The sequence below is a fragment of the Nicotiana tomentosiformis genome, chromosome 1 (genome assembly GCF_000390325.3).
Source record: "Nicotiana tomentosiformis chromosome 1, ASM39032v3, whole genome shotgun sequence".
Classification (NCBI taxonomy): Eukaryota; Viridiplantae; Streptophyta; class Magnoliopsida; order Solanales; family Solanaceae; genus Nicotiana; species Nicotiana tomentosiformis.
In genome coordinates this window covers 16072961-16145049 of record NC_090812.1, presented here as the reverse complement: position 1 = coordinate 16145049, position 72089 = coordinate 16072961, and the positions used below count along the sequence as shown (strand labels likewise).

The following is a 72089-nucleotide window of genomic DNA, read 5'->3' as shown; positions in this document are numbered from 1 at the left end:
TGTACGACAAGATAAGAAAGAAGTGATATTGTTCCTAAACTTCATAGCCTCTGAAAGATAAGTACAGACGTCTCCGTACCGATCCTTCAGATTCCACTAAGTTTGCTCGTGACTCGTGAGACCTATGTAACATAGTGCTCTGATACCAACTGTCACGACCTGAAATTTTCACCTTCGGGACCGTGATGATGCCTAACATTTTACTTGCTAGGCAAGCCAACGTTAGAATATAATTAGCCATTTTAACACAATTTTAAATTAATTGATAACAAAGAAGACAAATATGGAAATAAAGTCTGAAATAAGATGAATAATCCATAATAGATGCGATATCTAAATACCATCCTAGAATTTGGAGTCACAAGTGCACGAGCTTCTAGAATAATACAAATAATGGTCTGAATGAAATAAAGTTATTTGAAAGAAAGCGCACAGCTAAAATAAAGTAGAAGGGGACTTCAGAGCTACGAACGTCGTGCAACTATACCTCAAGTCTCCACTGGTATCTTAATCCGAGCAAGTCTATGGTACGCCACTGGGACCAACTCCGAAATCTGCACAAGAAGTGCAGAGTGTAGTATCAGTACAATCGACCCCATGTACTGGTAAGTGCCGAGCCTAACCTCGACGAAGTAGTGACGAATCTAAGGCAGGTCACACACATTAACCTGTACGCAATAACAATAATAACAACAATAATAGAAATAAAACAAGTATCTCTTTTCAACAGTTGAAGCCAACTCGACAGTCATAATCAATTATTATTTCAATTAGTTTCCGTTGCGGCATGCAACCCGATCCCACAATATATTCATATTCAATTATGTTGCAGCGTGCAACCTGGTCACAATATATCTTCTCAATCAATTCTGTTGCGGCGTGCAATCCGCTCCTCCAATATATTCATTTCAATCAACTCTGTTGCGGCGTGCAACCCGTTCCTCCAATATATTCACTTCAATCAAGTCTGTTGCTGTGTGCAACCCGTTCCTCTAATATATTCACTTCAATCAATTCTGTTGCGGCGTGTAACCCGTTCCTCCAATATATTCACTTTCATTTATCAATTCTTATAAAAGAACTTACTCCAATAAATACAATAATTAATATAAAATTATAAGACAACACGCATACAATAATTATAATTTATTAGAAATAAGTGATGACAAGTAGCAATTAATTGTGGAAATTAAGGATGTAATAGGCATTTTAATAATTAGTATGCTAAACGTCAAATGGCAATCAAGTCACATTAATCAAATAAGCATGTAGCAATTATAGCATGGATTCAAGTCATGATATTGAGCAAAGAACACAAGAGAAACAATTAATATATTAATTAATTCAAGATTTAAAATGATTTATAATTTTTTAAGTAATTATGCAAATAATTAATTTGACGACGTATAGACACTCGTCACCTCGCCTATACATCATTCACATGCATTTCACATAACAAATAATTTAAGGGTTCTATTCCCTCAAGTCAAGGTTAACCATTACACTTACCTCGCTTTGCAACTAAATTCAAGAATCCAAGAAACCTCTGCCTCGCGAATTAGTGTTCGAAATCCTCAAATATAGTCATAAACAATTCAATATACTCAATATAAATCGTAGGAATTAATTCCATATGAACTAACTAATTTTCCAAATTAAAATCCGAAATTTATCTAAACAATCATCAGTGGGACCCATGTCTCAAATCTCGGAAAAAATTTACGAAATCCGAACATCCGTTCCTGTGGCTAAGGTCGCGTTCGTGAAGAAAAACGGAATGTCACGACCCAAAACTAACCCCTGGCATGATGACACATATCGTGGAACTAGGGAAGCCGACTCATTTCCAAAACAAACCGATATTTTTATTTTAAAGATAATTTCAAGGTTATTTAACATAAAACCTCCATTTAAAGAGTTCAAATCAAAGAAAAATAGAAGTGCGGAAAAGAAAAGCCAGACATCGGGGTGTCAATAGTCATGAGCATCTACTACAATCTGTCTAACAATATCAAGGCTAACTCAGCTCGAAAAATATCTAAATACAACTAGAGGAAGATAAGAGGGAGAAGAGCAGGGGCTGCGATCGCCAAATAGCTACCTTGCTATCTCCAAGAAATTCTGCAACCAGAACACTCAATAACCGCTACCGTGTCCAGCTACACCTAAATCTGCACACAAGGTGCAGGGAGTAACGTGAGTATGCCAACTCAGTAAGTAACAATAATAAATAAAGACTGAGCAGTAGTGACGAGAATAAAGCATATAACGTTCATATCAGGAAATCTCAGTAAAATACAACAGGATTTTAAAATCAGTATTTGAATCAAACATCTCGTTTAAACCCAATTCCAGTAAAAATCATTTAAAGATATTTTTCCAACAGTTTTTCAAACGAAGGCTCAATGCAAAGGTGAGCAAAAATGATGAAATCATAAACAGCCCCTCGGGCAAATTTTTGCTCATATACAGCCCCTCGGGATAACCTCACAGTCACTCTTGCCACTCGGGCATACCTCACAATCACTCATGCCTCCCAGTCACTCAGCACTCGGCACTCATACTCAGTAGGTACCTGCGCTCATTGGGGGTGTGTACAGACTCCGGAGGGGCTCCTTCAGCCCAAGTGCTATAATCTGCACAGACAACTCACGTGCTATAATAGTAAAGTATGATGCAGGCGGGCAGCCCCGATCCACACGCATCCTCACAAATCAGGCCCTCGGCCTCACTCAGTTATAAATATGCTGCAGGCGGGCAGCCTCGATCAACACTCATCCTCACAAATCAGGCCCTCGGCCTCACTTAGTCATAAACCTCTCAAGCCACTCAGGCATTTCAGTAAAACAGGGCATTCGAACCCAAAATATTTATATGCATCAAAATAGAGTCATAAAACTGAGTTATGCGGTAAACAAGTATAAACATGACTGAGTATAGATTTTCAATCGAAAACAGTGAGAGGATGGTAAGAAACAGCCCCTAAGGGTCTAAACAGCTTTGGCGCAAGGCCCAAACATAGCATTCAGCCCAATTTACAGAAATTCTTTCTAAAATATATAAGTATCAAATGGTTTCAACAAAGTATGCAACTTTATAGTTGCTACGGGACGGACCAAGTCATAAATCCCCAACAGTGCATGCCCACACGCCCGTCATCTAGCATGTGCGTCACTTCAAAATAGTAGAATGATACGAAATCCGGGGTTTCATACCCTCAGTACTAGATTTACAATCGTTACTTACCTCAAACCGGTCAAATCTCTAACCCGCAATGATCTTGCCTCTGGACTCGGTCTCTAAATGCTCCGAATCTATTCACAATCAGTACAATACCATCAATACGCGCTAATGGGATGAATTCCACATGAAAAACTACAAAATTAGACCAAAACCCAAAATTGGCTCAAACCTGGCCCCCGGGCCCACATCTCAAAATCTAACAAAATATACAAAACTAGAAAGCTCATTCACTCACGAGTCTAACCATACCAAATTCATCAAAATCCGACATCGTTTGGTCCTTCAAATTCTTAAATTACTCTCCAAAAATTCTAAGTCCTAACCCCTCATTTTCACTAATTACCATGATTAAAACAACGGGAAATCACCATATATACAAGTATTAGGGGTCAAGTAACTTACCTCAACGAAATCCCCTTGATTCCCTCTTCAAACCCCTCCAAAAGCTCCAAAAAACCGAGTTGAATGTGAAGACTGACCATAATTCGCGAAGGGTTCTATTTATGGTTTCTGCCTAGGTTTTTCGCACCTGCGGCCATTTTTTCGCATCCGCGCGACCGCACCTGCGGTCCAAGAAGCTGCACCTGCACAACTCACTTAATCACCCAGCTTCCGCACCTACGGACTCGCATCTGCGGTCCCAGGTGTGCATCTGCGAAACCAGTCCAAACTCCTCATCTCCGCATCTGCGCTCAAGGCTTCACACCTGCGGGCTCGCAGATGCGGCCAATTTTTCGCACCTGCATTCCCAGCCTTGGCCCAACGTCGCCCGCACCTGCGCATTCCCCACGCGTACCAGCGGCCTTGCACCTGCGACCCTTTCTTCCGCAGGTGCGGAAATAGCAGAAGCAGCAGCTTCAGCTGCAATTTCCAACATCAACAAATCCGTTAACCACTCAGAATCACCCCGAGGCCCTAGAGACCTCAACCAAAAATACCAACAAGTCATATATCAACATACCAACTTAGGCGAACCTTCGAATCACTCAAAACAACATCAAATCATCAAATTACCCTCAGATTCAAGCCTAAGAACTTCTAAATTTCCAAATTCGGCAACCGATGCCAAAACCAACCAAACCACGTCCGAATGACCTCAAAATTTGCACACACGTCACAAATGACACTACGAACCTACTCCAACTTCCGAAATTCCATTCCGACCCCGATATCAAAAAGTCAACCCCCAGGTCAAACTTCTCAAAAATTAAACTTTCAGCATTTCAAGCCTAATTCCTCTACGGACTTACAAATAATATTCCGGACACGTTCCTAAGCCCAAAATCACCATATAGAGCTATTGAGATCATCAGAATTCAAATCCGAGGTCGTTTACACATAGGTCCATATCTGGTCCACTTTTCTAACTTAAAATTTTCCATTATGAGACTAAGTATCTCATTTCACTCCGAGTTCCTTCCGGACCCGAACCAACTAACCCGATATAACATAATATAGTTGACTAACACAAAAAGAAGTAGAAATAGGGAAAACGGGGCTATAACTCTCGAAACGACCGGCCGGGTTGTTACATCCTCCCCCTCTTAAACATCCATTCATCCTCGAACGGGTCTAGAAACATACCCGGAGTCTCGAATAGGCGTGGATATCTACTCTGCATCTCTCGCTCGGTCTCCCAGGTGGCCTCCTCCACAGGCTGACCTCTCCATTGCACCTTCACTGAAGCTATATCCTTTGACCTCAACCTTCGAACCTGCCGATCCAAAATAGCCACCGACTCCATATCATAAGTCATATCACCCTCCAACTGAACCGTGCTGAAATCCAAAACATGGGATGAATCTCCAATATACTTCCGGAGTATGGAAACATGAAACACTGGATGCACACTCGACAAGCTGGGTGGCAAGGCAAGCTTATAAGCCACATCCCCTATTCTCTGAAGCACCTCAAAAGGCCCAATGAACCGGGGGCTCAACTTCCCCCTCTTCCCAAACCTCATAACACCCTTCATGGGTGATACCTTCAACAAAACCTTCTCCCCAACCATAAAAGACACATCACGAATCTTCATATCCGCGTAGCTCTTCTGCCTAGACTGCGCCGTGCGAAGCCGCTCCTGAATCAATTTCACCTTATCTAATGCATCCCGGACCAAATCTGTACCTAAGAGCCTAGCCTCACCCGGCTCAAACCTACCAACCGAAGATCTACACCTCCTCCCATATAAAGCCTCGTACGGAGCCATCTGAATACTCAACTGATAACTGTTGTTATATGCAAACTCCGCGAGTGGAAGAAACTGGTCCCATGAACCCCCAAAGTCAATGACACAAGCACGCAACATATCCTCCAATATCTGAATAGTGCGCTCGGACTGCCCGTGCATCTGAGGGTGAAAAGCTGTGCTTAACTCAACTTGAGTACCCAATTCTCGCTGCACGGCCCTCCAAAACTGCGATGTAAACTGAGTACCCCTATCTGAAATGACAGAAACTGGGACACCATGTAGGCGAACGATCTCTCGGATGTAAATCCCAACCAACCACTCTGAAGAGTAAGTAGTACCAACTGGAATAAAGTGCGCGGACTTGGTCAGCCGATCCACATTAATCTAAATAGCGTCAAACTTTCTCGAAGTCCGTGGGAGCCCAACTATAAAGCCCATAGTGATCCGCTCCCACTTCCACTCTGGGATATCTAAAGCAAGCCTCCCGGTCTCTGATGCTCATACTTAACCTGTTGACAGTTTAGACACCGAGCCACAAACCCAACTATATCTTTCTTCATCCGCCTCCACCAATAGTGCTGCCTCAAATCCTGGTACATTTTCGCGGCACCTTGATGGATGGAATACCGCGAGTTGTGGGCCTCCTCAAGAATCAACTCTCGAAGCCCATCTACATTAGGCCTACATATCCGATCCTGCATTCTCAGCACGCCGTCATCACCAATAGTCACATCCCTAGCATCACCTCTCCGAACCCTGTCCTGAAGAACGAGCAAGTGGGGGTCATCATTCTGACGCTCCCTGATACGGTCATAAAGAGAAGACCCGGAGACCACACAAGTCAATACCCGACTAGGCTCCAAAATATCCAATCTGACGAGCTGGCCCGCTGAGTCCTGAACATCCAATGCCAAAGGTCTCTCTGCTGTTGGAAGATATGCTAAACTCCCCAAACTCTCTGCCTGGTGACTCAAAGCATCGACCACAACATTGGCCTTCCCCGGATGGTACAAAATAGTGATATCATAGTCCTTAAGAAGCTCCAATTATCTCTGCTGATGCAAATTAAGATCCTTCTGCTTTAACAGATACTGCAGACTCCGGTGATCTGTATAGATCTCACAATGAACCCCATACAAATAATGACGCCAAATCTTCAAGGCATGAACAATGGCTGCTAACTCAAGATCATGGACATGATAGCTCTTCTCATGGGTCTTCAACTGGAGCGAGGCATAGGCAATCACCCTACCCTCATGCATCAAAACACAACCAATGCCTATCCTCGAGGCATCACAATACATGGTGTAAGAGCCTGAAGCTGATGGCAGAACTAACACTGGAGCTGTGGTCAAAGCAGTCTTGAGCTTCTGAAAGCTCTCCTCACATTCATCCGATCACCTGAATGGAGCACCCTTTTGGGTCAATTTGGTCAAGGGCGATGCAATAGATGAAAATCCCTCCACAAAGTGACGGTAGTAACCCGCCAAACCAAGAAAACTCCTAATATATGTGGCTGAGGACGGTCTGGGCCAACTCTGCACCGCCTCTATCTTCTTCGGGTCCACCTGAATACCCTCACTGGACACTACGTGCCCCAAGAATGCTACTGAACTGAGCCAAAACTCACATTTAGAGAACTTTGCATAAAGATTCTCCTCCCTCAATCTCTGTAATGCAATCTTCAAATGCTGAGCGTGCTCCTCCTGGCTACGAGCGTACACCAGGATGTCATCAATGAATACAACGACGAATGAGTCCAAATACGGCTGGAATACACTGTTCATCAAATGCATGAACGCTGATGGGGCATTGGCCAGCCCAAAAGACATCACCAAGAACTCATAATGGCCATATCAGGTCCTGAAAGCTGTCTTAAGAATATCTGAATCCCGAATCTTCAGCTGGTGATAACCAGACCTCAAATCAATCTTGGAGAATACCCTCGCTCCCTGAAGCTGGTAGAATAAATCATCAATGCGAGGCAAAGGATACTTATTCTTGACTGTGACCTTGTTCAACTGCCTGTAATCAATACACATTCTCATGGAACCATCCTTCTTCTTCACAAATAGAACTGGTGCACCCGAAGGTGACACACTAGGCCGAATAAACCCCCTATCAAGGAGTTCCTAAAGCTGTTCTTTCAATTCCTTCAACTCCGCCGGTGCCATACGATACAGTGGAATAGAAATGGGCTGAGTGCCCGGCACCAAATCAATACCAAAGTCAATATCCCTGTCAGGCAGCATGCCCGGTAGGTCTGCAGGAAACATATCCGGAAAATCACGTACCACCGGAACAGAATCAATGACAGGAGTATCTGCACTAACATCACTCACAAAAGCCAAATAAGATAGGCAACCCTTCTCAACCATGCGCCGAGCCTTCAAATATGAAATCACCCTACTTGGTACATAATCTACAGAACCTCTCCACTCAACCCTCGAAATTCCGCCAACGTCACCGTCTTAGCGTGACAATCTAGAACAACATGACATGGAGATAACCAATCCATACCCAATATCACATCAAAATCAACCATACTGAGCAATAATAGATCCACTCGGGTCTCCAGACCCCCAATAGTCACCATACATGAACGATATATGCGGTCCACCATAATAGTATCGCCCACAGGAGTAGATACATGTACAGATGAAACTAAGGACTCACACGGTATATCCAGAAAATGGGCGAAATATGAGGAAACATATGAATACGTGGAACCAGTGTCAACTAATACTGAGGCATCTCTGTGGCAAAATTGAGACAATAGCTGTAATCACAGCATCTGAAGCAATAACATCTGGTCTGGCAGGGAGAGCATAAAAACGGGCCTGACCACCCCTTTGATCTGCCTCCCCCTCTAGGGCGACCCCTAGCTGACTGACCTCCACCCCGAGCTGATTGGGCGGGTGGTGAGGTAGCTGGTGCTGTGGTCGGAGGCTGACTCCTCTGCTGAGATAGACCTCCATAAAGATGAGGACACTACCTCCACATATGCCCAAGCTCCCCACACTCAAAACAACTCCCTGGTGCTGGCGGCAGAAACTGAAAGGAACCCCTAGCACCGGGATGATTGGTAGAAGAACCTGGCATGGAAGAGCCCTGAATAGGTGGAGCACGGGACGAACTCTGAACTGGAAGGGCACTAAGTAATGAGGGGTCCTGATGAGAACTGTGAGAACCATGGCCAGATGATGCACCCCGATGAAATGGCCGAGCTGACTGAGCCTGCCTGAAATGACGACCTCTACCGTGCTGGAACTGAACCCCAAAAGGAGCACCGCTGAATCCACCCTGACCACGAGGCCTCTTGACCTCCCGCTTAACCTTCTCCTGACCGCGAACCATCTCAATCTGCCGAGCAATGTCAACAACCGCATCAAAGGTAGCGCCCGAAACCCACTCCCTAGTCATAAGAAATTGTAGCTGATAAGTGAGGCCATCAATAAACCTCATGATCCTCTCTCTGTCCGTGGGAACCAACTGGATAACATGACGGGCCAACTTGGAGAACTGCATCTCATACTGCGTCACAGATATATCACCCTGGCGGAGCCGCTCAAACTGTCTATGCAGCTCCTCTCTACGAGATCGAGGCACAAACTTCTCCAAAAAGACCACGGAGAACTGCTGCCAAGTAAGGGGTGCTACGCCAATAGGCCTACACCTCTCGTAAGTCTCCCACTATCTGAGTGCATCCCCAGAAAACTGAAAGGTAGTGAATGAGACCCCACAAGTCTCCAAAATACCAGCAGTACGGAGTATCCTCTGACACCTGTCCAAAAGGTCCTGAGCATCCTCTATCTCTGTGCCACTGAAAGGTGGTGGCTGAAGTCTCCCAAACCTCTCCAACCTACGCTGATCATCCTCAGGCATAGAAGGAACCACATAATCCTGAGCAACAACAACCAACTGGGCTGGTGGTGCCTCTAGTGTCTGAAGTCCCTGAATAACCTGCTCGGGTGTGAGCGACGGGAGTCTGAGTGCCTCCCCTGGCCTGAGAAGTAGCTGCGGCCGTCGAAATAGAGACTGCCTGAGCAAGGCCAGTACACCCTGTCAGAATCTGAGCTAGGGCCTCCTAAAGGCCTGGAATCATAATAGGCACAGGTGGTGCCTGAGCTGGTGCATCAACAATTGGAACTTGGTCCTGATCTGGGACAACCGGTGGATCTGCAGGTACTGCCCCAACTATTGTACGGGCTGCACCTCTGCCCCTACCATGTCCTCTACCGCGGCCTTGGCCTCTCGCGGCCCTGGCTAGTAGTACTGGTGGCTGGCCCTCCTGACCGGTAGTACGAGTCCTCATCATCTGTGAGAGAATGAAACATCAGATGTTTAGTTACTAGAATCAACAGATTCGCACAACAAGAATTCAAGAATGTGAAGTTTCCTAAAGGTTCTGCAGCCTCTCGAAGATAAGTACAAACGTCTCCATACCGATCCGCAAGACTCTATTAATCCGATCATGACTCGTGAGAACTATGTAACCTAGGCTCTGATACCAATCTGTCACGACCCAAAACTAACCCCTGGCATGATGACACATATCGTGGAACTAGGGAAGCCGACTCATTTCCAAAACAAACCGATATTTTTATTTTAAAGATAATTTCAAGGTTATTTAACATAAAACCTCCATTTAAAGAGTTCAAATCAAAGAAAAATAGAAGTGCGGAAAAGAAAAGCCCGACATCGGGGTGTCAATAGTCATGAGCATCTACTACAATCTGTCTAACAATATCAAGGCTAACTCAGCTCGAAAAATATCTAAATACAACTAGAGGAAGATAAGAGGGAGAAGAGCAGGGGCTGCGATCGCCAAATAGCTACCTTGCTATCTCCAAGAAATTCTGCAACCAGAACACTCAATAACCGCTACCGTGTCCAGCTACACCTAAATCTGCACACAAGGTGCAGGGAGTAACGTGAGTATGCCAACTCAGTAAGTAACAATAATAAATAAAGACTGAGCAGTAGTGACGAGAATAAAGCATATAACGTTCATATCAGGAAATCTCAGTAAAATACAACAGGCTTTTAAAATCAGTATTTGAATCAAACATCTCGTTTAAACCCAATTCCAGTAAAAATCATTTAAAGATATTTTTCCAACAGTTTTTCAAACGAAGGCTCAATGCAAAGGTGAGCAAAAATGATGAAATCATAAACAGCCCCTCGGGCAAATTTTTGCTCATATACAGCCCCTCGGGATAACCTCACAGTCACTCTTGCCACTCGGGCATACCTCACAATCACTCATGCCTCCCAGTCACTCAGCACTCGGCACTCATACTCAGTAGGTACCTGCGCTCATTGGGGGTGTGTACAGACTCAGGAGGGGCTCCTTCAGCCCAAGTGCTATAATCTGCACAGACAACTCACGTGCTATAATAGTAAAGTATGATGCAGGCGGGCAGCCCCGATCCACACGCATCCTCACAAATCAGGCCCTCGGCCTCACTCAGTTATAAATATGCTGCAGGCGGGCAGCCTCGATCAACACTCATCCTCACAAATCAGGCCCTCGGCCTCACTTAGTCATAAACCTCTCAAGCCACTCAGGCATTTCAGTAAAACAGGGCATTCGACCCAAAATATTTATATGCATCAAAATAGAGTCATAAAACTGAGTTATGCGGTAAACAAGTATAAACATGACTGAGTATAGATTTTCAATCAAAAAGAGTGAGAGGATGGTAAGAAACAGCCCCTAAGGGTCCAAACAGCTTTGGCGCAAGGCCCAAACATGGCATTCAGCCCAATTTACAGAAATTCTTTCTAAAATATATAAGTATCAAATGGTTTCAACAAAGTATGCAACTTTACAGTTTCTACGAGACGGACCAAGTCATAAATCCCCAACAGTGCACGCCCACAAGCCCGTCACCTAGCATGTGTGTCACTTCAAAATAGTAGAATGATACGAAATCCGGGGTTTCATACCCTCAGTACTAGATTTACAATCGTTACTTACCTCAAACAGGCCAAATCTCTAACCTGCAATGATCTTGCTTCTGGACTCGGCCTCCAAATGCTCTGAATCTATTCACAATCAGTACAATACCATCAATACGCGCTAATGGGATGAACTCCACATGAAAAACTACAAAATTAGACCAAAACCCGAAATTGGCTCAAACCCGGCCCCCGGGCCCACATCTCGAAATTCGACAAAATGTACAAAACTAGAAAGCTCATTCACTCACGAGTCTAACCATACCAAATTTATCAAAATCCGACATCGTTTGGTCCTTCAAATTCTTAAATTACTCTCCAAAAATTCTAAGCCCTAACCCCTCATTTTCACTAATTACCATGATTAAAATAACGGGAAATCACCATATATACAAGTATTAGGGGTCAAGTAACTTACCTCAATGAAATCCCCTTGATTCCCTCTTCAAACCCCTCCAAAAGCTCCAAAAAACCGAGTTGAAATATTGAAGAATGACCGAAATTCGCGAAGGGTTCTATTTATGGTTTCTGCCCAGGTTTTTCGCACCTGCGGCCATTTTCTCGCATCCGCGCGACCGCACTTGCGGTCCAAGAAGCCGTACCTGCGCAACTCACTTAATCACCCAGCTTTCGCACTTGCGGACCCCTTTCTCACACATGCGGACTCGCATCTGCGGTCCCAGGTGCGCATCTGCGAAACCAGTCCAAACTCCTCATCTCCACATCTTCGCTCAAGGCTTCGCACCTGCGGGCTCGCAGATGCGGCCAATTCTTCGCACCTGCGTTCCCAGCCTTGGCCTAGCATCGCCCACACCTGCGCACTCCCCACGCGCACCAGCGGCCTCGCACCTGTGACCCTTTCTTTTGCAGGTGCAGAAATAGTAGAAGCAACAGCTCCAGCTGCAATTTCCAACATCAAAAAATCCGTTAACCGCTCGGAATTACCCCGAGGCCCTCGGGACTTCAACCAAAAATACCAACAAGTCATATATCAACATACCAACTTCTAAATTTTCAAATTCGGCAACCGATGCCAAAACCAACCAAACCACGTCCGAATGACCTCAAAATTTGCATATACGTCACAAATGACACTACGAACCTACCCCAACTTCTGGGATTCCATTCCGACACCGATATCAAAAAGTCAACCCCCGGTCAAACTTCTCAAAAATTAAACTTTCGGCATTTCAAGCCTAATTCCTTTACGGACTTTCAAATAATATTCCGGATACGTTCCTAAGCCCAAAATCACCATACGGAGCTATTGGGATCATCAAAATTCAAATCCGAGGTCATTTACACATAGGTCCATATCCGGTCCATTTTTCTAACTTAAAATTTTCCATTATGAGACTAAGTATCTCATTTCACTCCGAGTTCCTTCCGGACCCGAACCAACTAATCCGATATAACATAATATAGTTGAATAACACAAAAAGAAGTAGAAATGGGGAAAATGAGGCTATAACTCTCAAAACGACCGGCCGGGTCGTTACACGGAGGGAGGAACTGGGCAAACGGGCTTAATTCTTCGCGATCGCGTGAGAAGGTTCGTGATCATGTAGGGTAGCAAAGTCAGTGCTTCGCGATCGCGTGGGACATTCTGCGATCGCGTAGAGTAAATTTTGGTAGTGTTGAAATTGTGCTTCGCGATCGCTTGTGGAAGTTCGTGATCGCGTAGACGAAATCACTGGCAGTGAGTTTAAGTTCTGAAAATGGGACTTCGTCCCATTTTCCATTTTTGTCGGATTGGAGCTCGGGAAGATACAATATTTGGGAGTTTTTCAGAGGAAACAACTGGGTAAGTGTTCTTAACTCAATATTGGTTAAATTACCTGAATCCAGGGTTATTTTTAACATTTAATCGATGAATTTAGTTGGAAAAATTGTGAAAAACCTCTTGGTTTAAATTTAAGATTTGGAGGTCGATTTGTTATTGGAATTCGACAAAACTCATATGGTTGAACTTGTATCGGAATGGGTATTCGGATTTCATAAAAATTATGTCGGGTTCCAAGAGGCGGGCCCCGCATTGAATTTTGTTGACTTTTGGAATAAATTTTTAAGTCAATATTTTATTATCCGGAATTTGCTTCCGATGAATTTTAATGAAGTTATACAATTGAATTGGATAGATTTGAGCTGTCCGGAGGTCAATTCAAGCAAGAAGGAGAGTTTGGAATATCAGCATAGCTTCCAAAGGGTAAGTATCTTGCCTAACCTCGAGTGGGGGAAATACCCCTTAGGCATTGAGTATTATGTGCAAACTGTGTAATTGAAAACCATATACGCAAGGTGACGAGTACGTACTTGTTTTAAATGTGCAAATTTCATTGATTAAAATCCTTAGACACCCTTAGGTATTAAATTAGAAATTATTGTCACTTATTAAATCCTCTATTTGTCATGCCTAGTTCCTTGTTTGTTGAAATTATTTATACGATGATTTGGTGTGATTGCCACCTTGATTTTATGTAAAATATTATTTTGTTGAGCTATTCACTCTCGGATATTTTGTTAAGATTTTGTGCACATTATGGTCGAGCCATGGGCTCCTTATTGTGAAAAAATAACGTATTGTTAATTTTGTGGTAAGTTGTAATATTTGAGCACTTGACGTGCAATTTGTGATATGTTGTAAGATTTGAGCACTTGATGTACAATTTGTGATATGTTGTAATATTTGAGCACTTGATGTGAAATTTATGATATGTTGTGATATGTGAGCACTTGAGGTGCAAGTTGTATTATGCTGTGATATTTGAGCACTTGAGGTGAAATTTGTGAAATATTGTGATATTGATACCCATGCGGTGAGATAAGGATGGCTTGAAACGCGTGGTTAGTAGGAGAACTACTAGAAGTCATGCGGTGATATAAGGTCAGGGTGTTGAAACGCATGCGGTGAGATAAGGGTGGCTTGAAACACGTGGCTAGTAGGAAAACTACTAAAAGTCATGCGGTGTGATAAGGGTGGCTAAAACGCGGGATGCCATTTCGGAAAAAAATAATTTTTAAAGAATAATATGTGAAGGCTCCCGCGGTGATATAAGAAAAAATTGTGAATTTATTTATGATTTGGGACTACGAGGCGGTACCTCGGGAGTGCCCTTTTGTTGATATTTCTCTATGGCTGCACTTGCCTTTGGTTATTTAAACTTTCCATAATTTGTAAATTTTTGTGTTTTTCGTGATGTATTATTTAACTTAATATTAAGTATTTTATATTTCTTGATGTATTGTGTTGATCTTGACTTTTTCATACGAGATTTTGAGGATTTGTATTTGTTTGGGTTGTACTTGTTTTTGATGATTGAGTTGTTTTGAATTAAAAACAAATTCCAGTATGTTTAATTTAATAAATTTTATATCCAATTCAGTAGTTTATCTGATGCTTTATTTAAATAAAAATGTTATTTTTCCTCACTCAAACGATTTCTAAAATAATACTTATCTTTTTGTTGATTTCTTACTTGATTTAAAGATTTTAACCTTACTTTATTGAAAATAAATTGATCGTGCGGATCTTATATACATTTATTATTGACACGTGAGTTGTCCATGTGGTTGTGATAGAATTATGGGCACGAGGTGCCGTGAAAAATATGAAAATGGGCTGAGACCTGTGTTTACGAAAAATATGGAAATGGGCCGAGACCCATATTTTTATGATTATGAAACGAGGTGTCACATGGTGACTTTTTAATTGAAAGAATTATATTCAAAATATTTATTTGGACGGATTGTTATTTAGAAAGTATTATATGGAAGATTTATATTCGAAAGGTAATTATTTGAGAAAATTATATTTGAAAGAGAGTTATTCGAAAGAATTATATGTGAAAGACATTTATTTGAAAGACTTGATTTAATTGGGTGTAATTGTATTTATTAATTATTGAGCGATATTAATGGTATTCTTGTTGTCTGCTGTGCGTATCACTGGTTGTTTTATGTTACCCTTATTGTTATTTGTTCCCTATTATTTTGTATATTATATTGCATAGGTTATTAGACTAGTGAGTGTCTGAACTGTACCTCGTATCTACTCCACTGAGATTAGTCTTGATACTAACTGGGTACCGACCGTGGTGTACTCATACTACACTTCTGCACATTTTGTGCAGATCCAGATATTGGAGATATCGGACTTGAGTAGAGTTAAAGCGGGATTGTAAGGATTCAAGGTAGAGCTGCTTGGTCGTCGCAGTCCCTTGGAGTCTTTTCATTTCATTGTACTGTTAATTTGTAATCAAACAGTATTGTATATTCGGTCCTCGTGATCATCCCATGTATTCAGTTAGAGTTCGTGACTCAATACTACCAGTCTTGGGAGGTTTTATATTCATATTTGTTTCGTTGTTAGTTTTGATTACTTATTTAAATTTTTAAAAAATGGCTTCAAAAATATAATTGAAATCGACTTACCTAGTCTTAGAGACTAGGTGACATCACGATGCCAGTGGTGGGATTTTGGGTCGTGACAAGTTGGTATCAGAGCTCTAGGTTCATAGATTCTACGAGTCATGAACGAGTCTAGTAGAGTCTTGCGGATCGGTACGGAGACGTGTGTACTTATCTTCGAGAGGCTACGCAATTGTTAGGAAATTCCCACTTCTTTCATTCCTGTCGTGCGGAATTTGCCGAATTTGGAATTTGAGCCCTTGTATCTCTATTCTCTCACAGATAGTGAGGACACGTACTACCGGGTTAGCTGAGCAGGCATCTGCACATACTGCTAGGGCTGCAAGAGGTCGGGGCCGAGGTAGAGGCCGAGGCAGAGGTCAAGGAAGGGCACGTCCCGCGACTAGAGCACCTGTCAGAACAACAGTTGAGGAGCCACCAGTAGCTCCAGTTGGGGGACAAGAACCAGAAGCACCTGTTGTTACCCCCGGACCTCAGGAGACTTTAGTACAGTTCCTGAGTATGTTTGGTACACTAACTCAAGCGGGATTGATCTCTGTTGCACCAAATATTTTGAGGATTGGAGGAGTGGCTCACACTCCTACCACAACTCCAGAGTAGAAGGTTCACGTTGGTCAAGTTCCCGGTGTAGTACTAGTACAACATGTTATTCCGGTTCGGCCTCAAGTCAGGCCAGAGGCATCAGAAGAAGAACAAAAGAGACTTGAGAGGATTAAGAGGTATAGCCCGAAGAACAAAAGAGACTTGAGAGGATTAAGAGGTATAGCCCACCTACTTTCACTGGCACAACTACAGAGGATGCCCAAGGATTTCTAGAAAATTATCACCATATTCTCTGCACCAAGGGTATTGTGGAAGTGAACAGAGTTGCCTTTACTACATTTCAACTATCAGGCGCAGTATATCGGTGGTGGCAAATCTAAGAAGAAGGTAGATCAGCCGGTGCAACACCACTGACTTGGGCTCAATTTTTGAAATATGTTCTTGAAAGAGTTTGTTCCCCAGACTCTCTGAGATGCGTGGCGCATAGAGTTTGAATGGTTGCATCAGGGCACTATGATAATGTCAGAATATGCTATCAGGTTCAGTAAGTTAGCCCGTCATGCACCTATCTTGGATCCTACAATTAGAGAGCGGGTCCGCAAATTCATTGAGGTGCTCGATTATGATATTAAAAAATGTATGGCTCGAGAGTTTCAAACTGATACTCCATTTCAACAAGTAGTGGAGATTGCGAGAAAGATTGGGGGTGTTTTAGGCGAGGAAAAGGAGTATAAGGAGGCCAAAAGGTCTCGAAGATCTGGAGGGTTCAGTGGATTTTACTTTTCAGCTAGGACCCATTATAGCGGAGGCTCGAGTAGTCGGCCAGCTCAGTCCGCACATCAAATTACTCAGAGTGCTCCAGTAAGATTTTACAATGCACCACCTGCACATGATTCCTATAATGGTTATTCCAGTTATCCGACACAGACTCAGTATGAGCAATCGCGACCTCAGAAGGGCGGTTATGAGTGTGGTGACACTAGGCATATTACGAGAGATTGCCCCAGACTTGGGAGGAGTGGATTTTATCAGAACACTCAGGCTATGGGCCCCAATGCAGTTACTACTCCACGCTCACAACCAGTAGAGGTGGAGGACAAGCGGGTGGAGGATATCTAATAGGTGGAGACCCGACCCGTTGTTATAAACGCTATGATTTGACCGAGGCCGATACACCAGATGGTGTCGTTACAGTTATGATCCTGATTTGTTATAAAAAGGATATTTTCCCTTAATTTGATTCGGATAGGTGAGTCCCCCCTATTATGCTCTGCTTATGGGTAAGCTTCGAAATTTTGTGAACCACTTACATGTGTATCCTTGTTGGGAGGTTTGATGATGTTAGCCCGTGTCTATCATTTTTATTTTTGTACACCATTGAGGGCTATAAGTCCAAACATGACTTTTTATTTCTCACTATAGTGAGTTTTGATGTGTTTCGGAATAAATGATTCCAATTTTATGAATTATATGCCCTACCGGTAGGAGGGTTCATTATGTGTTATGAAAAATATTTACGAAATTTATTGAAAAGAAGAAAGAAAGGAAATTGAAATTTCAGTTGGCACAATGTGCAAATTACTTGTGATTCGGAGTTGAGGACGAGATCCTCGCATTTTTATATGATGTGAAATATTTAAACAGGGCTACAAGCCACAGTAAAAGTTATATAAGGACGATGTCCTTGTGGTAAAATATTTATGAGTTTAAATTCTCCCTTTGTGAAGTTTAATTTGTACTATAGTACTAATAGGGAGTTATCCTGATAGGCTTATGTGATAATTCTTTTATGTGTTTCTGTGCCACAATTGTGCTGTAATTATTGAGTTTTAGACTACGAGGCGAGTGCCCAGGGGGCATTAAATGTGACTCGTTAATTCGGGTAAATAATTATGAGGTCTTCATGCCTCACATTCTGTAGTCAGTATTGTGAAAATTCGAAATGAGGCGTTGGTTAATATGAGATTAATCGATGATGCTGGAATTAATTATGAACAACTTTTAAGACAAGAGATGTGGTGATGGGCATACATATCATGTGCTTCATGTCCTGATATCATTATGATAATGCAGTGCTTGTAATACTGAGATTAGTATTATTGATATATACCTTTTGGTGTTTTATTGGGTTGTGGATGTGTTGTTAGGAGTTGTTTTGGTATTACTCTGGCAGGTGGTTAGGCCCAATTACAGGTACACTGCCGAAATTTCTGAAAAATTTGGGAGTTAGAAAAATTTGGGAGATTGATATGTGCGAAAGAAGAGACAAATTATGTTATGTGTTTGAAGGCGAATGATCCTAAGCGGAAAAAAATGAAACACCCCAGAATTTTTTTGAAGAACTTCAACACTATCAAGAAAGTTGATGTGTGCATAGGCACGGGTTGCTATAGCCAGTTGAGACTAATACCGTGCGTTGTTGTGAAAATCAGGCCTTTTGAAAATGTTGGGAGTGTAAGAAATTGGTTTTACAGTTTACAAATATGGATAAAAGAAATAATCTCAAATGAGATGGTGTTGTCGGGCTTATCTCAAATGCGGTAACGTGGTATAAACCGTGAGTATATGTGTAAAAGTAAAAATCATCGATTTGGTAACCGCAGAATAATTCTTAGCAAGTTCGAGGACGAACGTTTGTTTAAGAGGTGGAAAGTGTAACGACCTGACTTGTCATTTTAAGAATTTATGCCCCGTTCAGTGACTTAAGGTCTCGAGCAGCTTTGTAATATGTATTATGACCCGCGGGTATGGTCGAGTTTGATTTTCGAAAGATTCGGAATTTAATTAAAAGAACAATTCTTATTTAGAAGCTTAAATGGAAAGAGTTGACCGGAGAGTTGACTTTTGAGCAAACGATTCCGGAATGGAATTTTGATAATGTCAATAGCTCCGTATGGTGATTTTGGACTTAGAAGCTTGTCCGAAAATTTTTTAGAGGTCCGTAGTGGAATTAGGCTTGAAATGCCGAAAGTTGAATTTTTGGAAAGTTTGACCATGGGTTGACTTTTTGATATCGGGGCCGGAATACGATTCTGGAAATTTGAATAACTTCGTTATGTCAATTATGACTTGTGTGCAAAATTTGAAGTCATTTCGGATTGACTTGATATGTTTCGGCATCGATTGTAGAAGTTGAAGTTTCAAATTCATTTAGTTTGAATTGGGGTGCGATTCGTCATTTTGATATTGTTTGAGGTGATTTGAGAATTTGACTAAGTTCGCATGATGTTTTAGGATCTGTTGGTATATTTGGTTGAGGTCCCGAGGGGCTCGGGTGAGTTGGACGGCTAACGGATCATTTTTGGCCTTTGAAAAATAATTGATAGCTGCTAACATTTTCTTCTGATTTTCCTTATACGCGGGAAGCTGGTCGCGTTCGCGAAGAAAAAAATTCCCCTGTCTCAAATTCCTCTTTGCGTTCGCGATGAAGGCGTCGCGTTCGCGAAGCACATGACACTAGAAACAAGCAGAAGTCCCAAAAACCAGATTTTTTAAAGAATTAAGGTCCGTAGGCTATCCGAAACTCACCCGAACCCTCAGGACTCCAAACCAAATATGCACACAAGTCCAAAAACCTCATACGAACTCGCTCGCGTGAACAAAACACCAAAATAACTCCTAGAACTATGAATCGGACACCAAATCAAATAAAAGTTTCAAGAAAACTTTAAAAGTTCTATTTTCACAACCGAACGTCCGAATCACGTCAAATCAACTCCGTTTCTCACCAAATTCGACAGACAAGTCATAAATGATATAACGAACCTACAAAAATTTTCAAAACTCGAATCCGACCCCTATATCAATAAAAGTCAATTTGTGGTCAAACTTTGAAATCTTTAAGCCTTTAGGCTTCTAGTTTTCGTCAACTGGCGATAATTCAAGCTAGGTAGCTCCAAATTAAATTTCAAGCATACGCCCAAGTCCCAAATCACGATACGGACCAACCAAAACTCTCAAACCACTGATCCGAGTCCGTTTGCTCAAAATATTGACCAAAGTCAACTTAGTTGAGTTTTAAGGCTCTATTTCACATTTTAATCAATTTTTCATATAAAAACTTTCCGAAAATTTATACGGACTACGCAAGTCCAAGAATAATGAATAGTGCTTTTCCAGGTCTTAGAATAAAGAATTAATTATTAAATTTAAAGATGACCTTTTGGGTCATCACAGGGGCGCACTTTACAAAAATGTCACAACCCCAGTGCCAAGCTCAGCGTGGGGCACTGGGCTGGGGGGTCAGTGTCACGACCCAAATTAACCCTCCGTAAGGTGTCGTGATGGTACCTAATATTTACGACTAGGTAAGCCAAATATTGCGAAAAATATAAAGAAAACACAATATTTTAAAGATAAACAGCATATTATAAATAGCCAAGAGTAGTACCACTCGGCATATACAAAATAATTTTTCAAGACCCGGAATATCACTAAGTCACAAGCTGCTATAATCTATGTAGCTCTATACAAAAGTCTGAAGATAATAAGGAAAATCTCTAGACGAGGGAGTAGAAGGGGACTCCGAAGATCTGCGGACTCAAGCAGAAGTATCTTGAAGTCTCCTAGAATCAGCGGCACGCACTAACTCCAAGGCTGATAGCTCGTACCTGGATATGCACACGAATACATGTGCAGGAAGGGCATGAGTACACCACAATGGTATCCAATAAGTGCCAAGCCTAACCTCGACCGAGTAGTGACGAGGTCAGGTCAAGGCCCTACCGGAGTAAATATAATAAATTAAACAGTAAAAGATATAAGTGAAATTTACGGTAACATAGTTCAAGAAATTCTCAAAAATTTAACAGTTAAGGGAGCCCTCGACTCAAAACAAGGTAAACACAGTGGGAAATCTTTCGGGATACCGTCCCGTAGTTCCGAATGAATATACAGTACAGGGGAATCTCCCGAAATACGTCCGTAGTCCCAAAGTAAATATGCAGTGCTGGGGGATCTCCCGGAATACGTCCGTAGTCCCAAAGTAAATATGAAGTACATGGGGATCTTCCGGAATACGTCCGTAGTCCCAAAGTAAATATGCAGTGCTGGGGGATCTCTCGAAATACGTCTGTAGTCCCAAAGTAAATATGCAGGGCTGAGGGATCTCTCGGAATACGTCCGTAGTCCCAAAATAAATATGCAACGCAAGATGAAATGGCAGGTATGGCATCGAGTTATACAGTTTATACTGAACACACATAAGGGAATAGGGATTTAACTAAGCATCGCGCACAGAATGTCAAATAGGCAGTTAAAACACGTAAGCATGCTTTTCTAGTCTAAACTAAACAATTAAGCATATTAGTGCAATTTAATAAGAGAAGCAATTTATGATTTAAAAAGGATAAACAGGATTTTTGCAATAACCGCATGTGTACGTACTCGTCACCTCACGTATATGGCGCCCACAAACCAAATAATATCAAGACATCCTAAGGGGAAAGTCCCTAACACAAGGTTAGGCAAGCCACTTACCTCGAACCGCTCAAATCACCTCGATAACATGTTCTTGCCACGGGTATCCGACTCCAAATGGCCCGAATCTATTCAAATAAATTGCATAATGTAAATATAACTACAAGAAACTAATTTAGCTAATTAATTCGAAGCTAAAGCGTGAAATTAGAAAAAATGCCCAAAAAGTCACCCCAGGCCCATGTCTCGGAATCAAGTAAAAGTCCCAAAATACGAACACCTATTCATTCACGAGTTTACTCGTACCAAAATTGCTCAAATCCGATAGCAAACTCTCAATCAAAACCCCAAAATTCGACTTAAGAATGTTTCTCAATTTTTTACCCCAAATCCGAAATTTAACGATGAATTCAAGCATAGATTAGTGGAATATAACCATAAAGGAGTTAAGAATCGTTACCCAATAGATATCTCTGAAAATCCCTCAATCCCTCGTCCAAAATCCGAGTTCCCAACTTAAGGTTTTGATAAAAATGGCATAACCTCCGTTTTTTGGAACTTTGATACTGCCCAGACGCGTCCTTCTTCGCGAACGCGGCCACACCCTCGCGTTCGCGAAGTACAATTTACTTCGGACCAAAATCCTCCATCGCGAACGCGATACACATGTAGCGAACGTGAAGACCACTCAGCTTGACCCTTCGCGAATGCGGAATCTGTATTGCGAACACGAAGCACGAAATCTCGCCTGCCTCTACTTCTTCTTCGTGAACGCGAGGACTATGTCGCTAATGCGCAACTTCGAGGTTCCATACCTTCGCGAACGCGAGAGCTACATCGCGGACGCGAAGAGTAATTCAGCTTCCCTTCCCAGATACCTTACGCGAACGCGAGGACTCCCTCGCGAACGCGATGAAGAAAATGCCTGCAACAGAACACCAGAAATCTGCTATCTTCCAAAGTCCAAAAGTGATCTGTTAAGCATCCGAAACTCTCCCGAGGCCCCCACGACTTAAACCAAACATACCAACAAGTCCTAAAATACCATATGAACTTAGTCGAGCTCTCAAATTACATCAAGAAAAGCTAAAATCATGAATCACCTTCCAATTCAAACTTAAAGAACTTAAAACTTTAAAATTCTACAACCGATGCCGAAACCCATCAAACCACGTCCGATTGACCCCAAATTTTGCACGCAAGTCATATTCGATATTACAGACTTATTCCAACTTCTGGAATCAGATTCCGACACCCATATCAAAATTTCCACTACCGGTCCAAAACTCCAAAAATTCGACTTTCGCCATTTCAAGCCTAAATGAGCTACGGACCTCCAAAACACAATCCGGACATGCTCCTAAACCCAAAATCACCTAACGGAGCTAACGGAACCGACGGAATTCCATTCCAGAGTCATCTTCACACAGTTTCGACTACGGTCCAAATCCTAAGGCTTAAGCTCTCATTTAGGGACTAAGTATCCCAAAACACTCCGAAACTCAAAACCAATCATTCCGGCAAGTCACAATAGCAGAAATACATTTGGGGAAAGCATTTAATAGGGGATCAGGGCTATTACTCTCAAAACGACCGGCTGGGTCGTTATATCCTCCCCCTCTTAAAACAATCGTACGTCCTTGAACGAGTATAAAGACATACCTGAAACTGTGAAAGGATGAGGGTACTGGCTGCGCATGTCCTGCTCGGTCTCCCAAGTCGCCTCCTCGACCGGCTGACCCCTCCACTGGACCTTTACTGAAGCAATATTCTTTGACCTGAGCTTTCTGACCTGCTTGTCCAAACTGGCTACTGGCTCCTCAACATAAGATAGATCTTTGTCCAACTGCAATGAGCTGAAATCCAATACATTAGTCGGATCACTTTGATACTTCCGGAGCATAGACACGTGGAATACCGGGTGAACTCCTGCTAGGCTGGGAGGCAAGGTAAGCTCATAAGCAACCTCCCCAACTCGCCGCAATATCTCAAAAGGACCAATGAACCTCGGGCTCAGCTTGACCTTCTTCTCGAACCTCATGACACCATTCATAGGCGATACCCGAAGCAAGACCCGCTCACCAACCATAAATGCCAAATCACTAACCTTATGGTCTGCATAATTCTTCTGTCTGGACTGGGCTGTGCGAAGTCTCACCTGAATCACCTTCACCTTATCCAGGGCATCCTGGACCAAGTCTGTACCCAACAATCGGGCCTCGCCTGGCTCAAACCATTCCACAGGGGACCGGCACCGCCTACCATACAAAGCCTCATACGGTGCCATCTGAATGCTGGACTGGTAACTGTTGTTGTAGGCAAACTCTGCAAGTGGCAAGTATTGGTCCCATGACCCTCCGAACTCCATCACACAGGCACGGAGCATATCCTTAAGAATCTGAAAGGTGCGCTCGGACTGCCCATCCGTCTGAGGGTGAAAGGCAGTGCTCAACTCCACCCTAGTAACCAACTCCTGCTGTACGGCTCTCCAAAACCGGGATGTGAACTGTGTACCTCTGTCTGAAATGATGGATACTGGAATACCATGAAGGCGGACAATCTCTCTGATATAAATCTCAGCCAACCTCTCAGAAGAATAAGTGGTCAACACTCGAATAAAATGAGCTGACTTGGTCAGCCAATCCACGATCACCCAAATAGCATCGAACCTCCTCAAAGTCCGTGGAAGTCCAACTACAAAGTCCATGGTAATCCGCTCCCACTTCCACTCTGGGATATCTAACCTCTGAAGTAATCCACCCGGCCTCTGGTGCTCATATTTGACCTGCTGACAGAAAAAGGGATTTTTACATAAATAGCCGGCTAAATTCATTATTTTTTTTAGTCATATACACAGATTAAATATTGATTGTACATAATTCTACACATATAATATATAAATTATGTATATATTATATATTCACTGACCGTTTTTAATTTAAACGGTTGGGTGAACGGCTATTTGGATTAATTCTTCAAACAAAACAGTAGGACCTAAAAGTTATAGAGGGAATGGGGGCCAATTACAATGTTGAAATTTTAAAAATATCCTATTCAGATCTCTTTTGTGTGAAAAATAGATATCTTATTTGTAAAGTGTAAAAGTAAATGTGTTATGTGTAAAAAAAAAAAAGAAATTAAAAACAAGTTTGGGTTAAACTACAATGTGTTCCATTTTTTTCAAGCTCTCTTTCCTTCTCTACATCGTATTCTTCATGCTACTCGTTTTTCGTTTCCGAAATTGTCAATTTTAGTTGGAAATTTCGCTCTAGCGCTACTGTATATATTTATGACTAAGAGGTAAGTGTTCCCGATTTGGGGATTTTTCCTCTTCCTTTTTGAATTCCATTGACTATATTTGCCGCATCCACTAACTGTAGACATAATTTCAGATGTTTATTCTAGAATTACCTGTGTCTTTAGCTCTTTCCATAACTGATTCTACTTATGCATGTTTTGTTTTGAATTTTTAGTGCCAAATTTCTTGGTTTTGTCCAGATGGCTTCAAAGGACGTTCTCTGAGAGGTCCCTATGTTTTAGAGATCTAAGCGGTCTACAATGAGGTATTGTTCTAGAGATTTTGCCCTTTTCTATTTCGTACTCCATCATCGCTGGCCCCAATAGAAAAAATAAATTTATTGAAGCAATTGTAGAATTTTCGAGCCGTTGGCTCTTTTTTAAAGTGATTCTGCACATGCTTGTGTTCATTGACTATTTTGTGTCAATTTGGTAGCGATCAACGGTACTAAAAGGAACTCAGTGGGAATAGAAGAAGGATCTGTGAACAAAACTCTCAAAGGTTGGTAATGCATTTATGTTCTATTAATTATTTTGGTTGCCTTTTATCTTACTTATTTCTGCATTGGTGGTAAGATTAGCTCCAAAGATACGAGATACGAGAGCGTGGGGTTAATTTCACTGATGGGAATTATCTTTCAATTTCACTAAAGTCATATAACTATTTTTTGTCACTTAAAAGTCATTTTGCCTCAAACCCCTACCATAAATATGACATTGCATTAAATTTTATGATAAAAATCCAAAAATAAATGCCACATAAGCTAATATGGGCCATACCCATTTTAGATCCATTTATCCTTTAATGTGATTTGATCCATAATACAAATGAGTTTCGATAAAAAAAAATATTAATTCCACATTAGTTTAAAATGATTATCCAATACTACAAAGTTTTGTCTTTTCTGTCACAGCACATTCATAATTATTCTATACTAAAATAATTTATGCTAGAAAATTCTTATTTTGTTTGTATGCCCCATCCGAGTCATTCATAATTATTCTATACTAAAATAATCTATGCTAGAAAATTCTTATTTTGTTTGTATACCCTATCCGAGTCATTTTAAAATACTATTGTATACAGTAGTAATTTTAGCTTCAATAGAGTTATAAAATGACTCAGATGAGGCATACAAACAAGATAGGAATTTTCTAGCATAGATTATTTTAGTATAGAATAATTATGAATGTGCTGTGACAGAAAAGGCAAAACTTTGTAGTATAGGATAATCATTTTAAACTAATGTGGAATTAATTTTTTTTTTTTTATCGAAACTCATTTGGATTATGGATCAAATCACATTAAAGGATAAATAGATCTAAAATGGGTATGACCCATATTAGCTTATGTGCATTTATTTTTGGATTTTTATCATAAAATTTAATGCCATGTCATATTTATGGTAGGGGTTTGAGGCAAAATGACTTTTAAGTGACAATGATAAAGTTTAGTTACTTTTAAGTGACAAAAAATAATTATATGACTTTAGTGAAATTGAAAGATAGTTCAATGACCATCAGTGAAATTAACCCCGAGAGCGTGCTTTAATCATAAAGGGTTGACCATTAACCTAACACATATGGAATTTATCAATCATCTTTTACTACAAATGACACATTGTTGGTTATGTTGTCAAAGGCGCGCTTAAACCTTGAAACTCAGAAAAACTCGCGGAGGGCGCTTCATAATGTAGGCACGGCACCAAGGCTTGCGCAACCATTGCCCATGAGTTCTATCTTGAATCTATGGGTACTGAACAACAATATAATTGGCAAATTAAGTGTATTAGTTGTTAAGAAAAATATTATGAATGAATTTGTTACTTTTTTCTTAAACTATATATATTTTTAATTTTCCCTTCATTGCGCTTTTTCTTTTAAACTAAAGCCCACACTTAATTGTGATTCGCGATTAAAACCCGAATAGACCTAGAGTGCTTTTAGAGCTTTTCGCCTTTGATCCTAAGCAATATTCTCGTTTCCTAAGAAAGATTTAGTTTGTGTTGCCTGCAATTTTGTTAGCCTCGACTATTAGATCACTAGATCATGGTTGAAATGGAATATGTATGTGATGTTATTTAGACTGGTTTGGCTTTTACAGGATTGAAGGTCATGGAAAAAGGATCTTCAAACTTAAGCAGCTTTAGCTGAGTTTGAAGCAATTCGCCACGATAACAAAAAGAAACTAAATGATCATGGATTTAGAGAAATCCTGAAATTTACTGAGGTAATTTTGCTAATTGTCACAGTTATGAATTAGACTTTAGCTGCCACACATATTGATTGTTTAATATGTATTATTAGATTGAATTTGGCTATTGCCTCCTTAAAGTTAATGTTCGATATGCTGAACTAGATGATGTTGGGGGAGTAAGTTTTATATACATTTTCATTTCTACCAAGGTTCAATTAACTTATTTTAGTTTTGACTTTTGATTGGAAAAAAGTATTCATACATAGATCAAACTAACTTGAATGTGCTTGTCTTCACTTAAAATACGAAAAGGTACTTATCTACCCAATACAAACAGTATGAGTATTACAAAGCAAAAAGGAAATAAGGGCAGCCCAATGCACGAATCATCCCACTTTCATGCAGGGTCTTAGCAAGGGTCGCACTCCTAGGAAAAGAAAAAAAGAAAAAGAAGCTATTTGACAGATGAAAGTTAATGTGAAATCAGATGCAGTAGTTACTTTAATATCGTTATAGTGGGAATTTGATTATCTTTCATAATAATAAAACATCTCATTTAATCTTATTTATGTGCAAACAAGGGGAATATAAGGTGAAAGGGAGTGGAGAAAATTAGAGACAAAATCATTTAAGCTATTGATGTCGTCACTTACTGTATGTTAATAATTTAAATAGCGAGCAACAAAGTACCTTACTCGTGCTTACCTTGTAGTAATGTTCCAAGTTAAATGATAATTCACATATGTTTCTGAAGCTTGAAATTGATGTGTTAAGAAGTGCCTCTTCTAAATTTATTGGTACTGCTGAGGAACTAAGCTGCACATTTTTCATTGATGGAGCAATTTATACTATGATTTGTCAAATTATAGGGATATCATAGCACAGATGCATGCTGTCAAAACACTTGAATCAGCGTATGAAATTTAATCGAGCCAAAAGATCATTGAGGACTACATATCTCCGCTTATTTTCGTTGAGAATGAGGTCATGTAGACATTTTTGTTTAGGCTTCGGTAACTGAGGTTATGTTTGTTCTTGGGTTCGTAAAGCTGTCATCGATGGCTTTAGAAGTGCTAAAATATTCTATACAAGCGAGAACTCAAGGGCTTTTCAAGGAAGCCGGAACATATTAAACTTACATCTGTTTTAGAGTTTCCACTATGAAATAAGAAATCACAATAGCAACGACGGTGTTTATCATGCTTCATATAGCTAGGCATTTCATTAGCTACAGTTAAATATATTTTTGTGTTGAAGCAAGGATTTCTTTTTATGAGTGAGCTAGCAGCAGAGATTTCTGTCTTCGATATCTCTCTTCGTATTCCCTAAGAATCCTTCTCTATATTGATCATGGCTTACAATTGTTTGATGTAGCCTATAATTGCAGAATGAGCATATGAGTTTGAGAAGTTGTCAGGCTGCTAATTTATGGTTTGAATAAATAAGCTCTGGGTAATCTAGATACTAAATTGCATAGTTTAGCTTTAACATCTATACATTATCACTTATCTTGATTACTCTAAGGGAACATTATAGAGATTGCTTATTTCTTGAATCTGTTCATTAGGTGATGTATGTGCTGTCAGATCCTTTTGTGGAGTTCACTTTAAAGCTACTGTATAATCTAGCTCGCTTACATAAAAGTCTTGCCTTATTTATGCGGTACACATATTTGAGTTACTGAAAGGTAATAAGCAATTGTTAGCCTTATAATTTAGCTAAGAAGGGCTGGGAATTTATTCTGTTTTTGCAGCTAAATCCCAGCATTGGAGCAAAAGAAGTGACTTGAATATGACTTAGAAGAGTTCTTGACATAAATTGGGTAAGGTTTTCAGTTCTTTTCTCCCCGCCTAAGTGTCTGTGAAACTATCATGCCACTCCTCCAGACAGTAAAATCCTTGAAAATCAAAATCATCTACATCAGTGTGTTCAAGGACATTATAAAAGCACCATCAAAATCTCTCCCTTTATCTTACTAATGACATTTATCTCCAAATTGCAGAAATTAATTGCATTTGGTTTAGTTAGTATTCACATCCATTAACATTCCGTGTTCATATACTTAAAAATGATGTCAATACAGTTAAAAGTGATATACTGGCTGTAGATTATTGCTTCCAACTTGTGTTTTAGCTTGACAATGTGCGAATATGATGCAGCTTTTGACGTGTTAATATGTATCATTAAGATCAGGAAATGGGAGAAAAATACTTTTCCACTAAGGGCAGGATAATGTAACCTATTTTGCCGAATCTTATATTTGTAAAAAGTAAAAACTCTACTAAAGCATTTCTCAAGGTCAGTTTGTATTTTCTTGAAATCCTCTGAAAATTTCAAAAGTTGTTTACTACTGGCTTTCCATGTGTCTTATGAAATGGTGTGGATACATAAAACAAAAAATGTGAGAGCTTAAAGGAAAATACTGGGTTGCCGGTTGGTTGTGGTAAAAAATGGATGCCGACACTTCATGCATTCTCCCACAAAAGTTGTGTTTCATTAGATTCCCCGATTCGAAGAATTAATAAAGAGTGCTAGAGCTGATCTATTTCATCTGCACATTTTATATGACTCCCTTGAAAAATGTTGAAGGAAATCGATAGTTTAATTTTCCAGTGTTTTGATTTAGATGGTGAAGAATGAGGTGATCTTGTATCAATATTAAAAAATTTCTGGCAGAGCTTATGTTGGATTGACCTTTGCCTGTTGCAGTTTTGGAGTGCATGCCTTAGGAAAGCACCATGATATTATTGATACTTTATGTTAGTTGGTATTCCTTATGCCTTAACTTAACATAACTTATGTGTTGATAGAACCCGTGGTTGGCAGTGGCTTCATGTAAAAGAACAAGAACTTATCTAAATATTAGTGTAGACTTTTTCTAATAGAGAGTCTTATATGTAGAATATGATCTTAACTTCATAGCAAGTATCAGTTGGGGAAAGAGGAGCAGAAAAAGTATCCATCAATGCAAAATCCAGTAGACTCTCCAAGCATAGCTTTTTCCATTCTATTAACCCCAATCAATTTTAGCTTCCAGTAAAAATTCAGATATTGCTCTCTTTTTTCCCTTGGTTTTCTGCATTTTTACCCTGTATTCTGTATTAATTTTCAGTTTTTGCTCCATATTTTCTGCATAATTTTGCACTTATTTTTCCAGTTTATGCACCATCTTCTTTTTGCATATTGCAGATTTCCTACATTGTTCACACTTTTCAGTTTCTGCATTATCTTTCTGCATTCTGCACATTCTTATTCATGCCTTCTGCACTCAGTAGTTTCAGCACTTCTTTTGGGTGGATTTTTCTGGAATTTGCACATACTTTTCTGCCATTCGATTCTTATTTTCTGCATCTGAAGTAGAGTTCATTGAAAACTGAATCACAAGAATCTATCTACTCTTAAGTAAATGGATTCTAATAATTGATGTGTATTCAGCTTTTAGCAAATACAAAAGTATGTGCACGTCTCTCCTTCGGTCTCTAGCAATCAGTTTTTGTAGTATATCTTTTTCTTTATTTGAAACATAATGAGTTGGTACTCATACTGGCTTAACATCTATTTCGTCTTCTTTTTCAAATTGAATCTGAAATTTAGGAATTGGACGTGTAAGCAGGTTCTGATACTTTGCTGAATATTGCTGCAATACTACTGAAAAAAGAAGAATTACAGCACCAAAGGTGTATGGGGTGATTTACTTCTACAAGAAATGCATCCTCTTCTACTTTCTCATGAAAGTAGGCATAAGAATGTACTGTTGCAGATGTATATTTCACATTTTGGACAACTTTGTTTCTCAAATGAAACAAGTAAGAAATTATCTTTTCATTATCAAATATTTTTGGTACAAGAATATTGTGGATGTATTGCTTATGCCCGTGCTGTGCACGGGCACCAACCATCTAGTATTTTTAGAGAAGGAACATAAAACAGTTGACAATTCCTAACGCAAATAGTTACTCAAATTCACGTTCTATTAGTTAAAATTAAAGATACTTCACGATATTAAAACAGTTGACAATGAGTTGTAAACTTATATTTTCCGATATTAACACACTCTACCATTGGGATACTCTATTTTTCTAATTTCATTACCGAGAAAACCTTTTCTTTACTTTGGAGTTCTCTTCATATATTTTTATATTCTTAAATTTAACATATTGATAATAGAAAAGATCTTATATGCATAATATTTTAATCAGCTGTATTAAGTTACTTTTTATTTTTTATGTTAATAATTTTACTTAAAATTAATAATTACGTGTAATTAATCATATTTAGCTAGCTGTTTAATAATGTAAAAGTTCTTTTTAGAGTGTCAAATAGTTATCTTGATAGGAGTATTTTTTTTTTTATTCTGTATGATTTTCCTGAATGGAAAAAAGAATCTAACAAAACCGAACCGGGGCGGTTCACGAGTTACTTATAGCATGTTTGGTCAAGCTTCTTCCCAAGCCAAAATTATTATTTTCTCAATTTGAGATATTTGGCCAAACTTTTTTGGGGAAAAAAAAGTATTTTTGGCTAGAAGCAAAAGCATTTTGAAGAAGTGGAAAAAAATAATTTCTCCTTAGAAGCAGAAACAGTTTTGACTTTTCTTACTAGCAAAAATACCATTTACAAAATATTATATATACCAAAATAACCTTACTTAGTTTAAACTATTAAGTAATATAAAATGACTTTTGGGATGAACTTTCATATTTATTGAATGCTTTTTTGATATATTTAAATTATCTTGAAAGAATAAAGTTATTTTCAATTTTATTTTTATATTTTATTTAAATAAAATAAAAAATTTAATTATTATCTTTAATAATAAATATTTATAATTATTTATCTACTTATATAATATTAATTATTAAATAAATCTCTCCATATCCTTATTTGTGGTTGACACTTAAAAGCATTTTTTGAAAAGTTTGGCCAAACACAAATTATTATTCAAAAATATTTTTCAAATTTATTAGTCAAACATAATTTTTTTTGTTTTTTTTTTTTTGTACTTTTTAGAAAAGAACTGTTGAAAAAAAAAAGGGTACTTTTAATGAGTATTAATTAAAGACCTCTACTAGCTCTATCGTTCGCTGGTTAAAGGAGAAGAAAAGACAGTGAAGAAGCAGAAACCCCTAAATAATGGCGAGCGCCGTAGTGGAGAAGACGGAGGAAGAGCTCCGCAAAGAACTCTTTGAACTCAACCGTCAACAACACGAGGTTTTCTCTCTGTTTATTCAATCTCTTTCTGTTTGCTGGATTTCTAGGTTTTCCCCCCCTTTTTGTAACCACTATACTATCTCTTGACTAGATAACTGAGCGGCTTAAGGATCCAAGAGGTATTCGCCGCGGTGGATTCTCTGGTGGCGGCGGTGGCGGTGGTCCTCGGAGTTTTGTTGCCAACGGCGGCCGCCAACGTGGCCTTGTTAGACCTGTAAGTTCTCTCCTCATATCCTTTGAGATGAAGCTTCCTGTTAACTACATCGTTTTTGTTTATTGAGTTTGGTGTTTTTGGCTAATTGGTTATTTAGGCGGAGAGGAATGATGCAGAGGATCAGCCAGCACCTAAAAGGCGTATTTCTTCAGCTGTTGTGAAGGTGAAAACTGAATATTCGATAATACTCCACAAAAATTACTAATTTGCTCTTAAAACAAGTTATTAACCGTGTTGAATGGAAATGAGCGGGATAAATATGGAAAATTTATAGCCGAATTGCAATTTTTGTGGGATTAAGGTTATGTTGTTGTGGTTGTTGTTATTGGCTTTGTTTCAACTAGAAAAACAAGATCTTTTGTTTTATTGGATTGATTTTTGAATTCAGATTGAAGAGGGGGAGATTGCTGACGATGTCTCTGGAGCTCCAATGGATGCGAATAAGGAAGATTCAGCTGTGGAGGAGGGAAGTTCAAGGGAGGCACATGTCAGCCAGAATGAGAGAAAGCCATCCAATTGGCTTCGGAGGGATGGCAATCAAAGACCCTCAAAAATGGTAAACATGGATGGACACCTTTTTGGGGGCCATGTATTCTTTTTGTTAGTCCTTTATTCTTCTTCTTCTTATAGACAATGGTGTGTTTCTGCACATTGAAGACATTGAATTTCATTCGCTTTAAATAATGTGTGTAGGATCCTGATTTTCCTCCACCGGAACCTGTGCCGAGAGTGTTGCCAAAAAACGAGGATCCTAAATTGGTTAGTAGGAATAAGAGAATGTTGGGACAGCTGTTGGGTACCTTGGAGGTGAGTACTAAGTTCCTTTTTCATGGTTATGTATTTTGAACCTACAACTTGCTCTAATGTGCCTATTTGGTTCCTTTAATAGTCGAACTGCTATAAATGCCATTTCCTGGGGATATTGTTTGTGCTTAATTTCTTAAGTTGAAGAATAAGTTATCCACATAATATTGTTGAAGCGACGTTGGAGTAGTGAATGTTTTGCAATTCTTCCCTCAGGGAAGTTGTTAATAATTGCACAAGAAAGTGTTTCTTGCACCACATACAACAACAAACTCAGTGTAATACTACGTAGTGGAGTCTCGGGAGTGTAGTGTGTACGCGAACCTTGCACCACATACAGGAAAAGAAAATTCTATTCTCAGTGACTGGAAAGAGGTAGAGGTATGGTGTTATTACTTATAAATCTCCCGGATATTATCACTTAAACTTGAATTGGTAGCTACAGACCAACTCGAAGTTGAAGGGACTCATCACCCAAACTCGATTTCTACTTAAGTAAAAGAAAGGGAGAAGATTTTTCAAGATCAATACAGAGAAGGGACTCAATAATTTATGATTAAGCATCTTTTGTTCGAAATTTATCAGTTTGATAATATCTCCTGGATATGACAATTCTCAATTTAACACCCTCAGTACTTGAGCTGTACAATCTTAATTCTGTTTAGCGTGGCGACACTTGGCTTACCTACCTTTTCTCGAATTTGTATATGCATGGAATTCTTTCAGAAGTTCCGAAAAGAAGACATGCAGCTTTCAGGGAGCGAGGCTTACATGCGGAGGTCAGATTCTTTGAAAAGGGTGAGTACTCTGATCTTATCATCTTTCTACTGACTCTACTTGAATGTTTTATTTTCTAACATATAATATAACTTTATTTGAGAATGTATTTTTTGTTTCTATTTTTATTTCTGTATAATATTGGCCTGAGATGAGCTTAAATGGAATGACATATTCATTGAGGATTCTATGGCCGACCCTGACTTGAGTTTGGGATTGAGGTGTAGTAGTTGTTGTATACTTTATTGGAGGGTGAAAAATTAAGGTACTGGCTGGGATAATGAAATTATATGTTTTTGAGTGTAGATATTATTTGTTGGTACTAGTTTGGTGGGGGCTTGAGTTCAAATTTGAATATTGAGTAGCCGGGGAAATTGAGTTTACCTATGAATGTACGAGGATTAACCTTTTGATTAAATTGATTCTAACATTCTTTTTATAGTGGTTCTCACTTTAGTAATCTTTGAACTTTGTCATTCAAGGATTATCCCGATGAATTTGGTTTTTTAATATATTTGAACCTAAAAATCCTTATGAATTCCCAAGATCCTTGAGACATCTAAAAATATCTTAAGTAGGACACTGTACTCATTGAAAAAAATATATCTTAATTAGGATACTTATGTGTCCGTGTGGATGAGGGCTCTGGTGTATGATATATTTTGCTTTGACATGTAGTTTTTATCATCACTACGTTGACTGCATCGATACATGATAATGAGTTTACGGGTGCATGTTTTCTCTTCAATACACACTGAATCTTCTACCGCCCATTATCCTACGAATGCATGCTTTCTCTTACAATCCACACCTACTACTTTTTCCCCTCCCTCCATAAAGTTCGAAGAACGGAGGAAGAAACAGTTTTTATAATGATCATAAACCTTACTCGAGGTACTTTGACACAAAATAATGCCAGGCTGAGCAAAGGGCGCGTGAAGAAAGTGAGAGGTTAAGACAACAAGAGCGTGAGCAGCGTGATGAAAAGCTGAAAAGAGATCTGGTGTGTCTCAGTTTTAACATTTCCAGCAATTCTTGCAATCAACTTTTGTGGTAAATTCTTAGATGAGAAACATAACTTGCACCTGTTTTCTTTACTTGTCAATGTGAAGACTCTTCGAGCACGTCTTGCTGCTAAAGCTGAGGAAAAGAGGTTGGAATTGCTGTTTCTTCGGTGGAGTGAGCACCATAAAAAACTAGCCAATTTTATAAGGTATGTTGCGTCGGCTACATCAAATCTCAAATATAGATGCATCCAGCAATGAAGCTTGTTGATGCCGTGCCTGAGAAAGCACCTGTATGGGATGCATTCCTTTTTTATGCGACCCCCTTAAATTTTTGAGATCACCATGGAGTTAAACTTTATTAGAAATATTTTAAGGGTGGCCTCCTCTCTTATTCGGCTGTGTCCTCATCTGCACTATTTTAGATGCTGTGACCAGTAAATTTTCCGTGTTAATTCTTGGGTTTTCATTTTGCAGGTTATTTCTTATTTTGGTCCAAAATGTCCATATTCACAATTTTATTGACGCGAAGATAAGTTTCTGTTCATGTACAGAATGTTGAAGCTGCTAAATGACTGCAAAAATCGTACATGCAGCTGTGTAGGGTGATCAATTATCTATCCTGGTAACAGTTCATAACTTCTCTTTATATCGTTTTGGCTTGATGTTTTCAGGACCAAAGCCGAGCCTCCGATCTTTTATTCTTTTGCCAAACCATTGGAAGAAGATCCAAACTTAGTTGAGCAGAAAAAAGATCAGGTAAATATCACCCTGCACATTGTTGGTTGCATTATAGAAAATTCACTTGTGAAATTGTACACAGCAAAATCATTCTAATGCCAAAGTTGCACACATCACATGACCTTGTTGAGGTGGCAGACAATTATGTTTGTGTGAATACAGGAATATAGTGATCTTGAAGCTTTAGCGTGAATTCCTCTGGGAATGCACAGGTGTTTGACGCGGGGGGGGGGGGGGGTGTATACTGTTTAGTGGAAATTACCTCAAGACTGATTAATTAGTGGAAGACATATATGAGGAAATATTATCATGTTCACAGATCATTTAACCCATTTTTTATTCTTTTCAGATATTCCAAGAATGGAAAGCTGCAAGGAGAGAGGATTTGTCGCTATACCAGAAACAAATTGCTGAACAATATGTTGCAAATGCTGAAGGGGAGTGGAAAAATATTTTGGAAAGGAGAGCCAACAGAAATCCAGCAAACCTCCAAGAGACAATGGACAAGGAGCTAGAGAGTCATAGACTTGAGCGTGGACCCAAGACTAGAAAGATCCCTGGTGTTAGCAACAATGAAGATGAGGATGTTGAGGATATCAATGTTGCAGAGGACGATATGATGGATGATGTGCTTGACGTGGATGATAATAACCAGAGGAGTGATGAAATTGTAAAAGTTGAAGCAGGTAATGGTAGTACACAGATTGATCAGCAGAAGATATGAATCTCTCATCTCTTTTAAAGGTTTAGTTTGTGTTTAACTGTTATTTCCCTTTTGTTTGGCGTTTGTGGTAGTTAGTATATGTGTTGTCCTTCCGATTTTGGTTTTGAGGAATTACCCTTATTTATATTAAACCTTCCAATTTTTGTACTAGCTCAGTGTCTTATTGGTACATTTCCGAGACACCTATATTTGGATGTTTTATTTGTGGTCTATGTCAAGATTAATTGTCAAAGGGTTGAGTTTCAGCATGGAGTTGTTTGCTGGATATGGTCTAAAAGTAAGAGTAATAGAGAACAAACATGTGTGCTTAGTTTCTTTGGTCCGGGAGTGTTTGTTTTGTGTGGGTTTTAGGATTTCATACACAGAAGTAACGAGAGGATATTGCTTCTTGTTTTTGTTTCTTATTAGAATGAGGATAGGATGGATAGCTTTCTTTCTATACGGGATCTGGCCTCACGCCTATGAGTAGCTTTTCAACTCTTCTATTCGTCCGCTTTGCCTTTCTCTCTAAACTTTACTGAGAAAAATGATCGGATTGTGATAATTTACCTTGAGATAACCTAACCTCTCTGGATGCATGTAATTTGTTATCTCTCACCTTGAGAAAACGTTGCAATACATATATATATATATGATGAGTACTCACTCGTTAACGAAAATAAAAAAAGAACATAGATCGTGCTTTACCTTTTGCAATTTAGTTACCAATTGTACCCCCAAAAGTGGATATTCAATTGAAATTAAAATTTTATAGAATTTGCTGTCAAGACGATTGAGCTCCAGAATTTAGAAACAGTATCATAGAGTGTCACACATTTCCATCCAGAAGGTCATTTCCTCCAGAGTTTTAGAAGAAAATATCTAGCTGGTTCAGTTTTTGCACATCAGTGATTCCTACAATTTCCATTGTTTTGTTCTTTCGCCAACTTGGTTTGAGTGAGGAAATTAAAATTTAACAAGGTCTTACCTACATAACCCTTCCATTTCAAGCTACGGTAACAACGAGCTCCACCTATTTCATTTTATTTGACGCCATTTTCATTTTAACATGTTGAATAAAATTACATCGTTTTATTTTAAAAACTTTTTAATTTTTAACTTTTCATTTAATCCTAAATAACTTTGCTCTTAAAGCCAGAAACCTTAAGTTTACTCCAATTTAAAATTTGTGCTAGTAGAATCTTGTAGGGGAAAACATCGATGTCAATTGTATCTTAGTCTCCTCACCGGCTGGCAGAAAAGAAAAGTAAAGCCAGTGGTTAAAGGATGAGATTTTACCGGCAATAGTCTAATAAATTGCTTCACCCTTCTAAGACCTGACCAAGGAACACATGCTTCTAGATCTTGTAAGCATAGAACTATTTATGCAATCAACACTCCTTGTTTACACATCAACTCCAACAATGTTCGATAAAATTCCCAATCCCAAAAAGTGGATCACAGACAATCTTGATATTGGTCAAATGTATCAGGGAAGCGAGTAGAACATTGCAAAACCATAGACCAAGAGTGCTAGTAAATACTTACCTGCACCGTGTGTTTACACTTTACACCTAAATATTTATATTTGACAAAATATTAGTAACTATGACACATAAGATAATTAAGAGATAATTGTAATTGTTACAAGAGGTTTAATATCAGCGGCTTGCAACAGACCCAGGCAAACCGGCTTTGTGCATATCTGCTACAGCCCCCACAGTTTCTGCAAGAGCATTCTTCATCGTGGCAATTTTTGATGTAACAAACTCTTTATATTTTGAAACTGTATCAACAACAGCAAAGAGTTCAAGAGCACAAGTCTGCACCTCTTCCTCAGTTTGTGCAATTATTTCCTGCAATTTGGCATTTGATGCCTTTGAAAGTAAAGATAAGCCAATCAAAATCAGGATTATACATCTAAGATAAGAAAACCCCACAAGTTCACATCCGTCAGAGGACATTTGTAAAGTTATGCATATCAATATAAATCTTGTCTGAATTGCATATAGCCTTACTTTCAGAAAATCCGCTGCCTCTCTTTCAACCAGATCCGACTTTCGAGTCTCTGTTTCAACTTCCTCAGCCATCCTTCTGGCTTCTGCTGCACATCTAGATATGAAGTCCTGTTTTTCCTTCTTTAATAAGTCCAACTGCGCTTCCAGCTGACAAATCAATCATAAAACGATTTGGAAATAGTCATGTTAGGCTTCAAGGCTGTTAAAATGCCATAACTATAGCATTGATAGAAACCTTCTAAATTACTAGCCTTGTGTTTATTTGAAAACAAAATCTATTGGTGTCTCAACCTGATAAGTTCATGTGAATGGATCTATAAACTAAAACAAAGCCTCAAAAGTCATCGTTGCACATCAACAGATCAATAAAAGAACTCTTTCAAGCTGATAGACCTTATGTCATTTAAATTTGTCAATAATGGTAACAGTGCCTTGTTATTTTTCAAATCCAATCGCCGAAAGGCCAAAATAGTTCAGCTACGCAAAGACACATACATGTGTACAAGAGGAAAAGAAACACTAGTACTCCATAGCTGAAGCAAAGATATAAGGCAATAGGATGCTGGCTACACTTACATTGTCAATGTGACCCTGAAGAGTAGTTAGACGATTCCTCTTCGACTCTATTTTGGAAGCCTTCTCAACTGATTGTTGCTGGAGAGTTATCAACTCTTCCATTTTCATCATGGAACTATTCTTCATCTCATCTTGAAATGATGTGAGCATGGGTTTTAATGTTGTTTTGTAGTCTATACCTAAGACCTCTGCTTGTGAGGACCCTTGGGCATTCAATTTATACTGAAATTCATTTCCTAGCTTTAACCTGAAATTTCAAATGAGATCATCCGTAATCAGAGTCATCAAGGAAAATATGACAGGCAACAAATAGAAGGAAGTTCTACTTTAAACCAGATTAAACATACACAAATATACTTGCTCATCTCACTTTGATTGACCTAGCTTCATATTTTCAATCTCAACCCCTCCCAAATTATGATCTATATCATAAAATTGTAGAATTTTCCCTCCAACAGTTCAAATTCAGATATTCAATGTGACGCCTTTTCAACCAGTTGTCTACTTTCACATTGTGAACCCTTTTAACGAAATTCAATATAATAATCAATTCAAAGGTTTTACTCTCAGACTTGGTAGCAGGTGGATCAGGTGGATTAAATACAACTTGACTACAGTCAAATATTCAATTCTCATAAATAGGAGCCCAGTAGGATTCTTCTCACCCCAAAAGGGTTTAAGGCAGGGCGACCCCTTGTCCCCATTCTTGTTCATCCTAGCTATGGAGGGTCTTAGCAAGATGTTGGACAAAGCAAAGCAGTTGCTTTGGTTAGATGGTTTTAGTGTTGGAAGACCTCAAGGGAATCCAATCTCAGTCTCACATTTGCTCTATGCAGATGGCACATTAGTTTTCTGTGGTGTTGAAAAATCTCAGGTTCAATATCTTAATCTAACTCTGCTCATTTTTGAAGCTATATCAGGACTTCACATCAACATGGCAAAGAGCATAATATACCCAGTTAATGAAGTTCCCGACTCAGAGGCTATAGCTGCTATTCTATGTTGTGGTATTGGCTCTTTGCCTGCCACATACCTTGGCCTACCATTGGGAGCCAAATTCAAATCCTCTGAAGTGTGGAATGGGGTGTTAGAGAAGGTAGAGAAGAGATTGGCGACATGGCAGATGCAGTATCTCTCCATGGGTGGCAGGCTAATTTTGATTAGCAGTGTAATGGACAGTATCCCAACCTATTTCATGTCATTATATCCTATGCCCAGCAAAGTGCTCAAGCAGCTGGACAAACTCAGGAAGAACTTTCTCTGGAAGGGGAACAGTGAGGGACATAAGTTTCACCTGGTTAGATGGGCCAGACTCAACCTAAAGACCTTGGTGGACTTGGAATTAAAGACCTAGCAAAGCACAATAAAAGCATGCTAATGAAATGGCTAGGGAGATTTGGTGAGAAAGACACCAACCTGTGGAAGGTGGTGATAGCCAAGCATGGTCAACAGAGCCACTGGTGTACCAAACTCAGTAGATCCCCCCATGGTGTTGGGCCATGGAAATACATCAGTAACCGTTGGGAAGAATTTTCTCAGAATATTTCTTTCAAGATTGGGAATGGGTTGCATGTAAGATTCTGGGAAGATAATTGGTTAGACAACTGGCCCTTGAAAGAGAGTTTTCCACTGCTATTCCAGATTGCTAGTGACCCCAACTCCACAGTAAGTCAAAATAGATCAGGAAACTCTTGGGCTCCACTTTTCAGAAGGAACATGCATGACTGGGAGTTGGATAGTCTATTTGTTCTGCTTGGTAGATTAGGGAACTTTACCGTAAATGAGCAGACCCAAGACAGGCTTAGTTGGATAGGGTGTGGTACAAGCCCATATACAGTGAAGTCAGGCTACAGGCGCATGTGCCAGCACAATGGAATCATTGACTCCCGGCCTTGGAAGCTTATTTGGAGGACAAAGCTTCCTACAAAAGTTATCTGCTTCACTTGGACTGCACTCAAAGAAGCTTGCCTCACCCAAGACAATCTCTGTAAAAGGAGTTTTCAGCTGGTCAATAGATGCTACCTGTGTCAGCAAAACTCTGAATCAATCAATCACCTATTTTTGCATTGTCCAGTGACAGCAGACATGTGGTATATGTTTCTCTCTATACTGGGTATAAGCTAGACACAACCACAGGATATCAGGGAGGCAGTGGAGGGTTGGAGCAGTTGGAAAGTTAGACAGAACCATCAAGAAGCTCTGGAAGATGATCCCAGCAAGCATATTTTGGTGCCTTTGGCAAGAAAGGAATCACAGATGTTTTAATGGCATTTCAACTCCTATCCATACTCTCAAAGCTAAATGCCTTGTGTACCTATTTAGTTGGAACTCTCTAAACCCTGTAAATAATGTAGCTCCCCTGGTAGATTTCATTGGCTCAATTGCTCTAACTTAGCTACTTTCTACTTTTGTCTAGTGGCTAGCTCCCTGTGCAAAGTAAGCTTTTTGTTGTAATGGACCTAGCACTTATCCTCTTTGTAATTTGCATCTTCTTGATGCCTTGCAATGAATAATCTTATTTCATAAAAAAAAAAAAAAAGGAACTAAACCATGTCATTTAAAAAGATACAAAGGAAGTAGTATAACTTATGGGAAAAAAAAAAAGAGGAAAGAATTTTTCAACCAGCAACAAGAATGCACAGGTAAACCCTCAGGGGTTGGCCTGGTGGCAATTGACTTGAGCCTTGGGGTTTGCTCCCTTTCAAGGTCTCAAGTTCGAAACCCACTGGGTGCAAACAATTTCTGAGGGCCATCGGACTGGGTAAAACCTGAATTAACCGTGGTGCACTTGCGGGAAACTCCTTGCCGAGGGCCTGTGCACCCCGGGATTAGTCGGGGCTCAAAGAGACTCGGACACCCGGTGCAAAATCAAAAAGAATGCACAGGTAATCTGAGAGACGAATTGTTGCATATAGGCACTCTCATTAAACTTTTTTCACAAGTACTGGATATTTGGTCCATGAAATTGGCCAAAGAGAGTGATGCAATTAAATAGAATAGATGATGCACCTGAACTTTCCACAATTCAAATCTGTTTCACAAGTAAAACTAGGGTAATCTGACAAATTCAGGTGGCTATACAAGAGAAACAAGGATCTTAATTTCTCTAAATAATGGCATAATAATGGATTAGAAGTAAGCATATCTGGATGAAGCTACACAAAACAAGAAAACAACAGAAAATACCATCAATAATTGCCGCATAATCCAACAACAAAATATATAAGATATCAAATGTGAATATGCTATAAAGGATATTCTTCATGAAAGACCAGGGTATTTGATGTAAATATGAAATTCAAGTCCAACACAGCATTTCCAATCAGGCATGATGCAGCCTTAATTTCTAGCAAGAGTGATTGGAAAAATCAAATTCGAGAACCATTAGCCTTATTGCCTTCTGACCAGTGTTATCAAAGGCGAAAAATGCAAAAAAGCTCTAAAGTCTTTTGGCGGATAAAGCGCAAAGAGCGGATAAAGCGCGGGCTTCAATGAAGAAAGTGCAAATGGAGAAAAGCTACAAATATTTTGTGTAGTCCAATACTAATATCTATAAGCATGAATACAAAATATATAGACAAAGAAATTGAAGAAAATTTACTATAAAGTGAAATATCAATTGTTTAGTGTCGCCTCTCAAGGATTACGCTCATTGGCAAGGAAAAGTATGTCTTAGAGCCTTGATGACAACACTGAAGCGCCTCCTAAACACGGCGAAGCGCTCAACGTGTTTCAAGCCTCGCTTCAGGGCTTAAGCGCACTTTAAGCGACCCTTTGATAACACTGCTTCTGACTAGCATAATGTTCCTCATCCATGTCTCAACTGAAAGTTGGTGGAAACAGTACACGGGCTAAGTTGTGATTATCATACATCACAGTAAGCAAACTGCAATCCATTTATCAGTCACCTAAATTATCTGCTGAGAATCCAATATGGAAGCAATCGAACGCTAAACATGTTGCAATGGACACTTCCACTATTAACACTTACTCATACTCTTAGAGCTCCATTTAGTCCAACTAAACTAGCCATAGTAGTAAAATAAATCCATGCCCAAAGAATAATAAACCAGATTACTAAAAGTTTTAATTTCATTCTGTCAAATGTAAATTAAGTCAATGCTTTCTCTAACAACAATAAACAACAGGAGAGAGTATGAAAACCTCCTGATAGATTGGTTGCACTCAATCATTAGCTCCTCAAGCTTCTTGTACATGTTCCCAATGGCAGAGTCGAGGTCCCAACCCTTCTCCTCCCATTCTATCCTCTGGTTCTCAATATCTGCAACATCCCTTTCCAAAGCATGCAACTCCCTCTTCATCCTATCTGCATCCCTGGGATTAATCCCTTGCTCCTCCACCTTCTTCTTCAACTCCTCGTTCTCCGCATAAATGCTCTCCTTCTCAGCAACCTTAGTCTCCAACCCTTTCACTTGCTCCTCCAACGACCTCTCCACCGTAGTTATACGCCCTTGTAACTGTTCAATGATAGAATGAAACTTCTTGACATCTTCCTCCAACGCACTCTTTTCATTCTCCAACAACTCTCTCTCCGACGGCCCATTCTTCAACGCCTCCAACTTTGCCTCTTGTGCCTTCAAATTCTCCTCTGATGCATTCACATCCGCAACCAATCGGGCCTTTTCTTGTTCCAACTCCAGCATAAATTGACTATCCAAGTCATCTGCTTCTTTATCTTCTCCCCTAATGTAATGAGAATAATTCTCAACAGTATACCTAAACACCTTATTCTCCGAAGCAAGCTGTTGAGCTCGGGTACTCAACCGGTGATCATCAAATTTACCGAGCTGAACAAGCCAGTGAATCGCTGCAAGTAGACTAGGCCAAGAATGAGGCGTCCCAGGGGCACGTAATGCAGATTTGTTCACTTTTACGGGGCAGTTTAGGCTTTTCAGTAGGGTTTGGAGATCATCGTCGAGTTTTTGTGATTCTGACGGGTTTAGTCCAAAGCGAGAGAGGATGAATTTTAGGGTTTCGGTGATATCTTTAGCAGAAGGGAGAGGGGGTTTGAGAGTAAAAGGGAGAGAGTGAGAGGAAAGGTAAGCGTTGATCGTACGGATAGCGTTGAGTTGATAGGAGCGGTCGGAGATAGGGATAGCGGCGGACCGGGGGTTTACACCGACAGATGACGGCCGACTACTGGCGAAGCTTGCGTCGGAATCACGGCCGCCGGTGGCGACAAATTGCCTTGGGTCGTTTGCCATCTTGGCGGTCGGAGTCGGCGGTGGATGTCGCCAATCCGGTGCTACAGAGTTCGTACGTCGTCGTCCGGCGCCTCTCATTGTTGGAGGATGCTACTGTTGATCTCTGTGGATACTGAGTTTTTTGAGTTGAATTCCCGCTTTGCAATTGGGAAATGAGAAGTGGACATATACGCAATTTTGACCACCATCTACGGTGCACAAAAATTTGCAAATTTAGCCACTTTCGAGACAACTTTAGATATATGGGTTTAAAATCTTATGGCTGAAGTTCTGTACATGATGTTTGACTTGCTAAAGCCTAACTTCAAATAATTTAAAAGCAAGCAACCCTAAGATATTTTTACATAAAGTTCATGCAAATATGACACAATTTAATATATTTTTACATGAATTTCAAGCAAATATATGGCACAACTTTAGACGTTTTTACATGAATTTCAAACATGAGGAATTAGCCTTACAAACTTTAACTTTAACTTTTGTGGCTAAGAAATTTGGAGACTGTAATTATCCACCAAACTTTATTTTTTGTGGATCCTATTAGTACCAGCCACAATCTTCTTATCCATAACTGAATGTTCATTTTCATAATCTTTTTCGTAATCCCTATAAGGAATTGTTTGTAACTGCTATTGTGTATCATCCTATAAAATTTTACTTTCTTTCACCAGTCCGTTATTTTAAAAGCTAACATGTGCACTATTTACATTAAATGATACTCAACACCTAATAATTTTGTTAAGCTTAACATCGTCGGAGCCTTCGATCAAGCAACTCCACTAATCACTCGATCTGTGGAGTCACATACTAGCACTTCGGCTAGGCTTACAGTTAGCTAAGGACTTTAACCTCTCGCCAATTTAAATAGAAATTGATTCTCATGTATTATGCACCGTGATCGTACATGACAATGAACTTTACTTACTTATTATTTCTGATTGCAGGTCATTGATGCTAGAACTGGGTCGCGTGGAGCTTAGACATGTCTACCGAGAAGCTAACGTTGTAGCAGATGTCTTGGCTAAGCATGGCATGAACCTCACACCCTTAGATGGACGACAACCATGGCATCCCTTATATTACTTTATCTCCCCTCTTTGTTTTATCAGCTTTTAATAAGGACTGTTCTGAAGACTTGAACGTTCAAACAGTCTTAACTTGTAATAACTATAATTGTTACGTTACTTAATTTCTAATATAAGTTTAGCCAAAAAAAAAAAAAAAAACTAAATGTCCATTGCAGTATAGGCATAAAATGTGTTAGTAGAAGGGTCACGTTGTCAACCTAAAAAGGAACTCTTACCTAAAATCCCCACCCTTTTCCCTTTTAAATCAGTTGCTTATAAAACTCTTTATTCTCCCTCTATATATATGACATGATGTGTTACTTTATCATCTAAATTCGATCTCTCCCCTTGTCAATAACGTGATTAAACTTTCATAAATAAAGCTTCTCTTAGTGTAAAGTCGATCAAAAATTGCAGAACCAAATTGTCCATTAGTTAAAATTTGTTGTGTTTTGACTACAAAGTTCTAAATAAGTGAAGTTTATACAAAAGGAAATAATTCGACCATCTTCTGGTACCATGCTCAGTTAATAAAGTAACTTACACAGAATATTTAAATGATAAGCTGTGTAGAAGATTCAATTTGACCCACTAAAGTAAACGAAGAGAAAAGGCAATTTACCGACTCTAACATTGTGCAATACATATTCACCCTTAAAATGGATAAGAATTAAATTTATACGCGATTTTAAAAATATACGGGTTAATCCGATACAAGTGATTAATAATGTTAGATAAGCAAATGAAACATAGAATAAATAGCCAAACCAGCAATAGTATTTAATCCGGGCTCGGCTGTGGGCTTAACAATTAATCTGCCTTCGATTCGTAGCCAAGATATATATGAATAGTTATGAACAAGAATAAGAGCCTTTGAATAGCTTAGAAACAAAGAAAAAAAGTTTATATTGCCTTAATATGCGTGTTACAATGTCCTCATTGAATAATAAACTTCCCTTTTATATAGTAGGAGAGTTTTACCCTAAGTAGAATTCAAAAAAAAGTAAAAATCTTCCTCTTCGCTAATCACTGATCTGCTGTCGATACTAACCGAGATCCACGATGTGATATCCGGTTGGGTACGGATATCACGGCCCTTTGTTAAAAGTGCGCGGACGTTTGGTAATGCTTTCTGAGGTCTTGAAGCTCGAACTGGATCCGGGAGGCGTGGTCTCGATAGCTCCGAGGGCAAGTGTTTTGTTCGGGCATTGATACGAGAGGCTCCTAGCTTCGATTCTGATTCCTTGTAGTTACGTCCTTGCTTTGTTTGCCCCACCGAGAAATCGGGGTGCTAATTATCCTCGATTTTACCCGTATACATGTAGTCCCCTCGTTTCTCAGAGAGTAGGTTTGCCGAAATGATGAGAAACGATAGATGTTCTCATATTCCTTCCTCCGTACGTTACAACCAAAATGACGAAGAAGTCGAAACGTCCCATCAGTCGCATCGCTCTGACTTCGGACACATGTCAACCATCGGTTAGTTGCCTCCGAATGTGAAGCGTCGCGTACTTCCCCTATAAAATTCTATCCCTTTTTCTTTTTCCACTTTCCGATCAAGTTTCTACCTTCGAATTCTCTAGCTATCACCAACTTCCTTTATATCTTCATCCTTGATCTTCAAATTCTCATAGTTGTTCTTCGGTTCTTACCTGGATTTTCTTCGAACCTTCATATTGTGTTCTTCAGCCTTCAAACTTGTTCCTTCAAACCCCCATACTTTTTCTTTAAATCTTCAAACATTCTCAAGTAGTAATGGCAAAAACATCCAAGTCAGTCCCTCAGCAGGCTGCCTCTTCATCCTCCCAACCGGCCGCCGGTACTGAGGTGATCGCTCCCGAAATTGTTGTTCTCGAGACGGCTGCTCCCAAAGTGGTTGCCACTGAGTCGACTGCCACTGAACCGGCTCCCGAGCCCCTCTTGAAAATGTTTATTCCCGGGGACTGTTCAATTGCAGACGACTTCAAGGTCGAGAAACCCTCATCCAAATAGGACCGGGGTGAAGGAGCATCGAGGTATATATGCTCCATTACCAAAGACGTCCTTCCCACGGTTTGAGAGGAATATAAATGGGAAGGCAAAGACATAGTAGTCCCCGGACCTAAGGATGCTATTACTACCCACGTGGAGGGGTATTCAAGTGTTTACACTTACCCCTTCACACTTAGCCCGGTAGACCCGGTTGTTTTGGATTTTTCCAAAAGATACGAGGTGTGCCTTGGAAAAATCCACCCGTCTCTCTGGAGGATCGTGATCCTCCTCCGTTACTTTCGTTGGTTCACCATCGACCACCTGTTCTATCTATACAGTCCCCGAATCTTCTGATGGGGACTAATCAATCTTACTCGTCGGGCCAGCAAGACCCCCTTCTCGAGTATTGACGAAGACCGAGACCAAGGCTAGTAAGGGCGCTTCGTTCGGGTGAAGACCTAAGATATGATCCCTCCCGAGTTTATGCCATTCCCCGAGAAGTGGAATGCATCTCGTAAGTGCAGCCCTTCCTTAAGTATCAATTTTTCTTCATTTTCTTTCTCGTCATTCATATTTATGGTTATGCAGCTGTTGCCCGGGTTCCAAATGCGGATCCCCGGCTTAAGTAGTGGATCGAAGGCATCTGCAAATGAATGTCATAATTCGAGCTCTCATGGAGCATGCTTTCGAAGGGCCTATGTGAGATCTGTTCTCATGGTAAGGTTCTCCTTCGAATAACTATTACCGTGTTCTTAACTCACATCATACTGACATTTCTTCTCTCTTTTATAGGTTTGCCTAAGACCATCGAGCTTAGGCTTTTGGAAGGGGATGAGGGCATATCTTTGTCCGTTGATCCCTTTGTGACGGGACAGTCAGGGGTTGCCGCGGGGGAAAAGAAGAAGAGGAAAAGAAAAACTTCAGGCTCCCAGGGTCCCGAGGTAAAGCCAAAGAAGAGGGTGGCTCACAAGCCCAAGAAGAGTACCAGCTCCCTAGTGCTAGATTATGACTCTCTTCTCCCGCTCAGGGATGAGTCGAAAGAAGACAACATTTTTATTACCCGTGGATCGGCAACCGAGGGGGAGATTCATGAGGCCGACCTTCCTAGACTCTAGAGGCCGATACGGGGACGGGGGATGAGACCCCCCGGGACGCCGGCTCCGCTCCGAAGGAAGCGCTCAGTGTAATAGAAATTATGGGGACTCCCTCCTATACCGAGTCCATGCTTGAGGAGGCCCAAGCAGGAAAAGAGAAATCCAATGAAGGGGTTCATGGCATGGACGATCCCCTTCATTCTTTCTTTGATGGTTTGGACTTGTCCACTTTAGAAGATTTTTTCGGGTTGCGCGACCTCGAAGTCCCGAAGAAGGATACATCTTCGGAAGCTGGTGGGCCAAGTTCGAGCCCAAAATTGATTAATCAGTTCCCCGCTCCGAGTGTGGACCCCGGTCATAAGAGATCGGTTATTCTTACTGTCCTAGAGGATGCCCAGGTTCTATCTACCTAGTGACCGAGGAGGACTAGGCAAAAATGAATGGGGTGGACGTGGCGTGTCTTTTCAATGAGGCGCGGTAGGCGTTGAACGTCTTCTTTGAATTTTACTTAGGTTTAGATATCTCTCACGACTTTCATTATTTTACAGGCCTCTGTTCGTTACCACGAGAGCTTCCTCCGATACTGTTTTGAGTTCAATCAACTCGAGCTCGAGCTCAAGGAGCAGGCTCAAAAGAGGGATATGTACACGATCCTTAGCGAGCAACAAGACAGGACCGTCTAGGACCTTAAGGCCGAGCTGGATAGGGCTCAGAAGGAAGCATCGACCCTGAGACGGGAACATGCTGACTTGGTTGAAAGGTAAAGGTCTTTGAAGTTAGAACCAATAAACTAGCCGTAGTGGCTAATGACAAAACCTCGCAGGTCTAACAGAAGATCGACCAGGTCGACCAACTCCGAAAGAAGATGAACAAGATCCAAGCCATGGCCGATGGTGGAAGAGCAATATGGACCTACTCGCTTCGAAAAAGGAAACTGCCCAGGAAACACTGACATCGGTAGAGGTTCAACTTCGGGTGGTGAAGGAGAAAGCTGACAAGCGGGATCAACTAAATGAAGATCTCCGAGCATAGTTGAGCTCGGCTGTCGCAAAATAGGGCGCCCTCGGTAGAGAGCACGAGGCAATGAAGTCCAAGCTGGAGACAACCTCTACCGATGCTGAGGAGATGGTGGCCCAATATAAGGCCGATGTCGAAGCAATCGAGTCCTGCCTAGAGACCAATGCCGAATATGTGAGGCGAATGTCTCGAAGGGAGATCCTCGAAGAAATCCATGCCAAGGATTTGACCTATCGGTCGAGATCGAGGACGCAATAAAGCTTGAGGCTGAGGTGAAGAAACTTTCTGAGACTGAAGGTTTCGAGGATTTTGGGGGGTCCGAAGGCTCCGATGGTTCCGGCGACTAGTCGGGCCCCGATGAAGATCAGTCATGAATTCCTTAGAACTTTTTTAGTTTTTGTCTTGTGTATATTTTTTGTCTATTTTGAGGCCGTTTTTGTTGGGCCTTTGTAAATACATTCCGGAGTATATTAAATTTCCCTTTTTAGCAATTTCAAGTCTACGTTTTTAGCATCTTTTCATAATCTCTATTCTTGCAAATATTTTTGATGTCTTAGCATAGAATCAAATGTAGTAAAAAGTCGTATGTTTTTTATATGTCCAAATAAAGCCCGACTTCGATGCAAGTTTATTTGCTCGAGGCCTTGAAAACTCGGTGTGATCGGCAGTTTTCCCAAGATGTTTAAGTGATTTTAGACGATGCTTTTGCCGAGGGTAACCTTTTAGCAGGTTTCGAATTTTTATAAAGGCCTTATGTTCTGATTACGAGTTTTGGACGTCTCCGAGCCATTTTTTGGGGTGGACTTAGCCTTTCGTGTTTAGGCATTACCTAATAGGTTTTGTGCCTCCGAGATTTGATAGCCGAGTTACCCGAACTTATATCAGATGACAGTTCCCGAGTAGCGCTAGCCCTTAGGCTCGATAGTCCCTGAATAGGGATATCCCTTAGGCTCGATAGTCCCCGAATAGGAGTAGCCCTTAAGCTTGATGTTTGAAGAGGCAAAAATACGTAATAGCAAGGTAGAATTTTTCTTTCATTTCTGTATGTAAAGTACATGATTGAAAGCATGTAAAATCTTGTATTATGTCTAAGGTGGCCTACGCGGACACGGTTCACTTGACCTTTTGGCTCTTACAATAAATCCTAACCGCAGAGCCTAAACTGTTCAAGTACACAGTTTCCTTCTTTTCTTGCTAAGAACCTTAACCTGATGGTGATGGCCCCCAGTATTCGAGGTCTATCTTGAGAGGTCTCAGATACTGTTGATACGCCCATCGACTCCGATTTAAAACCGATCTTCGAATCTAAGTTAGCACAATTTACTGTTGCCTCGTTAAAAACCTTGCCGGAAAACCCATTTGGGACAAAACCAGTTCAAGAGAAAAAGAGTGCAACGCGTGGTTTCAGACCTAATAGTCACATTCTCCTTTGGTTGTTGCATGCAAGTGTTATCCTGATTAATAATATTATAAAAAAGTAAATGAGATCGTACCTTAGTAGTAGTATTGCTTTAAGTGCGTCACGTTCCAGTTGTTCGGTAGCGGTGCATAATTTCCCGCTTCGAGTTTGTACGAGACCTTGCCGGTAATTTCGATGACTCGATATGGTCTTTCCCATTTCGGTCCCAACTTTCCCTCGTTCGGGTTTCGGGTATGCAGTGTTACATTTCTTAACACCAAGTCCCCAATCTTGAAGTGTCGGAGGTTGACTCTTCGGTTGTAATATATTTCTATACGCTATTTCTGGGTGGCCAACTGGACTAGGGCGGTCTGTCGTTCTTCATCCAATAGTTCCACGCTCGTACTCATGTCTTTACCGTTCGATTCTTCGGGCGCATATCGGAACATGAGGCTCAGTTCTCCCACTTCGACCGGTATTAATGCTTCGGCACTGTAGACCAATGAAAATAGGGTGGCCCCGGTACAAGACTTCGAAGTTGTACGGTATGTCTACAAGACTTCGGGCATAATTTTCTTCCATCTCTCTTTGGCATCGGTCAAACTTTTTTTCAAGTTTTGGAGTATGATCTTGTTTGTAGATTCTGCTTGTCCGTTCCCACTAGGGTGATAGAGTATGGATAGTAGCTTTTTAATCTTGTGGTCTTCGAAAAACTTATTTACCTTGCTCGCGATGAATTGCTTCCCATTATCACACACGATCTCGGTTGGTATCCCGAACTAGCGTATTATGTGGTCCCAAATGAAGTCAATGACTTCTTTTTCCCGGACTTTCTCGAACGCTTGAGATTTCACCCATTTAGAAAAATAATCATTCATAAATGGTATGAATTAAGCCTTACCATGTGCCCTCGTCATGGGACCGACGATGTCCATTCCCCATTTCATGAATGGCCATAGGGACAAGACCGAATGGAGTAGCTCTTCGGGTTGATGGATCATCGATACATGTCTTTGACAGCCATCACACCTTTGTACAAAGTCCTTTGCATCTTTCTCCATGTCGATCCAGTAATAGTCGGCCCTGATTATCTTCTGAACCAAAGATTCTGCCCCCGAATGGTTTCCGCTTATGCCTTCGTGAACTTTCTCAAGACATATTCGGTATCTCCCGGCCCCAAGCATATGGCGAGCGGCCCGTCAAATGTTCTTCTGAATAGAGTCCCTTCGGACATGCTTAACCTGGCGGCCTTTGTGCGTAGAGCTCTTGATTCTTTAGGATCCGAGGGAAACTTCCCAGTCTTCAAATAGTCTATGTATTTGCTTCTACAATCCCAAGTTAAACTTGTTGAGTTTATTTCGGCATGACCTTTTTCCACTACCGATTTCATGAGCTGTACGGCCGTTCCTGAGATGAATTCATCGCCATTAACCGATGACCCCAAGTTAGCCAGAGCATCGGCCTCGCTATTTTGATCTTGGGGCACGTGCTGTACACCTTCGCATTCGTTCCTCTTTTACTTCGAATACCCCATTGACTTGATTTATGTCACGATCCCAAATTCCCTGCGTAGGATGTCGTGATGGCACCTAGTCTCTAAAACTAGGTAAGCCTATCAATGCGGAATAAAAATAGAAATCTGAAATAAATAAATCTGAAACTTTACACAATTACAACTCCCAAAACCTAGTAGAAATAAGTCACAAGTTTCTAAGAATTTAATCCTCAATGTCTCTATATATCAAGGTCTAAAGAAAAATAAGGAAGCAACATAATAATGATAGAAGGGGACTCCTGAGTCTGCGGACGCTGGCAGATATACCTCGAAATCTCTGTGCACAGGTAACTCACTGAAGTCGGGGCTGGTAAAGAGTACCTGAATCTGCACAAAAAGATGTGCAGAAGCGTAATATGAGTACACCACAGCGGTACCCAGTAAGTGTCAAGCCTAACCTTGGTAGAGCAGTGACGAGGTCATGTCAGGCCCTACTGGAAAATAAATAATGGCATAGTAAAATATTTAACAATATAATAGATAAAATGATAATGAAAATGAATCAAGTAGTGTGTCACTATTTAATTACACTAAATAATGGCATTTAATACCTCGCGGAAAACAAAACAGAATTCTTTTCAACTTTAAGAAAATCACAACAATAATCAAAGGCAACTGCGGCCATAAATCAATATCAACAAGGGAACTCCCAAGGTACCGCCTCGTAGTCCCAAATCATAAATAAATATACAATATCTCATTTTCTTATCTCACCGCGGGAGCCTTCACAATTTATTTGAAAGAAAATATTTTTTTCCGAAATAGCATCCCGCGTTTTAGCCATCCTTATCATACCGCATGACTTCTAGTAGTTCCCCCTACTAGCCACACGTATCAAGCCACCCTTATCTCACCGCATGCGTTTCAATACCCAGACCTTATACCACCGCATGTGTATCAATATCACAATATATCACAATTTGCACCTCAAGTGCTCAAATAATTTAACTTGCCAAAATAATTCAACAACAATATTTTTTCACAATAAAGAGCTCACGGCGCATGCCAAAATAAATCATCAATAATAATTTTCCACAATAAAGAGCTAACAGCTCCATCACAATGAGTACGAAAATCTTACAAAAATATTCAGGAATAAATAATTCAGGAAAATAATATTTCAAAATCTTTAATATGTTGCTTCAATATCAAGTTTAAAAATGTCAAATACTCTATATTAGTAATATTTAATTTAAAGAAAATTAACCTTCAAATAATGCACAGAATAAAAGAAATCAAGTTTCAACTAAACAGGTAAAACAATTAGCAGAAAAAAGTCAAACAAATTTAAAGTATATATCTCATATTGATGATGAAGAATATAACAAGATAACATAATTTAATAAATGCGCAACAGTGATCTACACAATTTAAAAATATAATCTTTCACATTTAGCCCCTGTACACACTCATCACCTCGTTTACACGACTTTCAACATATTTCAATAATCACATCAATACCAATCCTAGGGAAAATCCCCCCACCCCCACCCCCACTCCCTCCCAAATTTAGACAAGTCGCTTACCTCGACTTGCTCCAATTTAACCAAGTATTATATTTTTTTCTCGATTTCCGACTCCGATCGACTCGTATCTAAGCATAATTAATTCGATACATTCAACAAAAATTATAGGAATCAATTTCATAAGAAAATATTATATTTTTCAATAAAATCCGAAATTAGCTCAAAAATTGTCCGCGAGGCCCACATCTCGGAATCTGGCGAAACTTACAAAATCCGACAACCCATTGAATATCGAGTCCAACCATACCAGTTTCACTCAAATCCGACTTCGGATCGACACCGAAATCTCAAAAATTCATTTCTATGAGATTTCTAAAATTTTCTAAATTTCTATCTCAAAACACTATTTAAATGGTGAAAACAATGATAAATTCGTGTATATTGACCAAATCCGAGTTATAATCATTTACCCCAATGTTTTTCCTTGAAAATATATCAAAATCGCCTCTGCTTAAGCTCCAATTTGTCAAAAATAGCAAATGGAACGAAGTCCCCTGTTTTTATAACTTACAGATCTGTTAGGGAGCCCGATTTTTACAACATTTCTAGCAGAAAAATTGCTGCAGTTTTTGCAGCAGCTAAGTCCCACTTTTGATCCGTTAACCATCTGAAACTCACCCGAGGCCCTCGGGACCTCAACCCAATACACCAATAGGTCCTAAAACATCATACCAACTTATTTGAAACCTTAAATCACATCAAACAACGCTAAAATCACAAATCACACCCAAATTCAAGCTTAATGAAACTTAAGAATTTCCAATTTCTACATTCGGTGTTGAAACCTATCAAATCAAGTCCGATTGACCTTAAATTTTGCACACAAGTCATAAATGACATAACAGAGCTATGAAAATTTTTGGAACTGAATTCCGACCCCGATCTCAAAAGGTCAACTTCCCGGTCAAACTTTCAAACTTTAAATTCCTATTGTTTTGCCATTTCAAGCCTAATTTCACTACAGACTTTCAAATAAAATTCTGATCATGCTCGTAAGTCCAAAATCACCCTACGGAGCTGTTGGAATCATCAAAATTTTATTCCAGGGTCGTTTGCACACAATTCGACATCCTGTCACTATTTGAACTTAAACTTTTAATTTTTTTATCAAAATTCCATATCTCGGGCTAGGGACCTCAGAATTTGATTCTGGGCATACGCCCAAATCCCAAATCAAGATACGGACCTACCGGAACTGTCAAAACACTGATCCGACTCTGTTTGCTCAAAATGTTGACCAAAGTCAACTCAGTTGAGTTTTAAAGCTCTAATTCACATTTTAATCCATTTTTTTCACATAAAAACTTTTCAGAAAATTTTACGGACTATGCACGCAAGTCGAGGAATAATAAATAGTGTTTTTGAGGTCTTAGAGCACAGAATTAATTATTAAATTTAAGGATGATATTTTGGGTCATCACATTCTCCGCCTCTAAAACAAACGTTCGTCCTCGAACGGAGTTAGAAAAAGTACCTGAGCTAGTGAATAAGTGTGGATAACAGCTGCGCATATTATACTCGGTATCCCAAGTCGCCTCTTCGACCGGATGACCCATTCACTGAACCTTCACGGAAGCAATGTTCTTTGACCTCAGTTTTCGAACCTGCCTATCCAAAATAGCTATTGGTTCCTCAACATAAGATAGATCCTTGTCAAACTGAACTGAACTGAAGTCTAACACATGAGACGAATCACCGTGATATTTCCAAAGCATGGAAACATGGAATACCGGATGAACCGTAGAGAGACTAGGTGGTAGTGCAAGTTTGTAAGCCACATCTCCAACTCTCTCAAGAATCTCAAAAGGCCCAATATACCCAGGGCTCAACCTGCCCTTCTTCCCAAACCTCATCACACCCTTCATTGGCGAAACCCGGAGCAATACCCGCTCACCAACAATGAATGCAACATCACGAACCTTCCGATCTGCATAACTCTTCTGTCTAGATTGGGTTGTACGAAGTCCATCCTAAATCAACTTAACCTTTTCCAGTGCATCCTGAACCAAGTTTGTACCCAATAGCCTAGCCTCGCCTAGTTCGAACCAACCCACTGGGGACTGGCACCGCCTACCATACAAAGCCTCATACGGAGCCATCTGAATGCTTGACTGGTAACTATTTTTGTAAGCAAACTCCGCAAGTGGTAAGAACTGATCCCAAGCACCCCCAAAATCTATCACACACGCACGAAGCATATACTCCAGTATCTGAATAGTGCGTTTAGACTGCCTGTCCGTCTGAGGGTGAAATGTTGTACTCAACTCTACCCGAGTACCCAACTCACGTTGTACTACCCTCCAGAACCGTAATGTAAACTGCGTACCCCGGTCAGAGATGATAGATACCGGTACGCCATGGAGTCTGACAATCTCGCGAATATAGACCTGAGCCAGCTGCTCCGAAGAGTAAGTAGTAACCACAAGAATGAAATGAGCTGACTTGGTCAATCTATCCACAATCACCCAAGTTGTATCGACCTCCCTCTGAGTCCGTGGGAGCCCAACAACGAATCCATAATGATCCTCTCCCATTTCCATTATGGAATCTCTAACTTCTGAAGCAATCCACCCAGTCGTTGATGCTCATATTTCACCTGTTGACAATTTAGACACCGAGCTACATACTCCACTATGTATTTCTTCATCCACCTCCACCAATAGTGATATCTCAAGTCCCGATACATCTTTGCAGCACCCGAATGAATGGAATATTGCGAACTGTGAGCCTCGTGGAGAATCAAATCACGCAAAGCCATCTACATTGGGTACACATAGCATGCCCTGCATCTGTAATACAGCCTCATCTCCAATAGTGACTTCCTTGGCATAACCGTGCGGAACTGTATCCTTAAGGACAAGCAAATGGGGGCCATCATACTAACGCTCCCTGATACGATCATAAAGAGAAGACTGAGAAACCACACAAGCCAAAACTCAACTCGGCTCGAAAATATCCAATCTAACAAACGGGTTGGCCAAGGCATGAACATCCAGGGCTAAAGGCCTCTCTTCTACCGGTAAATATGCTAAGCTACCCAAACTTTCCGCCTTACGACTCAAGGCATCGGCCACTACATTGGCCTTCCCAGGATGATAGAGAATGGTGATATCATAATCCTTAAGCAACTCCAACCACCTCCGCTGCCGCAAATTAAGATCCTTCTATTTAAATAGATGTTGTAGGCTTCGGTGATCGGTGTAGACCTCACAATGGACACCGTACAAATAATGCCGCCAAATCTTCAAGGCATGAACAATAGCTGCTAACTCAAGGTCGTGTACAAGATAATTCTTCTTATGCACCTTTAACTGTCTGGACGCGTAGGCAATCACCCTACCGTCTTGCATCAACACTGCACCGCGACCAATACGCGATGCATCACAATACACAATATAAGCCCTTGAACCTATATGTAATACCAATACTGGGGATGTAGTCAAAGCTGTCTTGAGCTTTTGGAAGCTTTCCTCACATTCCTTGGTCCACCTAAACGGAGCACCCTTCTGGGTCAATTTGGCCATAGATGCAGTAATAGAAGAGAAACCCTTTACAAATCGGCGATAATACCCTGCCAAACCAAGGAAACTTCGGATTTCCGTAACTAAAGACGGTCTGGACCAACTCAGAATTCACACTTTGAAAATTTTGCATATAACTTATTTTCTCTCAAAATCTGAAGCACAATCCTCAAGTGATGTTCATGATCTTCCCAACTCCGGGAATACACCAGAATGTCGTCAATAAACATAATGACGAAAGAATCAAGATAAGGCTGAAATACACTATTCATTATGTACATAAATACTGGTGGGGAGTTGGTTAGCCCAAAAGACATCACAAGGAATTCGTAATGACCGTACCGAGACCTGAAAGCAGTCTTCGGGATATCTGGCTCCCGAATCTTCAACTGATGATAGCCTTAACGTAAGTCAATCTTAGAGAATACGCTGGCACCCTGAAGCGGATCAAATAGATCATTAATGTGTGGCAATGGATACTTGTTCTTCACTGTAGCCTTGTTCAGCTGGCGGTAATCAATACACTTCCGCATAGAACCATCCTTCTTCTTCACAATTAAGACATGAGCACCCCAAGATGATACACTAGGCCGAATGAAACCCTTATCAAGCAACTCATGTAACTGTTCTTTTAATTCTTTCAACTCTGTTTGGGCCATACGATATGATGGAATAGAAATAGGCTGAGTACTGGTAATAAATCAATGCCAAAGTCAATATCCATGTCGGGTGTGATACCTGGAAGATCTGTTGGAAATACATCAGGAAAATCCATTATTACAAGAACTGATTCCATAGTAGGAGTATCAATACTAACATCTCTTACATAGGCGAGATACGCATCACACCCCTTCTCAACGATTCGTTGAGCTTTAAGAAATGAAACAACCCTGCTAGGAACATGATCCGAGGTATCTCTCCACTCTAGCCGTGGTAGACCTGGCATAGTCAACGTCATCGTCTTGGCGTAACAATCAAGAATAACAAGATAGGGCGACAACTAGTCCATGCCCAAAATAATATCGAAATCCACCATACTGAGCAATAATAAATCAGCCCTGGTCTCAAAACCACTGATAACAATTAAACACGACCGATACACACGGTCCACAATAATAGATTCACCCACGGGTGTAGATACATAAATAGAAGAACTCAAGGAATCACGTGATACGCCCAAATACGGGCAAAATAAGATGACACATAAGAATAAGTGGAACCTGGATCAAATAAGACTGATGCATCTCTATGACAGACCGAAATAATACATGTGATAACAGAATCGAATGCAACGTCCTCTGCCCTAGAAGGAAGGGCATAATATCTGGCCTGGCCTTCCCCTCTAGGGCGACCTCCACCTCTGGATGACTATGCAGGTGGAGTGGAAACTGGTGCAGTAATCATGGCCTGAGAAGCCTGAGGGCCCTGTGGAATAGGTGGGGCCTGAGAAATCTGTGGAGGTTCACCCCTCCTAAATCTGGGGCAATCTCTCATAATATGACGAGTGTCATCACACTCAAAACAAGCCTTCGGAGGACGTGGCTGTTAGGATTGGCTCGGGCCTGATCGACTAGACTGCCTACTGAAAGCACCTCGTACAGGAGGTACATAAGACACTAGCAGTGCATAATATGGAACCTGAGGTCTGGGAGTAGCCGAAATACCACTGGAAGCTGGAAGTGCTAAATGAATAGGACGACTCACATAACCTCTACCATGACGGGCTGCAACTGGGGCACGAGATTATTATATGTGCCAGAATCTCAGGGTCTCTTAGCTTCCCTCTTTTCTCTCTCCCAGATCTGCATACCTTCCAATCTCCTAGCAATTGACACCACCTGCTGGTATGTGATGTCCATCTCTAGCTCTCGGGCCATATTGTATCTAATATTAGGGCGGAGACCCTCAATAAATCTGTGAACCCACTCTCGAACAGTAGCAACTAAGGCTGGTGCATGCATCGCCAAATCATTGAATAGGATCGCATACTCTGACACAGTCATAGAACCCTGGCACATCTGCTCAAACTCTGCGCGCCATGCATCTCTAAGACTTTGAGGAACATACTCCCTTAAGAACATATCTGAAAATTAAGTCCAAGTGAGTGAAGATGCCTTAGCGGGACTATCCAACTCATATGCCCGCCGCCACTGGTAGGCTGCTCCTTTAAAGTGGAATGTCATGAAAGAAACCCCACTGGAATCCACAATACCCATAGTACGAAGGATACGGTGACATTCCTCCAGAAAACCCTGAGCATCCTCTGAAGCTAAACCACTGAAAGTAGGAGGGTGGTACTTCTTGTACCTCTCGAGCATAAGCTGCTCCCCCTCTGAAACTGTTGTCCTAATCTCAAGCCGAACCGGGACAACTGGCTGCACTGGTATAACCTCTGGGTCATGGTCAACTTGGGCCCGTGGCTCTAGAGTATGGGCGGTGGGAGTCTGTGCTCCTTCCCCGGCCTGAGATGTGGCAGGAGCAAGTGGAATTAACCCTGCATGAGCTAAAGTGCAAAACATGCTCAAACACTGGGCAAGAGTCTCATGAAGTGCAAGAGTAGTAACATGCATCTCGGGTGCCTGCTCTCCAACTGGAGTTACTGGCTGCACCACGTGGTCTTCCTCGGCCTCTTACGGCTCTAACAGGGGGCGCGCGTGTCTGATCATCGGATCCAGTTGTGCGTGTCCTCACCATCTGTGAGAGAATAAAAAGATAATAATTTAGAACTTTGAAATCAACAAAGGCGCACGATAAGGAATCAAAGAAGTGAATATTTTCTAACAGTTTCATAGCCTCTCGAAGATAAGTACAGACGTCTCCGTACCGATCCGCAAGACTCTACTAAACCTGTTTGTGACTCATAACACCTATGAACCTAGAGCTCTGATACCAACTTGTCACGACCCCAAATTCCCTCTGTAGGATGTCGTGATATTACCTAATCTTTAAAACTAGGTAAGCCTATCAATGCGGAATAAAAATAGAAATCTGAAATAAATAAATCTGAAACTTTACATAATTACAACTCTCAAAAACTAGTAGAAATAAGTCACAAGCTTCCAAGAATTTTATCCTCAATGTCTCTATATATCAAGGTCCAAAGAAAAATAAAGAAGCAACATAATAATGATAGAAGGGGAATCCAGAGTCTGCGGACGCTGGCAGATATACCTCGAAATCTCCGTGCACAGGTAACTTACTGAAGTCGAGGCTGGTAAAGAGTACCTGAATTTTCACAAAAAGATGTGCAAAAGCATAGTATGAGTACATCACAGCGGTACCCAGTAAGTGCCAAGCCTAACCTCGGTAGAGTAGTGATGAGGTCAGGTCGGGCCCTAATGGAAAATAAATAATGGCATGGTAAAATATTTAACAATATAATAGATAAAATGACAATAAAAATGAATCAAGTAGTGTGTCACTATTTAATTACACCAAATAATGGCAATTAATACCTCGCGGAAAACAAAACAGAATTCTTTTCAACTTTAAGGAAATCACAACAATAATCAAAGGCAACTGCGGCCATAAATCAATATCAACAAGGGCACTCCCGAGGTACCGCCTCGTAGTCCCAAATCATAAATAAATATACAATATCTCATTTCCTTATCTCACCGCGGGAGCCTTCACAATTTATTTGAAAGAAAATATTTTTTCCGAAATAGCATCCCGCGTTTTAGCTATCCTTATCACACCACATGACTTCTAGTTGTTCCCCCTACTAGCCACGCGTATCAAGCCACCCTTATCTCACCGCATGCGTTTCAATACTCAGACCTTATACCACCGCATGCGTATCAATATCACAATATATCACAATCTGCACCTCAAGTACTCAAATAATTTAACTTGCCAAAGTAATTGAGCAACAATATTTTTTCACAATAAAGAGCTCACGGCTCATGCCAAAATAAATCATCAATAATATTTTTTCACAATAAAGAGCTCACGGATCCATCAAAATGAGTATGAAAATCTTACAAAAATATTCAGGAAAAAATAATTCAGGAAAATAATATTTCAAAATCTTTAATACGTTGCTTCAATATCAAGTTTAAAAATATCAAATACTTCATATTAGTAATATTTAATTTAAAGATAATCAACCTTCATATAATAAAAGAAACTAAATTTTAATTAAACAGGTAAAATAATTAGCAGAAAAAAGTCAAGCAAATTTAAAGTATATATCTCAGATCAATGATGAAGAATATAACAAGATAAAATAATTTAATAAATGTGCAACGGTAATCTACATAATTTTAAAATATAATCTTTCACATTTAGCCTGTGTACACACTCGTCACCTCGTGTACACGACTTTCAACACATTTCAATAATCACATCAATACCAATCCTAGAGAAAATTTTCCTACACAAGGTTAGACAAGTCACTTACCTCGACTTGCTCCAATTTAACCAAGTAATATACTTTTTCCTCTATTTTCTGACTCTGATCGACTCGTATCTAGTCATAATTAATTCGATACAGTCAACAAAAATTATAGGGATCAATTTCATAAGAAAATATTACATTTTTCAATAAAATCCGAAATTAGCTCAAAAATTATCCGCGAGGCCCACGTCTCGGAATCTGGCGAAACTTACAAAATCCGACAACCCATTGAATTACGAGTCCAACCATACCAGTTTCACTCAAATTCGACTTCGGATCGACACCGAAATCTCAAAAATTCATTTCTATGAGATTTCTAAAATTTTCCCAAATTTCTATCTCAAAACACTATTTAAATGGTGAAAACAATGACATATTCGTGTATATTGACCAAATCCGAGTTATAATCATTTACCCCAATGTTTTTCCTTGAAAATATATCAAAATCGCCTCTGCTTAAGCTCCAATTTGTCAAAAATGGCAAATGGGACGAAGTCCCCTATTTTTATAACTTAGAGATCTGTTAGGGAGCCCGATTTTGATAGCATTTCCAGCAGAAAAATTGCAGCAGTTAAGTCCCACTTTTAATCCGTTAACCATCTGAAACTCACCCGAGACCCTCGGGACCTCAACCCAATACACCAACAAGTCCTAAAACATCATACGAACTTATTTCAAAACCTCAAATCACATCAAACAACGCTAAAATCACAAATCACACCCCAATTCAAGCTTAATGAAACTTAAGAATTTCCAACTTCTACATTCGGTGTCGAAACCTATCAAATCAAGTCCGATTGACCTCAAATTTTGCACACAAGTCATAAATGATATAACAGAGCTATGAAAATTTTTGGAACTGGATTCCGACCTCGATATCAAAAAGTCAACTCCCCGGTCAAACTTTCAAATTTGAAATTCCTATTGTTTTGCCATTTCAAACCTAATTTCACTACGGACTTTCAAATAAAACTCCGATCATGCTCCTAAGTTCAAAATCACCATACGGAGTCGTTGGAATCATCAAAATTCTACTCCGGGTCCGTTTGCACACAATTCGACATCCGATCACTATTTGAATTTAAACTTTTAATTTTTCATCAAAATTCCATATCTCGGGCTAGGGACCTCGGAATTTGATTCCGGGCATACGCCCAAATTCCAAATCACGATACGGACCTACCGAAACTGTCAAAACACTGATCCGAGTTCATTTGCTCAAAATGTTGACCAAGGTCAACTCAGTTGAGTTTTAAAGCTCTAATTCACATTTTGATCCATTTTTTTCACATAAAAATTTTTCGGAAAATTTTACGGACTATGCACGCAAGTCGAGGAATGATAAATAGTATTTTTTGAGGTCTTAGAACACATAATTAATTATTAAATTTAAAGATGGCATTTTGGGTCATTACAATTTACCAAGAGGAGGGAATCACACTTAGCTTCGACCACCTCAGCCCCAAGGCTTTTAGCCAATTTGAGATCTGCAATCATAGCCTCATACTCGGCCTCATTGTTAGTCAATTTCACAGTTCTAATAGACTGCCTAACTACGTTACCCGTAGGCGGCTTCAATACGATGTCGAGTCCGAACCCCTTTGCGTTCGAGAAACCGTCCGTAAAGAGGTTCTAGATTCCCGAGGAAGTCCCCGAGGTTAACAATAACTCCTTTTCGACGTCGGGTATTAAGGTCGGCATGAATTCAGTCACGAAGTCTGCCAAAATTTGTGATTTGATGGCAGTTCGAGGTCGATATTCGATATCATACCCGCAAATTTCTACGACCCATTTGGTCAATCGGCCCGAGAGCTCGGGTTTGAGCATAATGTTCCTTAGTGGGTAAGAGGTTACGACACATACGAGGTGGGATTGAAAATACGGTTTTAACTTTCTGGAGAAGCTTAACAAAGCGAGCATCAATTTTTTCAGGTGAGGATACCTTGTTTCGGCCTCGCCTAGAGTTTTACTAACATAGTGAATATGAAATTGCGTACCTTCCTTTTCCCGGATTAGGAATCCACTTACCGCTACCTCGGATACCGCCAAGTAAAGGTACAACTGCTCGACCGCCTTTGGAGTATGGATCAAGGGTGGACTCGAAAGGTACCGTTTGAGTTCTTCCAATGCTTGTTGGCACTACGGGGTCCAAGAAAAGTTCTTCTTCTTCTTCTTCAATAATGAGAAGAACCGATGGATTTTGTCTAAGAACCTCGATATAAACTGGCCTAGGGCGGCTATGCGCCTAGTTAGCCTCTGAACGACCTTGACACTGCCCACCACGATGATGTTTTCTATAGCTTTGATTTTATCGAGACTGATCTCAATCCCTCAGTTGGACACCATAAATCCAAGAAATATTTCGAATTCGACTCCCAATGCGCATTTTTCCGGGTCCAACTTCATCTAGTATCTCTTCAATATGTCAAAGGTTTGCTAGAAATGTTTCAAATGGTCCTCTGCTCGCACTGACTTAACTAACATGTCGTCAATATAAACTTCCATTGATTTTCCTATTTGTTCTTCGGGCATCCGATTTACTAGGCATTGATAAGTGGCATCAACGTTCTTTATTCGGAACGGCATTACGTTTTAATAATAGGTGCCAAATTTAGTGATAAAGGAAGTTTTTTTCTTGATCGCCCGGGTCCATCTGGATTTGGTTGTACCCGGAATATGCGTCGAGAAAGATGAGTATCTCGTGCCTGGCCATCACATCGATCATGCGATCGATGTTAGGCAAAGGAAAATAGTCCTTAGGCCACGCCTTGTTCAAGTCTTTGTAATCTACGGACATTCTTAATTTATTTTCCTTTTTAGGCACTACCACTATGTTAGCTAATCAATCCAGGTACTTAACTTCTTGAACCTATTTTAAGGAGTTTGGATACCTCTTCTTTGATGAATGCATGCTTGACTTCGGACTGAGGCCTCCTCTTCTGTTTAACCGGGTCGAACTTTGAATCCAAGCTCAGCTTATGAGTGGTTATCTCTGGCGGGATCCCCGTCATATCAAGATAGGACCAAGCGAAACAATCTATGTTAGCTCTAAGGAATTCAATGAGTTTTTTTGTGAGCTCAGGAGTTAACCCCGTGCCCAGGTATACCTTCCGATCGGGCAAGTGTTCAATCAATATGACTTGCTCCAGCTCCTCGATCATTGACTTGGTGGCATCAGAATCAACAGGGGCGATGAGCGACCTAGGGACTCCGTAATCATCATCCCCGACTGCTCCTTGCTTCTACGGCTCGGTCGGGGCCGATATCGATGATTACTATTTAGTTTCTTCCTTCCTAACCGGCTTTGTGTTTTTTGCGGCTGATTGCTCTCTTTAAACCGTCTTGATTACTCTCAATGTAGGGAACTTCAGTGCCTGGTGTGGTGTCGAGGGTACTGCCCTCATGTTGTGAACCCAAGGCCTTCGAAAAAGGCGTTATACCTCATGTCCCCCTCGATCATTTAGAAGTTGGTATCCTGAATTGTTCCGGCGGTATTTACTGGCAAGGTTATTTCTCCTTTGGTAGTTTTGCATGCCACGTAGAATCCGTTTAAAACCCGGACTGTTGGCACTATTTGGTCTTGTAGACCCAATTGCTCAACAACCCTCGATCTGATGATGTTGGCCGAGCTACCTGGATCAATCAACACAAGCTTAACTCGAGATTTATTTATAAGTACATATATTACCGGTGCATCATTATGCAGTTGTACGATGCCTTCGGCGTCCTCATCGTTGAACGAAATGGTTCCTTCTGAGATATAATCTCGGGTTCATTTTTCCCTTGTGATGGACACCTTAGTGCGCTTTCGCATTGGTCCCTAAGGGACATCGACTCCTCCAATGATCATGTTGATGACTTGTTGAGGTTCTTCTTGCTTGGTCTATTTGTTGGAGTCCCTGTTCCTGAAGTGATTTTTGGCTCGATCACTCAGAAATTCCTGGAGATGCCCGTTATTGAATAACCAGGCCACTACTTCTCTTAATTGTCGGCAGTCCTCGGTCCTGTGGCCATGAGTGCCATGATACTTACACATCAGGATATGGTCTCTCTGGGTAGGGTCGAAATGCAATGGCCGAGGCCACTTGGTATCCTTGATGTGCCCGATGGCAGATATGATGCTGGCAGCATCAACATTGAAGTTATATTTTGATAACCTTGGTGCCTTCCTGGCCCCGAGTGGCCTATCGAAACTATTTTTGCTCACGAGTCCCCAACTACTGTGGCCTCGATCGCTCCTCTTCTCGTTTCTTGCAGGATTACGCCCAGATCCGTTGCTCCTTCGATCTTCGTTATACGGTTGATACAGGTCTTTGTTCGGTCTTGGTTCATGGTCGACGACTCTCTTAGACCTATCATTAGGTCTAATAGGATAAAAGGACCCGGAGGGGGCCCCGAGCTGGTCGTCCTTGACTCTGGTTTTCGACTGGTACCTGTTATGGACGTCGGCCCAAGTCACCGTCGGGTACTCTATCAAGTTTTGTTTCAGCTGCTGCGAAACAAAGGAGCTTCGGGGGTTAAGTCCTTGCGTGAATGCCTGAACGACCCAATCATCTGCAACCGGAGGCAAGTCCATTCGTTTCATTTGGAACCTCGATACGAACTCTCTAAGTATCTCGTCGTCTCTTTGTTTTACCTTGAAAAGATCTGACTTTCTAGTTTCGACCTTGATGGCCCCGGCATGCGCTTTCACAAAGGCGTATGCAAGCATAGCAAACGAATCAATAAATTTTGGGGGTAAGTTGTGATACCATATCATTGCTCATTTTGACATGGGTTCTCCAAACATTTTCAGCAAAACCGACTCGATTTCGTCATCTTCTAAGTCGTTTCCCTTGATGGCACACTTGTAGGATGTCACGTGCTCATTTGGATCCGTGGTTCCACTATACTTCGGAATATCGGGCATACAGAACTTCTTCGGGATTGGCTTCGGTGTCGCGCTCGAAGGGAAAGACTTTTGGACAAAATTCTTGGAGTCCAGGCCAATATTGGGGGCGCTCTTGGGATTTGATCAACTCTGGAGTTTTAGATCTCCACTTTTTTGTCGTTGGCCTCAATTTTCTTCTCCCCCGATTCCACCTGCTTTGTTAGTTACTCAAGTATTTTTATTATTTCGGGGTTGGTCCTGGGGTCAGCTTCACCCGGCCTTTTTGTGGCTTGCTAATTTCTTCGGGTGTTTTTCGTGGATGGTTAAGGCTCAACTCTGTTGGGGGCACGACTTTGATTCTGCAGTTGTGCTATCGCCGCCTGTTAGGCCTGTAACATCTCGATGATCACCCACACATTAATCCTGTCGCCTTTACCTTCGGGCGTACCTGGGTCGTTGGACGAGTTCCTCCACGAACGTTGTTCTCAGGGTCGGTCGACAGGTTGGCGTCGATGACCACATGTGAGTTGCGTCGACTGGGTATGCAACCGGGACTCCATTGGGATCAACAGAGGGCACCTGGTTGCTAGGCACTATATTGTTATTTTCGTTGTGATGGTCAGATTCAACATCAACGTTCAAGTGAGCAGGCTGAGAGTTTGACATTTTTAGGTTGACCTGAAATTAAAATCTCAAAGAACAAGCGTAAAATAGAGTGTATTATAAAAAATTGTATCAAATCACCACTATTATCCTTAGCCGTCAAACTGTTTACCCTTAAAATGGATAACAATTGAATTTATACACGATTTTAAGGATATGTGGGTTAATCCGATAAAAGTAATTAATAATGTTAGATAAGCAAATGAAAAATAGAATAAATAGCCAAACCAGTAGTAGTATTGAATCTGGGTTCGGTTGTGGGCTTAACAATTAATCTGCCTTTGATTCGTAGCCAAGATATATATGAATAGTTTTGAACAAGAATAAGAGCCTTTGAATAGCTTAGAAATAGACAAAACAAGTTTATATTGCCTTGATACGAGTGTTACAATGTCCTCGTTGAATAATAAACTTTTCCTTTATATAGTAGGGGAGTTTTACCCTAAGTAGAATTCTAAGAAAGGTAAACATCTTCCTCTTCGCTTATCATTGATCTGCTACAGAAACGGGCTGAGATCCACGTCGTGATATCCGGTTGGGCACGAATATCACGGCCCTTTGTTAATAGTGCGCGGACGTTTGGTAATATTTTCCGAGGTCTTGAAACTCGAACCGGATCCGGGGGTCGCGATCTCGATGGCTCTGAAGGCAGGTGTTTTTTCGGGCCTTGATACGAGAGGCTCCTAGCTTCGATTCCGATTCCTTGTAGTTACGTCCTTGCTTTTTTTGCCCCTCCAAAAAATCGGAGTACTCATTAGCCTCGGTTTTACCCGTATACATATATACTTACTCTTTAATTTAAAATATTTCTATGTTACTCTTAATAATATGTTGAAAATCATACACTAAGGTGAAATATTGTAAGGGTGAAATATTGTACGGTCAATTCTTCTAAAGAAAATTCAGTTGAAAGTTAAGAAAGAGGAAAAAGAAATAACAATATATTCAGTATTATCCCACACTGTGGGGTCTGGGGAGGGTAGTGTATACGCATACCTTACCCCTATCTTGTGAGGATAAAGAGGTTGTTTCCAATAGACCATCAGTTGAGTAAAACATAAGCACCACATTAATAAAAATATAGACAAGAAGAGATAGTACCAAAAACCATATAAAAGCAGAATAAAAATAAGACAGTAAGGTGTTTAACAATGAAAGAAAACAACGGTTAGTCATAAAAACTTACTACCAACAGAAAGTGAGATTACGTGTCAATACTACTGTTATGAACACTCTAGACTACTTACTTTACTACCCTAATCCTCGACCTCTATACCTTCCTATCAATGTCGAGAATTAGGGTAATAAAATAGATAGTCTAGAGTGTTCAGAAAAATATTATTGGTACGTAGTCTCGCTTTTGGTCGGGTAGGAAAAGGAAAGAGGAACCAAAAACAATAATGGCAAGAATGCCAAGTCAAAAAATTACCCCACTTTGATGCCACCTTTTTTAAATTCCAAGCAAACACACACATAGAGAGTACTCTTTCTCACACACCGTTGTCCTCTCCCTCCCTCCCTCCATCTCCAAAAGCAAAGCAAAGTCGAAAAAGGAGTACAGAAAAAGCAAGAGAGAGGAAGAGATTGGTGGGTCTTCCTTTTTCCCAACTATTCTTCTCCATCTTCATCTTTCTTAACACAAAAAATGACCTCTACACTTACCCAAAATAATATCAATGGCAACCACCACCACCACCCTCACTATTACCCGTCTCATTCTTCTTCCTCTAAAGCTTCTATTAAAGGCTGTTGTTGTTGTCTTTTCCTCCTTTTTTCATTCTTACTTCTCCTCATTCTCGCTATCATACTTGTAATAGTACTCGCCGTTAAGCCCAAAAAACCCCAGTTCGATCTTCAACAAGTTGGCGTTCAGTACGTTGGAATTACTCCCAACCCAGCTGCGATAGCCACGTCATCTGCCTCTGTTTCGCTCAATATTCGCATGGTTTTCACTGCTTTCAATGACAACAAGGTGGGGATCAAGTACGGTCAGTCGCGGTTCACTATCATGTACCGTGGGATTCCTCTCGGTCGGGGCACCGTACCTGGGTTTTACCAACCAGCACATAGTGTTAAGCGGGTCGAAACTACCATTGTTGTGGATCGGGTTAACTTGCTCCAAGCTGACGCCGCGGATTTGATTCGTGACGCGGCGTTGAATGACCGGGTCGAGTTACGGGTATTGGGTGATGTCGGAGCTAAGATTCGAATCCTTGGGCTAACTTCACCCGGTGTGCAGGTTAGTATTTGATAGGATTTTGCTAAAATGCTCTTTTTGCTTAATATTTACTCTCAAAAGTGTTGTTATTAATGGAAATACTGCCCTTGTTTGCTTTGAGATATGTATTGGACTTAAGTGCACTTTGGATTTGGTGTAAGAGTAGGATAATTGTAGATATCTAACATGAATGGACATCACTAAAAAACATTGTACATAAAGGGGGAAAAATGAAAGTTGGAACTCTATGTTTATTTTTATTTGGGGTTGAGATAAATGATTAGCGGTGGAATATTTTTGTCTAAGCTCTCTATAGGTAGTAATACAAACAAATATGTAGTGGGACCCATTTAACCTGTCATATCCAAGTATATTAGTAGGTCATTATTGGCAACAAAACTGCCATTTTATGTCTTAAGTTTCTCCATTTTCTCACATACTAATTTATACCAGTAATGCATTTTTTCTTTGTCAAGACTATTTCGCCAATAAGATTAGAATTCAAGATTAATTTTAAATTTTGCTTTGTCTCTTGAACTAATTATTCTACTATTATTTGTTTGATATTTTGTCGCTAATGCAAAAATAAATCAACATTTTAACATTTGTTTCCTTAAAAAAGAGTATTGTATAAGTTGGGACGAGGTGAGTACGATATTCTACATTGATTTGGGTGTTTGCCGTAGTTTTTTGGAATGTAGAACCCACAATATGAGCTGGTCTGTGGTAGTAGACCATTATAGTGGGCAGTACAATTTGTCCACCTAGTATTAGAGTGTGGTACGGATCCTGTCTTGACTGGATCTTGCTCTTCTCTCTTATGTTGATTTTCTTTGTATACTGACATTTCTTGACACCATTCAAATTTTAGACCAGCCATGTTCTTGACACCACCAGTGCAAGTAGTGGTGGAGTTATGAATTTTAAAAGCAGAATTTAAAAATTGAAAGAATGCAATATTTGAGATTTGAACTTGCAACCTAAAGTAAGTTTTAAGTCACCTTTGTCATTACATTAGAAGTTTCTCTTATATCAAAGAGGATTCAACAATTTTTGTGTATATACTAAATTGTTTTTACTATATTTGTCGATATAATTTTCTGAGGAGGGGAGTTCAATTGAACCCTCCTTCAATACAATGTAGCTCCGTCTCTGAGTGCTAGTTTCCTAGCGAATACACTACTCTTCATAGGTAAAGAAGGCCAAGATTCACAATTTTAGGAACTCTCTCCAAAGAGTTGTGACTAGTGATTAGTTCCATGTTCTCTCATGTGGTTGGATATCTTAATTCTTGAGCTAGTTTATCTCTTGATGCTTTAAGCCTATTAGTCCTGGATCCCTAACGCAATCTGTGGTGGAGGGGGCATTCCCCTGACATTCCAGCCACTTTTTACCATCTTCAGCAGTCTAACTCCCCCGCCTTTTAAAAAACAGCTTTACTCTAAGCAACTATTCTCATCAGATATGCATAATCGTAGTGGCTTGGGTAAAAATTTATGTTTATACCCAATCCATAGCAAGTGTAGTAGTATACTAGTATTCAGCATTTACTGACTTGAAAAAAGTCCTGGATATACCCGAGTGGGTCTAAGTACACTACACATAAGTCATGCTCCTCCTTTGCTACAACAATACAACTTGCACCATAGGCGGAAGCTAGGACAAAGCTAGATGTTGGTAAGGGTTCAATTCTTGAATTCCCTTCACCGAAAAATCATGTCACAAATAGGATGAAAGCGATTTATTTTTGTGGCATATAAGTCGTTGAATCTCTCCTTGACATAAGAGAAATTCTAGTATAGTAGTCCAAGGGAGTTCAATAAGTGTGTTGGAGCACAATTTCAGATCTTAAGTGTGACATTCTTGCATTTTCTTTGAATCCCCTTTATGTATTCCTCATTCCTTTAATCCTTTGATTTGATTGTTTTCCTGCAAAGATGAGTGTTTTGTTATCCTTGCAGAAACATGTGTTTAGAAATGTACATGATGAATTGTGTTGAACAGGTATCAGTGGATTGCGCAATAGTGATCAGCCCTAGGAAACAGGCTCTCACATACAAGCAATGTGGATTCGACGGTCTAAGCGTATGACACTGTAACTCTTAATTAATCCAGAAGTTTAATGCACATCTATATTGTTGGACTTGGTATAAGAAAAAGAAAAAAGCAAATTCAAAAGAAGTAAAAGAAATACTAAAAGCAAGATTCTTGAGCCAACTAATTGTAGTGAAAAGG

The 72089-nt window shown here is 40.3% G+C and overlaps 4 protein-coding genes and 1 long non-coding RNA gene across 8 annotated transcripts in view; 4 read left to right on the top strand and 1 right to left on the bottom strand.

The window, feature by feature from the left end:
* The first annotated feature begins 16888 nt into the window (after nucleotides 1–16888).
* On the top strand, nucleotides 16889–17488 carry LOC138902274 (uncharacterized). Its single transcript, XM_070190142.1, has one exon. It carries the CDS (start codon nucleotides 16889–16891, stop codon nucleotides 17486–17488), a length of 600 nt encoding a protein of 199 aa, XP_070046243.1.
* Nucleotides 17489–24951: 7463 nt separating this feature from the next.
* Nucleotides 24952–31114, top strand: LOC138893424 (uncharacterized). Of its 3 annotated transcripts, none has more exons than XR_011408907.1 (6): nucleotides 24952–25087; nucleotides 25286–25350; nucleotides 25521–25586; nucleotides 27189–27314; nucleotides 29035–29103; nucleotides 30876–31114. It is a non-coding gene; the product is annotated as an uncharacterized lncRNA (long non-coding RNA). The 3 variants fall into 3 exon arrangements; XR_011408904.1 differs by having other exon boundaries at nucleotides 24954–25087; nucleotides 25261–25350; nucleotides 30895–31114; XR_011408903.1 differs by having other exon boundaries at nucleotides 24954–25087; nucleotides 25261–25350.
* Nucleotides 31115–32353: 1239 nt separating this feature from the next.
* Nucleotides 32354–36906, top strand: LOC104098710 (uncharacterized). The gene is made up of 10 exons (XM_018771627.3): nucleotides 32354–32492; nucleotides 32584–32706; nucleotides 32804–32869; nucleotides 33095–33262; nucleotides 33400–33513; nucleotides 34237–34308; nucleotides 35207–35290; nucleotides 35400–35500; nucleotides 35966–36050; nucleotides 36382–36906. The coding sequence occupies exons 1-10, from the start codon at nucleotides 32415–32417 to the stop codon at nucleotides 36754–36756; spliced, it is 1266 nt and encodes a 421-aa protein (XP_018627143.1). The 5' UTR covers nucleotides 32354–32414; the 3' UTR covers nucleotides 36757–36906.
* Nucleotides 36907–38162: 1256 nt separating this feature from the next.
* On the bottom strand, nucleotides 38163–44768 carry LOC104098709 (kinetochore protein NDC80 homolog). 2 transcript variants are annotated; one of them, XM_009605514.4, is made up of 4 exons: nucleotides 43494–44766; nucleotides 39330–39576; nucleotides 38754–38900; nucleotides 38163–38612 (listed from the first exon to the last, which is right to left on the bottom strand). In XM_009605514.4, exons 1-4 carry the CDS (start codon nucleotides 44630–44632, stop codon nucleotides 38397–38399), a joined length of 1749 nt encoding a protein of 582 aa, XP_009603809.1. In that variant the 5' UTR covers nucleotides 44633–44766; the 3' UTR covers nucleotides 38163–38396. The 2 variants fall into 2 exon arrangements, with proteins under 2 accessions (XP_009603809.1, XP_009603810.1); XM_009605515.4 differs by having other exon boundaries at nucleotides 38296–38591; nucleotides 43494–44768.
* Nucleotides 44769–69121: 24353 nt separating this feature from the next.
* The window catches only part of LOC104098708 (NDR1/HIN1-like protein 26), a 3145-nt gene continuing 177 nt past the window's right edge, over nucleotides 69122–72089 (top strand). Inside the window, exons 1-2 of the mRNA XM_009605513.4 lie at nucleotides 69122–69875; nucleotides 71859–72089. The exon at nucleotides 71859–72089 is cut by the window's right edge and continues 177 nt beyond it. Coding sequence (XP_009603808.1) covers nucleotides 69282–69875; nucleotides 71859–71945 — 681 coding nt within the window. The 5' untranslated portion in view covers nucleotides 69122–69281 and the 3' untranslated portion in view covers nucleotides 71946–72089. The remainder of the gene's footprint in view (nucleotides 69876–71858) is intronic.

Coding starts and splice junctions, on each gene's coding strand:
- LOC138902274 (XM_070190142.1), top strand. CDS start 16,889: ATGTCAGAATATGCTATCAGGTTCAGTAAGTTAGCCCGTCATGCACCT.
- LOC104098710 (XM_018771627.3), top strand. CDS start 32,415: ATGGCGAGCGCCGTAGTGGAGAAGACGGAGGAAGAGCTCCGCAAAGAA. Junction 34,309..35,206: donor GGTCAGATTCTTTGAAAAGG/GTGAGTACTCTG, acceptor AAATAATGCCAG/GCTGAGCAAAGGGCGCGTGA. Junction 36,051..36,381: donor TTGAGCAGAAAAAAGATCAG/GTAAATATCACC, acceptor TATTCTTTTCAG/ATATTCCAAGAATGGAAAGC.
- LOC104098709 (XM_009605514.4), bottom strand. CDS start 44,632: ATGAGAGGCGCCGGACGACGACGTACGAACTCTGTAGCACCGGATTGG. Junction 39,577..43,493: donor TGCAACCAATCTATCAGGAG/GTTTTCATACTC, acceptor TTGAAATTTCAG/GTTAAAGCTAGGAAATGAAT. Junction 38,613..38,753: donor AGGCAGCGGATTTTCTGAAA/GTAAGGCTATAT, acceptor TTACTTTCAAAG/GCATCAAATGCCAAATTGCA.